A 61951-nucleotide genomic window follows, 5' to 3' on the forward strand; every position below is an offset into this window, starting at 1 on the left:
TTTAAAGAAAAAATGGAGATTGAAAAGAGTAAAAAGTTTAGAAAGATGCATAAAGTAAATAAAACATAAATTTATTAAAAGTGAGATGAATACATGTACTATGACCTTCAAACTAAGAATCATTTTCAAGTGAGCATCATTAATGATATATGAGAATTTAAGTGGTAGTGATTCAATCCAACGAATTAAAATGATTGTTGGAGGTCTTGATTTATAAACTTCTTCTATTAAGAGTTGAATTATAATTTTTCGACACATGTATAACAGGTTTCTAATGACTTAAATATAACAACGTCTCCTGTTTATGGGCAATCCTTTTTTGCTCAGTAGTCTAACTTCTAACTTGAATTAGAATTCAAACTTATTGTTTGAACATTTCATTCTTCCATATGTATAGTACTTTTATCAAAATCATCTTGGTTGAAATAAAATTTTTTGAATGTGTAAGACAATATCAAAACATTTTTCTTCATATGCACACTTCCTCGTCAAAATATCCTCATAAAAAATGAACTCAATTTCCCATAACTTAGAAATTTTCTCAAATAGAGATAACAATTACACTCTTTTCTTTTGAAAGAATTTTTTTTTAATCAAAGTTTCGAATTCAAGCAGATGAAAAAAAATGTGATTGAAAAAAGAGATTTCATTAAAAATGATCAACCAAAATCATCGACAAAAATTAGTTCTCTACAACAATATCATGCTGACCTAAATATTTCAATATTAAAATAATTATTTTTACTTATAGTCTAGTTATAGAGATAATTATATTCAGGTGAACTTTTTTTTTATAAAGTATTTTATTCTCTTTATATAGTATTTATTTTAAAAATAATGTTTTTTTTTTCTTTTTAGACAAATATTTCGTTTCACCTTTAATGTGGAGACAATTGTATTCTTGTCATTTTAACTAAAATCTTTGAATATCATTTTTGTATTTTTTTTAATGAATTATTTTTATTTTAATGATTATAAATGATTACATATAAAATAAATTAACTTTATGAATTTTTCATTTATATTGATTTGATAATTATAGATTATTTATTATTAACCTTTACTAATAAGACAACCTTATGAACAAAGGGATTGTCCACTGGAACTTTAAGATACACAAACAAATATTCTTTATTTCTATCAATTTTTTTGGTATATTCATTTTCTTTCTTTTTTCTTTTACTCTAATACTTGTTCTTTTTGACACTGTGAAACTCTAACATACTTTTTGGCTTCGAGTGCATGTCCAAGGACACTACTATGTAAAACTTGAAAAAACAAACTAATATTGTGTTGCAATCGTAGGTCATCAAGCTCCTTTTCAAAACAATAATCATTGCCACAGCACAACATTCTTTTATTTTACATTCTAACAATCTAAAAACAAATTCTTTATCAATGATTATAGGCTACTATTGTAAAACTATAAAAACAATAAGATTTGAAACTGCTGATTGGCATTTGTAACCTTAAGTCCTTTAAAAAGGATGTTTCATTTATTTATAATGTAAATATTTTTTATTATTATACCCTATATGAAATTTAATATGTTGTCATATCATAAATCAAGAATAATAATTGTTTTAATATGATGTAAATAAATACTAAGATTTAAAGTTGTATTTGATGTAAATAAAATTAAGATTTATATAAAAATATCATATAAATATATTTATTTTTGTTATTTTACATCTTTTATTTATTTTAATAGATAATTTATCTAACACTTATAATTTAATAAAAAATAATTTAAAAGTTTTCAACTACAAACTTTTGGCTTCTAACTTTTAGCTTTAAGTTTGTTTAGACAAACATAGCCTTAGTGAATCTCACATAATTATTTATATATATATATATATATATATATACTGTTACCATTGTTGCAAGGTACCAATCTGTTTGGTCAAGCTTTTTGTCGGTGAGAATTCAAGCTCAAGGCCGCTCATGGTCGAAATTGAGCAGCAATAGCAGTAACGAAGATGAAATTTTAAAGGCGGATAAACGTTTTCTCTTTTTAGTCATATACGATTTTATCATCACATTTGGTTAAGATAAGATTAAGGTCCGTTTGTTCGAATCTTTTAGAGGAAAAATGCTTTTTAAGTAATAAATACGTTCAAAGAAATATATTGAAAAAACTACATAATATACTAGCTAGGATAAGATGCATTTTTCTTTTGTACAATTTCTATGACACTATTAATGTCCTTGCTATGTATATATATATATATATATAAAGAAACTATTAATGTCCTTGCTCCCAAGTCACTAAGAAATTAAGAGAAGGCCCATTTATATTATTACCGGGGCTTCTTTTCTGCAATCCCTTTTTTTCCAACCCCCTCCCCCCATCATTTTCTTTTTTAAAATTTTCTTTCCTTTTTACCGTTCACTCTACTCGCGTATATTCACCCCTTAATCCCTTACTAGTGCATGATGCATGGGAAAAAAATGTGTGGGAGATAAATTTTTTATAATTAAAAAATAAATAAAACTTGAAAAGAATAACAAATTAAATATATTTTTATAAAAAATCATATGATAATACACCACAAATTTGTTTTAGCTTCTCGTGGTTGAGTAACCTCTAACTCTAAGAATATTTGTTATCTAAAATTTTCTTTATTTTCCCAAACCCCCTCTTCTAACCTCAAGGTGGGTATGAGGGTGGAGTTTACATACTCCCCAAACCTAACGCTTCTTTCTAAGTAAGGGAAAACTCAAACCTCACTCAAGGTCAAAGTTGGGGGCAGAATTGAACACTCGTGAGTTCAAATTTTTATTGTCATGTCTAGATGAACATTTTTTTATCTCCCTCTCCTCCTTCTAATAGGTATATATATGTGATGTCCTTTTCTTTCTCTTCATTTTTATTTCAAAAGCTTGATGCTTGATTCATAAAGGTATGATCTTTGTGGTGTTTGGTTGGAGTTAAAAGACTTAAGCAAGCAATTTTATTGGAGGTGTGAGGATATGAAGGCATAATGAAATCTTTATTTTGTTCAATTATAAAATATCTAAATGATGGAAAAATATTTTTATTTCACTCCATCTTATTATATTCAGATCCATTTTATTTTATTCTTTAATAGTACAACCTTAAAAATTTCTCTAACAAAAACAACAATAACATGGAAATGACCTCATATCCCTAGGTACAAATATAGAGTCTCCCACATTCGTGACACAATCTTACAAATTCTAGGATCCTTTTTCAAACCTACTCATACTTTGATCTTAAGAGTATAGACAATCGTGTTTAAAGGACTAACTTAAACCCAATGAGGTTTTGATAATAAAGTCTATATATATATATATGTGTGTTAAAAACACTAATAAAAAAATCCCTTTACAATGTCATTTAATTTTTCAGCAAAAAGTAAAATTCTATGGCCTCCTTGCCGTGCTACAAATGTAATAAATAAGTTTTGTAGCCCTACTAATTGCACAACAAAAAATTCTTTATTTATGTTAAATTTGGTATTTTCCCTCTGATCATACCCTCTTACTTGGTGGAAAAGCAGCATTGATTTGTTTATTTATTTATTTCTGTTTTTCCATCAAAGCATTATTGAGATGTCATTCCCTTACTTTCCAAAGGTCTTGAATGGAATGATATTGATCAAAAAGTAAAACCTAATGAAAGAGCCATGTTCGCATGTAACCTAAAGGTGGAAAAAGGCTTGACCAAGATGGGGCCAATGCTGGTAGTACCTAATACCAAATGGCCTCAAAAGTAATACGTTAATTGTATATCGTGACTGTAACTTAATTCAAGCTCAGCCTTTATGTTGTCACTCTCTCATTGCCACAAACTACAAACAGAGGAAAGAAAAGGGGACCATAAGTGGGGTGGGGGTAAATAGTTACTAACTCATACCCTCGGGAAAGGCATTTAACTTTTCAATGTCCATTCATAGACATCATCATTTTGTGCAAGAAGTCACCTACCTTTAGTGGCTTGTTTACCTTCATCATATAATTACCTTTGACAGTTCCATATAATCGGAGTCAAACTTTTCATTCATTCTATGCGCTACATATTACGGATTGAATGAAGATTTTACATTTATTTTGCTGAATATATAGGAATTGGGTTTAGTTTCGTGCATGATGATTCTAAAGGTTTTCACATGGTCAGTAAAAAATCATCTCAGGTTTTATAAAAACACATAAATTATCATAATATGTAATTAAATGATAATATAAAAAGTGAATTTAACGATTATGTATTGACCGTGAAAATTTTACACAGTCATTTTATTATAAATTATTATTTAATTATTTTAAAAATTAATAAACTTATTATATATATAGTTGTGATTAGATAACTATGTTTGTTTTATACTGTCCGTAGATAACATAGTTTGTCCCCTAATATTGTAACTAACAAAATTGTATAAGAAAATTATGGATAAATACAGTTGTGATACAATGGTAAGTTTTAACAACCTTAAAAAGTTTTCTGTTTTAGAGCAAAAGACATCTTAAAAGTAAAAACCGCAATATATTACGATAGAATGTGAACTGCAATTTAAAGTCTAAGGTATGCAATTTAAGTAATAAATGATTAAAATATGTTTTTTTTCCTTATAAATATTGCTTTATTTGTAATTTGTTTTTATAAAATTTTGAGTATTTTTTTTGCGATATTTTGACTCAAAATTAAATTTAAGAGATTCGATCCTATGTATCAATGTCAAATCCTTATCATGTGTTAAAATTTGACGTGTTGATTCGTTGAATCAATATATCACACATATATCACACATTTACATTTTAAAATTTCACAAGAATGAATTTTAAATATTTTAATATTTATAAAAAATATATATTTTAATCTTAATAAATTTCTAGCCAAAAGCTATCCGTAGTTGATGTGTGACAATTTCTCTTTCTTTCCCCAGACTTGCATAAGCATAACCACCACACAATGCGTGTCCATACACTAAATTTTATGCATCCATTTTGGAATATACTGCATACAGTATGTATACAGAGACAAAAAAAAATCTCTGTCTACGCTAGTCATTTTAATAGGTTGGGCTACCACGTGCCATGATTGATGGAAACAATATGTTAGGCAGCTGAAATTGATATATGGTTAAAAACACATCAATTCCACCCCACCCCTATTTATTATTTTTTAAAAAAACATTGATCTTGACATATTTGATATTTTCCTATGTACAAAATGAATTGAAGGAGAAGGAAGTAATTTCCAATCTATTATTCTTCACTATTTGAGGCTGGTAGGTGTCTGTGGCAGCCCCGTAAAAAAACATTGAGGGTGTAATATTCCTTATGAGCTCAGGTTGTATTCTATCCCAAATTGCTTGTCCTTGTCCTTCTATGTGATAGGAATGGCTGAAGCACCCTTCCAAATAAAGAGAGGGATAGGAAAAATAGTGTTTTGAACATAAAAAATGCAGCCACCTCACTTGGTTGGAAAGTTATCATATCACACATTCACATTTTGTTATGTGGGGTAGATAATTAATTAAATTGAACATGATGTTTGCAATTCAACTTACAGTAGGAAATATAAGGTAAATTAAATGATTAAGGGAAAAGGAAAAAAAAGTTACGAATTTGATTTCCTCTACTAACATTTACAAATAAAAAAAAAAGAAAAAAAACTTTCAGTAAAAAAATAAAATAAAATAAAAAGAGAAAGATAGGACCAGTGCTAATGAGCAAGAGAATGGTCATTCTAATTAGTAATATTGTTGAATTGGACAGAGTGAATTTAATGCCTTTGAGTCCTATGCATTGGATGGAGAGATGGGGCTCTAGCAGCCTAGGACACATGTAGTGCCAAATTGAGATTGCTCATGACATTTTATCTTACTTGTCTTGCATAAAAGAAGAAAACAAATCAACAAGATAGGGAAAGATCAGGGAACTATCTCTCTCTGTTTCTCTCTCTACTTTCATTCTGGGTTTTTGTTTGCTTCTTTGAGCATTTACTAATTCAATTCTCCTTTTGGGGTGAAGCTCTATGATTATGTTGGGGGAGGTAAAAAAAAACTATAAACAGCAACCAACTTTTATTGTTTGTTTAATACTACTATATGATATGATGAGGCTAGCTGAGCTTGGATATTATTTTCAGCTTTTTTAAATAAAGAAATTATCAAAGAAAAAGAAATGAAATGGGCACAAATTAAGCTTCTGAATTTTCAGAGAGAGAGAGAGAGAAAAGAGATAACTCCAATAATACAGTGGATATTTGTACATTGGAGCAATCACGAGGGAAACTCTTGCTTAGATCTAAAAGAATATGTATGCAGTTGTTGCACACTTTCTCAGCCAAACATCATATAAAACAACGAAACAGATGTTCTGCAACACAGCATAAATATTCTGCACACAATGATACAAGCGAAATTGATTGCCTTAACAGAAATATCATATAGGTTGGATTTTGAATTTCCTCTGAATACTAGCAACATTGATTTATTAACTATGGCCACTCTTTACAACTAACCATACATACCTTAAGGGCCATGCTGCTGCACGAACTACTTTGATTTCTCACCAAGATAAAAATATATATATATAAAAAAAACAATAAAATAAAATAATATACCCCAATTGTTGTACTCTCTTGGAAGCCATGGTCTCCAAATTGCTTGCACATTTGAACAAGCCCCATTGAGAGAGGTTCTAAGGTCAAGGTATTAAGATAAGGTCCTGAATTAGTTTCTTTGAAGCCATACCATATATATGATAACATAGTGTGGCATAATATTACATTAAATTGTTGCATGATGATAGGCCAAATTAAACTGGAACAGCTCAGGAGGGATAGACAAGGAAGGAAAGTATGAGTTGGGTGGTAACGGGGAAAGTAGGAGATCAAACTCTACATCAGTGGATAGTGATATAGGGTCTTCCCCAAAAGCAAAAATAAAGAGAAGGGATAGGGTGTGAGGTCTTACAAGGTCAAGAAAAGGTCTTACAAGGTCAAGAAGACTCCAGGGGAAAAACAAAGAAAGTGTGGTAGAAATTAGATGAAGAAAGGGTAGAAGTAAAAAGCTCAGATAGGATAGCACCAGATTAGAATGAAGCTGCTCCAGCAGGAGAATTGTCAGCTCCAATTTCAGAGCCACTAATGGATTCATTTTGGTCACACCTCCCAATTCTCCTCAAAGGGTTGACCATGGTCATGGTCACCTTGCAGTTGTTGCTGCTAGTCACATGCATGAGAAACCCTCCCTTATAGGGACCTGCATCGTGTATCATGCTCTTAAATTAGTGCAGAGAATAATGAAGAAGAATGGCAGAAGCAGAAGCAGGAGCCAGCTTTAGATTAGATGAAAAAGTAGGGGAGGATAGAAAAGGTGAACATGAAAACAATTAAAATAATACAAGAGAATATCTTCGTTACCATAAAGTAAATAGTTCAGTCAGTCACACAGAATAATTATCTTATAGCATAAGCTAGTACAAACACATATATGAATTACACATATTAAAAAAAGGTTCAAAATAACTGCGCAGCGCAAGCTATATATGACTCTATATGATGCAAATTTTATTTTACAAGTTCAACACACACACTTGTACACTAGTATTAGTATATTACCTTTATAAAAAAACCCGTCTTTTGGTCTCATCTTTGAGACCTTTTTTTCTCCCTACTCTATTATTTTAAGAGGGTGAAAGGAGAAAGAGAAAGAGAAGCACAGAAAAAAGTGAGAGACTGAAAGGGAGAGAGAGGGAACTTTTTGTTATGGTAAGATAGGAGGGAATGGAAGAAATGAAGAGGTGTTTATATTGAGGAAAAAAGGAAACATGAGTGCATGAGGTGGCCAGTGGGCTTTTCCAATGGACCTGATTGGGACAGGTCCAAGGCCCATAAAGATCTAAATGGACCTGATAACGTCAGTAGGGCCCAGGTGAGAGAAAAGTATAAACCAAAAAAAAAATGTTAAATGTTGGAAATGTAGTTTTCTATAACCGAACTAGCAAGGAAAAAGGATGAAATAATTTTGTTGTGTTTTGAAAAAAATTTCTTTGCTTTTCAACAATTTTTGTTTCTCTCCAACATTATTAAGCAATTATGATGATAACTTTGTTAAAAATTAACATTGCTAAAGTATAAAAGTGGAGAACATTGAGCCTGTGAATCAGAACAGTATTACTAATACAAATATTAACCCGTAAAGTTTTACTCATAAATAATATTAGAATTATTTAATTATTCGGCGCAGTGCTACAGTTGATGTCCGTACTCATAGAGGACAAAAGGGTCTTCAGCCTTTGTGTACGCCATGTGGCTAGCTGTTGTGTCCCAGTGTTGCTCGTGTGCTTTCCCAAAACTCTCATTTTTCTGAGTGCAAGTTGAAATTCACCATAGCAGATTGCTACTTCTAAAACTTATGAAGCATTTGCAATTCGTTTAAAACACAATTCTTAATATTTCAAATATTGAACTAAAATTTGCTTTTTAAAATTTTTACTTTTTTAATATATCACCATTTAAAAAATAACACATCATAATTTTTTTGATAAAATCCATTTTAAATACTTTTAAATTATTTATAAATATTTTGATTTTTATTATTTTTCCTTTTCATCCCATTCATTTTAAATTTTATTTTGATTGTAAACCTTTTTGGTATAATTATAAACGTTTTATCTTAATAATATTATTTTATATATTTTTCTATATTAAAAAAACATTTGTTGTAATCTTTACCAAATTTTAATATAGTTGTACCTAAGAGCGTGAATCTATGTAATATTGATACTCTAATTGCTTCACACAAATAGAAAATATGTTTTTAAGGTTGTTATTTTAACATTAATCTTATAAAAATAGATGTTAAAAAAATATGATGATATATAATTATAAATAAGTTAAATTTGTTAGCATTAATTTTTAAAAAATTGATATTATGTGTCAATATTAACATCAGTTTGTATAAAACTGATCTTGTTTGATCAATTATTAATATTTTTTTTAAATGATATTATATATCTATATTATCATCGGTTTTCATAAAAAATTGATGTTAATGATCAATCAAACAATATCAGTTTTATAAAAACCTATGTTGTCTTCTTCTCATATTAAAATCTCAATATCTCTACATCAGACTGTTGTCATTCTCACTTTCACTCTCGTGACGCTAGTTGCTCACTTTCACCACTCTCACTCTCATGATCCTCCTCATTCTCACCGCTTACACTCTCACTTTCGCGACCCTTTTTTAGTCGGTGGTGTCGTTGTCGTCGTCGCTGCCTATCATCATTGTTCTCGTGCCCATCGTTGTCATGGGATCTGGACTTCAACTTTAAGCACATCAGTGACTGGCTCTGACGAGGAAGCTAGCCAATCCTCATCGTCCTCCTTCTCCACCTTTCTTTTCAATTTCTCTTACGGAAACCCTAGAATTGAGGAGACTCGAGACCTTATGCATCTTTTCTCAGACGATAATCCTTTGACTCTTCCAGCATCATATTCTCCTTCGACAACATCCCAACCAAATTTTTCAACAATCAATTGTGCATTTTCTTAGTTCTTCACATATTATTCATCTTAGTTCTTTCAAATTCAACATCACCACCATTCTTTATGATGGACGGTTGGATGAGAGGAAAACAATGAAGGAAGAATTGTTAGTGGATGGGAAATTTAATGTTCTAATAACACATTATGATCTTATAATCAGAGATAAAGCATTTCTCAAGAAAATCCATTGGCACTACTTGATTGTGGATGAAGGGCATCGATTGAAGAATCATGAGTATGCTTTAGCAAGTGTTAGTAAATATTGTTTTATAATTTAAAATTTATAAATACATATTACTTATATTAATTCTATTTTATAAAATAAAATATTTATTTTAGAATCTATTACGTAAAATTAGATTTTTTTATCTTTCTAAGATTTTGTTTTAATGGGTTAATGCGATTTGTTACGTTTGTTTTTATACTTGTAAGTTGGTTTTCAACAGTCAGATTTTTGTTGTTGTACAAGGGGTCTATGCCTATATATATCTCTTTCCTCCTCTCTAGAAAACACACAAGCAGAACAACAATTTGATTTCTTTCTCCCTAAATTTTTTTATTTCTTCTCTTATAAAAATTTATTTTTGAGAGCAAGAACATTAGTGTTCAGAAGATTTGGGGATCCTTTCGCTATACACGATCGGAATCAACGGGTTGTCCTGTCTTGGGAGAGAAGCGCAATCAGATTTTCATATCAGTGTAGTGGGGACGTTTTCTTTCTAAGGATAACGTTTGCGCACTTCAACCCAAACTAATTATTTCTTCCCCTAATTTATTTTTCTTTGTGTTTATTGTATGATATAGTGCATTGTTGATTCATGTTCTGTCAATTAAAGTTATTTTGCTACTGTTATTTTGTTATTTGATTCAAGGCTTTGCATTTTCTTCTAATTTATTTATTTTATTTTATTTTAATTTTCTAAACAGTCTCAGAGAGAAAAATTCACTTTCTTCTTGCATAGTCTTTTCTGTAGTAGCATTTTGTTTATCAAAATGTTCGCCATAGATATGATTAAGTCCTTTTCTAGAAAGTCTGAAAAATTTACGGGTGAAAACACAATGCATTATGCTTCATTAAAAATGTTTTTATTATATTATTTCATTTCCTTAAATTTTAAATTAGTGAGAGATTGTTGAAAAATAGTTTCTTATCATTTGAAATTTAAAATTAAAATATATTTACTTTATCAATTATATTTTTTAAAGATTAATTTTTTTTAGAATTAGTTTCCATCAAAAACTAAAAGCATCCCACTACTTCCATTCCTTGTGTTAGGAAACTATCTTTTATTTGGTCAAATTCCTTTGTAAACATTAAGTCTTTAAAGTTAGAAAGTTTGTTGTTTGGTTTTTATTTTTTGTTTTTAACGTTTTTGTTGCTACACGTTGGTGATTGATTGTCTCTATATATGTAACTTCTTGCTAAAAAAATAAATAAACATGTAAAAATACAACACACAAAGCAATAAAATGAACACTTAGGTGAAACTTTATATTCTGTATGTCATATTCTTAATAGAGTACCTTATAAAAAAATTGAAAAAAAAAACCTTATGAACTAAGAAGAAAAAGAAAACCAAATCTGAAATCTTAAAGTGTGGGATGTCTAGTAAAAGTTAACATCCTTATTAATAAGAAAAGAAAAATTGGACTAAAGACAATTGATAGTTTGTTGGATATTTTTTGTATAGTACTACTTATAGATTCTTGACTGTTAATTTAGAAGTGTCTGAAATTTCTAATGAAACTATTATGAAATCTAGAGATGTCACTTTCTTTAAAAATGTTTTTCCTTTGAAAAATAAATGTCCAAATTTGTTTGTAATACTTCTTGCTCTACTTTATCATCTTGTAGTAATGCTAATAAGGATATTATTTTTGAACCTAAGAGAAGTAAAAGATCTAAAAAGGTTAATGATTTTGGTTTTGAATTTTGTTCTTTTCTACTTGAAGATGATCCTAAAACTTATGGTGAGACCATGAGGTCTATTAATGCACCTTTTTGGGAAAAAAACTATTAATGATTAAATGAGGTCTTTTAAAACTAATAAAAATTGGATTTTTGATTCTGATGAAATAAAATCAATAAGTGGTTATGTTTTTACTTTAACTGGTAGTACAGTATCATGAAAATCTGCTAAACAAACTATTATTTCACGTTCTACCATGGAAGCGGAAATTATTGCTATGTGATTTGTCATTATTGAATAAGCCTATACCTCCTATTTCAATGCATTGTAATAGTCAAGTTGCTATATCTAAAGTTACTAGCAAAAATTTTAATGAAAAAAAAGACACTTAAGAGTGAGACATAAGTCTATAAGAAATTTGATTTCTCATGGTGTCATTTCTCTTGACTTTGCCAGGTCAAAAAACAATATCGCGGATCCGCTTATAAAAGGCTTGACACGTCAATAAGTACTTGAGTCGTCAAGGGGAATGCGGCTAGAGCCCATTATTTAGTTACAATAATGGACACTCGTCTCCATGTGATTGGTGATCTCGTGAATGAAGTTCAACGAGTAACAACAAAATTACTTGTTGACTAAAGTACACCAAAATAAAATTTTGTGGAGTTGTTCTGTTTCTCATTCCTATGACGAAGTGTATTATAAATTGTGGCAATATTAAGGTTGAGGTATTTATATATGTGTATTCTTGGTTAAAAAAATATCTCTTAATGAATCCGATGACAATTATTGTAGGGGTGAGGTCACAAATCACTCTTTGAGGATTCACCTAGTGAATGTTCTGGTAGGGCCGTAATTGTGAGATATGAGCTAATCTCTAAGTGACACTCATAAAACAAGATACATGCGTAAGGCCGTGTAATGCGCTACCACTAATTATAACCTAAAAGAACGCTAATATTGTGGGGGTTGTGTACTAAAGTCCAGTTAAAGGAGGTATAGTTAAAGACAATTAAGTCATTACATTTTTCTCATGTGGAAGTTCATAAACACTAGGTATAAGGCTTAAACCCGAAAGGTTCCTTATACTGAAATACAATATCCCATGCTCTTTCTTTATGTTTGTATACAAATTATTTTTTTTAAAAAAAAAATTTAAAATTTTAAATTATGTGGGGAAATATTAGTAAATATTGTTTTATAATTTAAATTTTATAAATATATATTACTTATATTAATTCTATTTTATAAAATAAAATATTTATTTTAGAATTTGTTACATAAAATTAGATTTTCTATCTTTCTAAGATTTTGTTTTAATGGATCAATACAATTTGTTAAGTTTGTTTTAATACCTGTAAGTTGGTTTCCAACGGTTAGATTTTTGTTGTTGCACAAGGGGTCTATGCCTATATATATCTCTTTCCTCCTCTCCAGAGAACTCACAAGCAGAACAACAATTTGATTTTTTTCTCACTAAAATTTTTTCTTCCTTCTCTTATAAAAACTTATTTTTGAGAGCAAGAGCATTGATGTTCAGAAGGTTTGAGGATCCTTTCGCTGCATACGATCGAAACCAATGGATTGTCGTATCTTGGGAGAGGAGCGCAATCAGATTTTCCTACCAATGCAATGGGGGTGTTTTCTCTCTAAGGATAGTGTTTGCGCGCTTCAACCCAGACTAATTATTTCTTCCCCTAATTTATTTTTCTTTGTGCCTATTGTATGATATAGTGCATTGTTGATTCATGTTCTGTTAGTTAAAGTCATATTACTATTGTTATTTTGTTATTTAATTCAAAACTTTGCATTTTCTTCTTATTTATTTCTTTTCTTTTATTTTAATTTTCTAACAGTACCCTGGACTCTGGGTATGATTTTACTTGTTCAATATTGGTGTTACGATGATGGTTAATGTGTTCAACAATATTGATGTTCATGTTACACTAATGTTTAATATGCTCACTTCCATTAGTTCTGGTTATGCTATCCTTTTTATTTCCAGTACAAAAAATTCTGAACAGACCGATGGCTTCACCAGACTGAAGAAAAAATATGTGCTGAGACTAAAGTGGAGTATAGCTTTTAAAAATATAGCATAATCAAAGCAGTCAACAACTTTGTGCATTATGCTAAGGCACCTTTTTGTGTGGTTTAGCTCCTCTCTTTAATTTCATGTTTGTTTGGATTTATATCTATAAATAAATTTCATTTATTTCTTTAATCTTTATTTCTGGAAAAGGTAAAGGTTGAGGACTGGTTGGACTCAAATTTGACCTAAACACCAGCCAAAATCTTAAGTTTTGAGACTATGGCCCATGGGATGGTTATTTAGTTTCTACAAGTCTTTAGATAAATTGCTTAGTCAAAACAAAAAGTGCTCAATCGGTTCTCTTTTCAAAATTTCGTTTAGAGGCATCATTTTTGGTCTGCCACATCACAATCTTATGTTTCTTGTAGACTTCTTTAGTTTCTGCATGTATTTTGTTGACTTTCTTGTTCTGTTTAAAACATTAGAATTGGACAAAACAACATGTATGACTTCTATAATTTAATTTTTTTCACATTTGTGCTACTATCACATTCAATGAATTTCTCTGTTTTTGTACCCTCCCAAGTTACAATTATGGACTTATATTGGATAAAGTATTTGGTTAGGCCGAAGGAACACATGAAATACTCAAATTGAACACACCCTTAGGTCGCATATTCAAATATGTCGAACAATACATCTCGACCTTCAGCATGTATGAACAATGAACATCATTCGGTCATGATTATCGTTACTAAATTCGCTTAAGAGTAATCACTAAGTTAGAATCAATTAAGCATGATTAGGGAGAGTATTACTCAGTTGGTAATCATGATGTGACAAGTCCATAGACCCCAGACCCAGCCAAGTTAGTATAAAAAGGGGTAATCCCCCATGTAAAGGACTGATTTATTCTCACTTACTCACTATATATCATTAATAACTCTGAGTTGAACCCTCACTTGAGCGATAAGTACCTTTTGCAGGTACCCTCCCTTTGCTCTGTCGAATACTCATGTACCCGAATCCTTGGCCAGGAACAACAAGCAAACAATCTTTTAACTCTAGAGACCCTTGGACAGAGTAGAAGAGCCTTTGGCAAAAGAAAGTACCTGATCCGTTTGTGGCAGGAACATGACCCATTCAAACTATTTGCTCTCCAAGATGAGCCAACTATAACTCAATCAATGATGTGCACTGGACATAGTGGCAAAATGTTGCTAATAAGTTTTGGCTCTATATTTGGTTTTAGGACCACTGCTTGTCCTTTTAATGTTCTCTTCTCACCTTCGACATCCCAGAAACTTTAGCCAGCTCAAGATTGCAAAAGCCAAATTTCAGTACCCTACATGTTACATGTTTCGTTGATGATATAAACTCGATCTCGATCTTTCCTTTTCTCTCTTCCACGTCCTAGTCCATGTATAAGTAGAAACTTTCACTTGCAGTTAAAAGCATCATGTCAAGAAATTAAAACTTCCCCTAGAGGCCCATTTTGCCAGCACTTTCTTGATGAAATAGATAAGTCACCGGTGCATTTGGGTACCTTACACCTTTTTTTTATGGGATAAAGTTTAGGTAAGTTGAGTTCCGAAGCACGCTTCAAGGCTCAAAAAATACATATAAAGGTATTTACAAATCATCCACCAACAAGACCCTAACATTAACAATGAGAATCAAACTCATATCCTTTTGGAATGAGTCGGATTCTTATCAGACCAACCTTTGTTGGTAGCTTGCACACTTTTTTATCATGGACGAAGATATAATTCAAAGTGTGTAGTGTGTGTAGACCCTAGTTATATAGTTTGGTATTTTATGGCATTCATTCATTTCATTCATTCACTTTTCACGTTCAAAATGAATGCGTACGTGGAGCCCTTGAACTTTCTAAAAAGACTTTGAATATGTGCCACTTGCAGTAGCAAATAGCTGTGGTGAGTTGGGTGGGTGAATGCTGGTTTGATGTGATCCATGAGGAACATGCAAAATGATGGAGCTCATATTTGGACAAGGAATCACTTGATGAAAACTATGAGACACACGCAATGGTAGGGATGTGAATTGAAATGGAAGGTGGGCAAATATAACCATAAACATGTTACGTAGCTGAGTGAAAAGAAAGGGTTGAGGGGCAGGGGTACCCTTTCGAATTATTCCAAGAAGTGACTCTGGATGATATAAACTGTGCACAACCTAATCAGGAAACCAATAATGCAACAATATGAGGATAAATGGGTAGGCTTGAAAGGTGTATACCAGCTCGTACATGTCCCTGAGCCAATTAGCTTGTGGCCAAAGTGAAGTTGTTCCGGCATTAATTCTGTGTACCCCTAGAGACCCATTTGGGATGAGAAAGGAACAAAAAAAAAAAAAAACCCTGCAAGGATACTCTCACTCAAAGGAAGAAAAAAAAAGTGAGTTAATTTTATTTATGTTTTTTGAATTTTTGGCTTCCATTGTGGTCCACTTGGTCACCATCAATTTCCGGGTAAAAGAGTGGCACCCACTTACAGAACATGTTCATGCTACCAAATTGTCAACTGTATTCCTTGCCATTTTCAGAATAAACAGCAATGCAAAAATTCCTCTATATGCCATCCATGTGCAATTGTGCATTCAGTACCATGTGCTTTGATATGTGTATAATATATGCTTACAAGCTTCTGATGGCCTTTTTATGACTCCAAATGAATAATTAGTTATCTTATTTATTGGGACGCATTAATTTGAAGCCTAGAATATTACTATTAATGAAAGGAGCCGAATAATGAAGCAAATACTCCAAAGCAGGCCCAAAACAACAACAGTACATGTAAATGCAAAAGAAAGCATTGTTTGACTGTTTATATAGACTATCAAAACTTGGATTAATTCATGGGTCCAACTATTTGACAGCCTCCTTTATTCTCTTCACACCACTTGTGTTTTTTAAACTCCTATACTACCCATGTCCCTTTGTACCTCGAATCCCTTCTCTTTCTCTCCTACCCTCTAGTCTCTCCCAAATTCACACCCCTAAACCTTTGATGCTCCTCTTCTTCCTCATCCCTTGCATTAGGTTTTTATCTTCTCTCTAATAGAGCTCCTCAACTTCACCCCTTGTCTTCCTCTTCATATCCTTTTACTTTGGTGTGTTCTCTTCCTCTTTTTCATTTTAGTTTTTTATTCCTTCTTCTCACTAATTTAGCCAAAATTAGTTTTCATTATGTATCAAAGATCATATAACTACTCCAAGAACAACTTTCATTATGTATCAAAGATCTTATCTCTCTTCTCTCTAATAGAGCTCCTGAACTTCATTCTAACCATTCATTTTCTTGAGATCTAATGGTTAAAATTAATTACTTAATATAATCATTAGATATTAAGAAAATGAATAATAAAGATGAAGAATAATTCTATAAAAAAATTAGTCTTGAAATAAGTGAATCTCTCCTCTTCATTGTGCATACAAGATTTTTTGTTTTCATTTTTACTTGTTTATTTAACCTTTTGTTCATTTTTACTAGTGCTATATGATATATCTCGTACATGATTTGGTAGAGTTGTAGGGCATATACAACAGTTATGTGTCTTGTAAAAGTTATTAAATTATTTTAAAAAATTAAAAGTTAAACACACAAAAAATAAATTAACTAAAAAAATATAAATTATTTTATGTTCCTTAAAAAAAGAAATTAGTTTCTGCTTTGAATTTCAATTAAAATACACGATAAAAACTAATTTCTATTGTGTAGTTAATTGACACGAGAGTCAAATTACAATATACATTTGAAACTAACAGAAACTAGTTTATGTTGTGTATTTGTACGAATTACACAACAAAAACTAGTTTCTAGGAAAGGTATTTTATTAAAACAAAAAACAAAAAAAGGTGGGTAGTGCAAAAAAGAAAAAAGAAAGTGTAAATAGCATGGAAAGAAATTTTATAGGCTCTCAGAAACCCAGCCCATCTATATGTAACCAAAAATCTAAAAGAAAAAATAATCAAACTAACCCGTCTTCCACCCAAAAAGAAAAACATAAAGGAAAAGAAGTTTACAATACGATTTTGCTAGTCAGAAGATTTGTTTGCCAATTGTGAAGGCACTTTAGTCGGGCTTATGACCTAGAACCATAAAAACATGTAAATTGCTTCGCATAAGTAGCATCACATTTTTGCAATGACAAATAAATAGTATAGTTTATGCTAGATACGATTCCACCATGACAGCCAAAGCTATTCACAACATTGTTCTGCATTTCCTTCTTCAAAAAACATGAACGTTCATTTTGGATGGTCAAAACGGTAACCGAAACTCATTATTAAACATTCTGTTTCAACTTGAGTTGTTCTAATAAAACAGCTTAAGTTAATAAAAACAAATAATCTCAGTTATTCCGGATTTGTCTAATTGACCCAAGGTAAAAATGAGATTAAATAATCTCATCTTTAATGATCAATAGAATTTAGACAATTATTTGTTTTAAATTCAACAGTCATTAATATAATTACTATCATATTTAATGTTTCATTATTTCTCTCTCATAACTAAAATTTCATATATAATACACATATAGTACATGTCCTACAATTCTTTTCATACATTCCTTTTTTATTTTTATTTTATTCATTTTGCAACATACAAGTATAATATCTTTAAAATTTGTTATAACATTTTGATTTTAATTGTTAATTAAAAATTATAAACAAATACTGTAATTGTGAAATTATAGATAAATTTATGAAAATTGAAAATTTGAAATTATAAAATTTTTAAATACGAAGTACATGTCATATTATTTATTACTTTAATAGATAAAGAATTAAATCATAATTGTTAGAATTATACTAAAATGCATAAATTTATGTCATAAAGTATAAAAATATTAAATCTTAATAATTATTTTTTAAATTAATTATAAAAAGATATACTCTTATTCACTTTAGATAAATGATTTTCATTTATTTTAAAATTAGAAAAATTGATTTTAATTTATTAATCTGAATCCAATATGTAAAATTAACTTTTAAAAAGAATCTAACGCCGGCCTCACAATTTCAAAGGCCAAAGTAATAGTTTACTCATGAATAATTCTTAAAACTATTCTTCTTAATTTAATAAAAACTCATAAAAATACATTATAATTCGAAATGATTATTCAAATTTATATCATAAGATAGATTTTACTGATATATATAATCCGAATTCTTACTGGTTAAAAACTTAGGAACTATGTTCAAATTTAACGACTAAAAATAATTAGACATTGAGTAATTAATTAAAATAAAAGTGAAAGGTCACTGAAAAACTAATTTTTATATATATATTCCAATCACATTGAAATATAAAAGAATAATTTCTCTAAAGTTAGAGTTTTAAATATAAATGATATGAGAGAAAAAGGATGATGTGTGAAATATAATAGTAATTACATTGGTAGAATGTAAAACATGATAATTGAAAAATTTGTATTAATTGGTGATTGAAAATGAGATGAATCTCATTTTTATCTTGAATCAAGTAGACAAATCCTTCATTGCTTAAATACGGTCATAAATAGTGGTCACGGTAGAATCCAGCATGTATCTCCAGACTTCCAATCCAAGGCACCAGAGAGTGCATACTGATACAATTCTGGCAAAAAAAGTAGACCAGTACGTAGTGGTTGAGTTGAATTACAGTTGTAAGAGTTTATTCATTTTCAAAATAGCAATATTTTGTTTGTTTGTTCTATTTCCAGATCGATTTTAATCCAATCATAATAACTTAACCAGTGGAGTGGAACAAGCACACACAGACAGCAATTGCAACTCTGTGGTTCTTGAAGTACAAAATAGCAGAGAATGTTTGGTTTCTATCACTCACAATGGTGTATTGAAATTTGAAAATTCTAAACTAAGGCCTCATCAAGACTGGTTGGACGGAAATTGGGTGATGTCTTCCAAGGTAAAACACTCATAAGCTTCTCCTTTATATAATCAATTTGTTTTTGTTTTTTTTCTTTCTGAAATTGCAATCAATATTGACTATTCCCAAAATTTACGGGATAATAAAACTTCAAACACAAAAGCTTGTCAAACTCTCTTAGATTTGTTTAGATTAACTTTTTATTTTAGATTATAAACCGGTTTCTGCGGAATAGTTTTAACATCAATTGGAACTTGAGATTTCAATTGAACGATCCCAAGTTAAACTTTGTTATAGTTCCAGCAAAAGGAGCTTACAAAAACAAATCATTGGCAACAAGCTTAACTTGTTATCTGTTCATGGTTGTCACTTCACTCGATTTGAAGTTGTCTGTTTAGTTGCAATAAAATTGTATTCTAGTTCAATTTTTATAGTAATATTTTTCGGATTATAGTTGCAGCAGTTATAAATAACATAATATTATGTGCATAAGTGTCCTTTGCTTCCTAATCCCATATGAAGTTTGGAGATTAGGGCACTGGACAATTTTATAGTAATATTTTTAGTAATAAGGCATTGCTAAAAAACTAAAAGACGAAAATATTTATTGTGAAAATGTTAAGAGAATGTAAAAAAATAAAATGGACAATGCAATTTTGAGAAACAAAACCTTTCTCTTTTAAAATATCAGAAATCAAGTGAGCTGGTAAAGAAGTTTGGAGATCTGATGCCTAAAACCAAGAATGTCACTGGGATTAAAGTAGTGCTGATGAATAAGCCTAATGAGAGTTCAAAGAAGCCTAGAAATGTGATAGCAAGGACCACAAACACCCAAAGCAAATTTGTTGCATATTTATGCAAAGATGAAAAGGTAGAATTCAAAACTGATGAAGAAGGCTACCAACTGGAGGAACATTGCCATCTGAGGCCTCATCAAGAATGGATTGATGGAAAATGGGTGGTTGCTTCTTCGGTGTGACTTAAACAACACATTCTTTTATTTATTAATTTAGCAAAGTAGTCTTTTATTCATTTAATGTGATATGCTTGGTATAATTTATTGATCTTCCTTGCCTTTATGTTTGATTATGCCCCTTTAACCTGTTGCTGTGTACTGTGTTTGGAAACCTTCTAATTGTTTCTCATATTTTAAAAGCAAATGCTACCTAGTGGCCATGAAACATTGATTAAGGAATTAAAAATAATTTTTTTTTATTTGGAACTTGTAAAATTGTGCTGTCCATTTTCTTTAAACTCTAGTTATAATTTTTATAATAAATATTATCTTTTTTGTTCTTTAACCAATACACTTAACGTACTAATTAATAAAACCTTATTTTAAAGGAGTCATAACCAGTGTCTAAGCACATTCTTTAAGAAATTTAGAGTAGAAATTTTTTTATTGAAAAATGAAAATTTGTGTTGTCTTTAACTTTTTTATGCTTTATTGTAATTTTTGCATTAAAAATTTTTTTCTTTTAATTTTTTAATCGATATCCTAAGTACCCTGATTAGTAAGATGATATTTTAAATTATTCATACTTCTCATCCACCTGTAAATTAATGAAACTTGTATAATTTATTGTTCCATTCACATATATTAATTTGAGCTTTATCATCTGTTGTTGGCTAAACTTGGTTCATTATGACTTGAGTGAATGCTTTCATTACTCATTTCTTTACCATGAGTTCAAAACTGAATGTTTTGGTTTTATCTGTTCATTATGGTTTCTTCTAGGGCTGAAGACCCGATCCTTAGTGAACTACTTGAGGCTCTTCCTGCCACCTTGATATTTCACTGAAAATGCTTTCTGCTACCGTCACTCACTCACACCTCCTATATCCCAAAAGATTTCTACTGAATGCGTTTCCATCTGTAAATTAATATGTTGGTATTGATGATGATCATCCAGTTGATAACTACAACCTCAACTTTCTAATTTAGTTAGAATCCCACTGACATTACTCTCGTAACATAAGTATGCTGGTATTGTTTTTTACAGATGCATCATCATTTTTACATGTTTGTTTTAGAGAAAAAGTTCAAAGAAAGAAAGGGAAAGAAAAGAGGAAAAATAATAAAAAAAGAGTAAAAAGTGAGATGATGTTTTAGATGCTTTGGTAAAAAAGAAAAAAAAAAGATTGATAAGAACAAATTTCTTTCTTAGGGCTGTCCACAGTTTGGATTTTTGAAAGAAAAAAAAAAGATTCATACGATTAATCGAATGATTTTTATAAACTAGATTGGTACCATTTTTTTTTATGGTTCGATTCATTTCAATTCAGCTATCTGTTTTATACTTATGGTTCGATTTTTTAAAAAAAAAAATTGAATTGAAAAAGATGAAAGAGAGAGTAATAAAAGACATGTCTTTATAGGAAAGAGAAAACAAAAGTTTCATTAATATTATCTATAATTTTGAAAAAAAAATATAAATTTAAGTTCAATTCAGTATTACTAACTAAATTAAATATTTATTAACTATTATAAATCAGTTAATTAAGTCTTATAAAAAAGATGAAAGAGAGAATGTCTATGTTAGCAACATGTAACTTTTGTATTGGATAAAATAATCATTATTTCAACATGAAATAAAGCATAACTATGTAATTATTTCTATTTAAAAAAGAAGACACGTCGTTACAAGAAAGAGAAAAGTAACCGTGTGTTATTTTCATTTAAAAATTATATATAAATATATATAGGGTTGCTCCATTCAAAAATTAGAAGGTCTATCAACACTTTTAACATTGGACAAAATAATCATTTTTTCTTTTATTTAGAAAACATAAAGTAAAGGATAATTTTATAATTCTATTTTATTTATTTTTAAATGCAAATAACACAGGATTATTTTTGCTCTTTCCTATAAAGACATGTCTTTTATTTTTTTTCTGCACATGACAACTCCTTTTTTGTGAATGGAGAACAGCAAATAGGATTCTGAGAACCATTACTAACTAGAAAATTGAAATCGGCGTACATGTTTGGGAATTGGTTGAAAAATGGAGTAAAGGTAGCTAAGCAAAATGGTTGGACACAGAAAGCCAACACAAACTCCCTTTGCTTTCTTTCTCCTCTTGTCGGAGACGTTGCTGTCATCGCTTAATTCTTTGACAGTTCTCCGTCGTCCTCCCCATTATAGAATAAAAAGTTGCAACAACACTGCTCTCGTTTGTTGCGGTGTCTCCTCCCTCTTCTGCCGTCGAGAAGTATCTAAACAAAAGCATCTACAGTAGCACCGGGAATGTGCAGCACTGCACCGACGAGGGCGTGTCCGAGGAAGGTGACGAACGTGGGAAGAGGGGACACTGAACACACAAAAGTGGTTTATTTTTAAATAGAGATAATTACATAATTTTCCTTTAGTTCATGGTGTTTTAAATAAAAGAAAGATGGTTATTTTCTCCACTACAAAAGGTGCTGGTTTACGTTTTAATCTTGGAGTGGATATGTTAGCAATTTTATATATAAAAGTTTATTAGTTTTTATAATAATTATTTTAAAATATTATATTTAAAACAAATTTAATTAGTTAATTATATTTTTTTCAGGCATCGTGATTAAACTAAAAAATGAAAAATAAAACTCTCTGGGTCAGAGCACTCTGCATTTTATCATATCATATTGCCCCGGAGTTTACTCATTTCTGTCTACTTCTCATTCATCGTATATGTTCATGTTCCTTCGATTCCCTTCTCTATTTTCCTTTGTTCCATTGTCCGAATTCACGTTCCTTTTCGTCCGAATCCTTAAGCTCTAAACTGGATCCACCTCACCCACATACCTAGTCTTCCCTTTTTTGTGGCAAACGCTATGCTATATTACTCCAATATAAAATATATTCATTCTTGCGTGTGCGTGTGTGTGGCAATAATGATGACTCAAATTCGATAATTCCCCCCCAAAAAAAAAAATTCAAATGTGAACGGAAAATGAAAACCCATTTTCCCCGTTTCCATTCTTCAACCATCACAAACCCACCATCGCCCCAAAGTTGAATCCTTTCTGTCCCCACAACATCAAGTGCAGCTTCATCGGATGCCCCGAATTTTGTCCCGGTAAGCAAAGATCGAATCTTTGCCTTGTTTTTTGGGTGCCCAGGTTTTTATTTTCCCTATAAAATCTGATTTTCATGATCGGGTTGCGTATTTGAGGTTTTCAGTTATGGATGTGCGAGGAGATGGGATTTTCCCGGATGAGGTGGTTATTCAGATTCTTGCAAGGTTGCCTGTGAAGTCCCTTTTCAGGTTCAAAACCGTGTGCAAACTGTGGTATAGGTTGTCTTTGGATAAGTATTTTATTCAACTCTACAGGTGTCTAGGAAGAACCCCATGATTCTGGTGGAGATTTCGGATTCGTCCGAGTCCAAAACTAGCTTAATCTGTGTTGATAATTTGAGGGGGGTATCTGAATTTTCACTGAATTTCTTGAATGATAGAGTTAAGGTTCGAGCATCCTGTAATGGCTTGCTGTGTTGCTCTAGTATTCCAGATAAGGGTGTCTTCTATGTCTGCAATCCGGTCACTCGTGAGTACAGGTTGCTTCCAAAGAGTAGGGAAAGGCATGTGACTCGATTTTATCCGGATGGTGAGGCTACCTTGGTTGGCTTGGCCTGTGATTCAGCGCATCAGAAGTTCAATGTTGTTCTAGCAGGCTACCATCGCATGTTTGGACATAGGCCGGATGGAAGTTTCATATGTTTGGTGTTTGATTCGGAGTTGAACAAGTGGAGGAAGTTTGTTTCGTTCCAAGATGACCATTTTACTCACATGAATAAGAACCAGGTTGTTTTTGTCAATATTGCTCTGCACTGGTTGACTGCTAGCTCTACATATATACTTGTGCTTGATTTAAGTTGTGACGTTTGGAGGAAGATGCAATTACCGTATAACTTGATTTATGGAACGGGTAATAGGATTTATCTCTTAGACTTAGATGGCTGCCTGTCTGTTATTAAAATTTCAGAAGCATGGATGAATATATGGGTGCTAAAAGATTACTGGAAAGATGAATGGTGTATGGTGGATAAGGTGAGTCTGAGGTGTATCAGAGGAATGGTTCCAGGCATTTTTCCAATCAGTCAGACTGGTGAATGTGTTTTTTTGGCAACTCATAAGCAGATTTTGGTGTATCATCGCAAGACTCAAATTTGGAAAGAAATGTACTCTGTGAAGTATAGGTCAACACTCCCATTATGGTTTTCTGCTCATGCATATCGCAGCACAATGTTCTCATGTAACTGAGTCATGGTGACTGCATCAAATGACTTATGTGCATATATTTCTAGTTGCAAGTGTTTTATATTTAGTTAAGCCATTGTTATTTGCTCAAGATATCATTTGTTTCTGATAGTCATGTTAAAACTGTGATATTGGCTTTGCCATTATATTGCTTCACCATTGTCTCTTGTAACTGGGGTGTGGCTTCAATAAATGGCCTTTGTACATACATTTCTAGTTGCAACTTGCAAGTGTTTGATACTCATTTGCTCATTGTTATTTGCTGAAGATATTGCATTTTTCTGATACAGTATCTTTATTGTAAAACTATTTCATTGACTTTGCCATGTAGGGGCCTATCTCAAATATTTAACATCATCCAATTGATTTAATCTGTTCTCTCGCACATAAAGTACAAAAAAGGTGAGATTCCTATATCAAGTAAATACTGCAGATTGCTGAGCAAAAAAAAAAAGTAAATACTGCAGATGTGGTAACTGTTAGGTATATTACATGTATTTGATGTGGATACCTGTGTGGAGAAGCAACATAGCAGGAGGAAGGCACCAGATAATTCTGCTGATTAGGATTACTATATCTTTCTATTTAAATCTTGCTTTATTTCAGTTTATTTTGTTTCTTTATGTTTCCTTATCTTGATAAGATCTGCATATTAGAATCCCTGATTTCAGATCTTTAGCATTACTATTTTTTATTGGAATAATTGTTAGTTGTTATCCTATTAATTAGGGAATTGTTAGATACGATCCTATTAGGGTTCTCTTTTTTTTATTCTATTTTATCAATTAAATGGTTTGTTATGATCCTTCTAGTGAGGGATCTCTTTGTAGGCTTTCCAATTGGCAGACCTGATTGGAATATTATCAAGATATTATTTTCAGAAAAACTTGTGTTAGTCCTGGAGGAAGCGGGAAACTCTTGAGTTCTTCTTGCTGTCACCATAGGTCTAAGAAGGAATCTTCTGTGCCTTGGTCCGTGACTCAATCCTATGTGAATACTCATAAACAGTTTTATAGAAATATAACTTGTACCATACTCGCAGTATCGGCCAGTTACTTATTTATTCTATTTTGTGTTGTCTAATTATCTTTTCAAGCTTGAAACAGTACAATCTCAATATTCTGCCTTCAGGAGGCTATATCTTATTGCTGGGTTCTGACTTAAGTTAAGTTTATTCAATTTTTCACATGCAACTTCCCTCTTTGATATGCAACTTACTCTATTTTCTATAATTTTTCTTTTCTCCTGGTATGAAACTGCTTGAGTACTGCTCCTCTCATGCACAGATACTTCTAGCCAGGGATGAGTTGAATTTGTTGTTGCTACTGGGTAGATATCCACACCCTCTTATTTTACCTAGGCTAATTTAGCATTCTTGCTATATAAAAGGTTGTGTGCTTGTGAATAAAACACTTGCAACTATGATTAGTAATTCAGCACTAGCATCCCGTGCAATTTTATGCTCATAGGTAACCACTTGCATCTTGTTGCATGAAATAACATAACATGCTTCATATCTAGTATCTAATTTCTAGAGTCCAGACTATATGTATTCTGTGACAAGCACTAGTCGACTAGGACTTGCAGATTGCACAGTTTTTGATTTGATAATCTCATATAAAAGCCTATCTTAATACTGACCCAGTGATGAACAGCACTAGTTGACTAGGACTTGCAGATTGCACTAAGTTCTGTTTGGAAATTTAGGTGCCGTTTACTTGTGTTTTTATTTCCTATGTTCATTTTCTGTGTTTACTTTTTAATTACAAAATCGTCATCTTGTTTTCAATCTGTTGCCTGTTTTCAAGATTTGTACAGCAAACAGAAAACAAAAAATGTTTTGTCTACAAATGTTTGAAAACAAGAAATAAACTAAAGACAAGGGGACAGTTTTATAATTAAATAGTGAAAACATAAAACAAAGAAACATGGATGACAGTGTGCAACATGGATCTTATGTTGTGGTTTCATACAACATAACTTCATTTCTTTGAGACTATTGACATTAAGAGGACGGATTCTACTGCACGGAAGTAAAACGTTTTTTGCACGGTACGAAAGTAATTTGTATCCATCAAATTATTTTTCTTCAGAGATCTACCATTGTCATTTTTTCTTTTATTTTTTTACTTTTTCTTCCTTCCTTTCCCATCATACCCTTTCCCCTTTTTCTCTTCCCCGGTTTCTCCGTCTTCCCTTTACCAAAACGGAGATCTGGTTATTCATTATCAACACGGTGGAGTGTGGACCATCACTGTCATTTTCCCCAACGATCTGTTTTCCCTCCCCTACAACACTAGCAACCGCAACATGCAAAACCTAATATTGTAGCCCATAGTGAAAAGTAGCATTTTTGGTATATATTCGTTCAAAGTAAGACACGTTTTTTTCTGTTCTTGTTTCATTTTAATAAGAATCTGAATCAGTTCTTGTTTAGGATGACGATGCTATGAAATTCTAACTCAAATTTCCTTCAAACTGTGTAGGCCATGTTTTGCTGAATATGCAAAAATTATATTATTATGCTCTTTTGTGGGTTTTAATCCCCTCCGTTGACTAAGTGATTTGGCTTAAATAGTCAATGTACTGAAGTTATGATTAAATTTTTGAGTAATATTTAAGTTTTATTTTTGACAGAAATAATTATTGGTAAGATTTTACTTCTTAGCCGAATTCTAAATTAGTAAGAGTCTCTTTCCTCCGATTAACGAGAAGATTAAGGCAAAAAAAGTTCCCTCCATTAGTTTTAAACCTCTTATCGAAAGAAGGCTTAATTATATTTTGGAATGCCATTTTGGTTTTAGGAGGAGTTGTTTTAACTATTTTAGTTCCTCTATTTTGTTGCACTTTTTACATTTTCGGATACTAAATTTTGTATTTTCATCTTTCAAGAATGCATTTGTCAATGAATTACACATTTAGAAACAAAAGTTGTTATTTACCCAACTAAAAAAGAAAAGAAAAGAAAAGAAGGGTAATGAGTAAGTCCATAACTTTAAAATTTATCCTAGACAATCACAATTACTAAAAGATTTTTTTTAAAGGAAAAAGAGAAAATTAAACCAAAACTTACTGAAATTAATTTACATCTTCAATCTGGTGTAAGATGCTAACATCTTTGGACCATGGTTGGTATTGCAACAGGAAAATTATAAAGTAAAAATTTATAAAATTATAAAAATATTGAAGCATCTTTGCATCAACAGTAAATTATAAATAAAAAAATAGAAAAAGTGTACAGTTAGTTCAATTGTACACTGAGCAATCATAATTAATTTTCACTTAAACCTTTTGCTTCCTCATTTCTTTTCTCTAAAACTCTGATATATATGGTATCTAAAGCTTAGTTTCGATCCAAAGCTTCAAGAGAACACTTATGTTGCATCCTTCTTTTTTCATCATTCGCATCAATCATTTCCCTCGATCTCAGAAAAGCTAGATGATTCCAATGATTTGTTCTAGCGACAATAAGTAGAACCAGTGATAAAATCTCACAAACTTCATCGATTTGTGGTGAATCCTACAATTCTGATGCAGTTTCTCACTGAAAATGATCGTGATGTAGGAATTGAAAATATTGCATATGAAATTTGGGAACAACAAGATCAGGTTTTGTTAACCTGACTTCAGTTGACATTATTGAAGATGATTCTATCGCGAGTTCTTGGATGCACTTATTCCAATCAATTATGGGAGAAAATTCATGAGTACTTCCATTTGCAAACACGAGCTCAAGCTCGACAATTACGCATGGAATTGCGTCGCAGAGCGCTTGACAACAACATGGTAGAAACTCAGTTTGTCACTAAACTTAAAAGCAACCAAACTTATTAGGGAGGTGAGTTCAGGTTTATGACCTCCTTTTTGAACACTCAAGGAATTCTTCACAGGGTTATTTGTCCTTATACTCACCATCAAAATGGTGTAGTAGAACACAAACACAAACACATTATAGAGTTAGGATTTACTCTTCTTAAAAAAGTCTCCCTTCCACTCAAAATTTGGGAATTTTCTTTTACAAGAATTGTTTTTCTCATTAATAGGTTGCTAGTTAAGTTTAACCGGTTCAACAATCGACTTCCAAACTTAATGCTACAATCTCTTTCAAACAACTTGGACATTTGGATTATTTTCTAGGTAGTGAGGTTAAACATCTCCCTGATAATTCTATTATTCTTCTCAAAGTAAATAAAATAAAGACCTTTTGCAAAAGACAAAAATGACTGAAGGTTAGTCTATCTCCTCTCTTATGGTAGCAAGTTGCAAGCTGACCAAGTTAGGGTCAGATTACTTTTTTGATCCTACTTTGTACAAATCAATTGTAGGAACCTTGCAATATTCCACTATCACCCATCCTGAACTAAGCTATGCAGTTAATAAAGTGTGTCAATTCATGTCACGCCCTCTTAAAGCTCATTGGACATCTGCCAAAAGGATATTTAGATACCTAAAAGGTACTCTTAATCATGGACTACACTTAAGATCAACAACTTCTACTGTTTCTATTCTTATTAGAGGCCTATGTGATACTGATTGGGCTTCAAATCCTAGAAGATCACAGATCCACCTCAGGTGAAACCATTTATTTTAGTCTAAACTTAGTCTCTTGGTGGTTCAAAAAGCAATAAATAGTAGCAAGGTCAAGTACAAGAGTTTAGCCCAAGCTACAACAAAAGTGTCTTGGATTTAAACTCTTTTGATAGAGTTAAATGTTTACTTTCCCACACCAATTATTTCCTGTGATAATGAAAGTGTTGTTTTCTTATCTCACAATCCAATGCTTCATTCTCGAACTAAGCATATGGAAATTGATGTGTTCTTTGTTTGTGAGAGAATTCTAGCAAAGCAACTTCTAGTTCGTCACATTCTAGTTGTTGATCAATGGGCAAATACTTTGACAAAACCTTTGGCGTCTTCTAGGTTTATGTTTTTACGAGACAAACTCAATGTGGTTGAATTCCATTTTGGCAATTCTCCACCTTGAGTTTGAGGGGGAAGGGGGGTATTAGAGATAAATGTACAATCAGTTAAGTGTGCAATTAGTTCAACTGCAATTAGTTAGTTAAAGTTAGCTTAACTGTTTATTTTCTATTAATTTGATAGAGTTTGTTAGAGTTAGTTGAGATGCTAATTGTCTATATATAGACAAATGTACTATCTCGTTCAATGAGCAATCATAATCAATTTTCACTCAAATCTTTTGCTTCCTCTCTCTTCTCTCAAACCTTCCTTTAATAGCTATAAATATAAAAATATATGTTGAACATATGAACGTGAATTGAAGAAGATGATAAAAAATGGTGGAAACCTTACAAAAAGTAGAAGCCGATGGGGTGAAAAAACATTAATAAACAAAAAATAAATCTTCAAAAATAGATTTTAAAGAAAATCATATTTTAATTACAAAAAGACTACTAAAACCCAACATGTCACTTTCATGAAGGAGAAAAAATGCGCTACATACCAAAATTCTTATTATTGAGGGAAGTGTTTTGATCAAATTGGCAACATCATACTAAAACAAAAAAGTAGCCACTGAAGATACAAAAATAAATAACCATTATTGAAATATAAAATAACCAAGCAAACCTATTATGACTCTCGAGATAAGAAAACTAGAAGCAACAATAGTTGAATGAGAGCTTTGAGGAGCACTAATTATGATTATTGATAGTGTGCATTAAAAAGAGAATGTACAATTTTCTATATTTGAAGTGGTGAACATTTATAATTGGGCAGCTTTCATTGGTGAGAGAGTGGGTAAAAGTGAGAGAGAAGGAATAAAATTGACGAGATGAAGGTGGAAACCAAAGAAATTTTCCAAAAAATTGTATTCTCTATCTGTATACAACTGTTGTTATTTTTGTTTTAAACATGCAAATGTATTTGAGGATAAAACGAACAAATAAAAGTGGAGATCTATGAATGCTTATAATAACTTGTATCACATTTAATTAGGGATGATCGATCAAAACTTAAAATCTAGTGTTAGTGTATGTTTGGTTTAGGGTTAGAGAATTAATTATGAGTTTATAATTAATTTTTGATATATTTTCACATGTTTAATTCTACGTTGAAGAAAAATTTAAAATTAATTTTAAATCCAAAATTAACTCTAAATTGAATTGAATATAAAATTTTACACTGAATTTTACTCATAATTATTTTATATTAAAATTTTCTTTTAATGTAATTTTATAATAAATTAATATTTCAAAATTAATTCCGTTCCAAACACACATTAGTAATTAGCGTGAGAAGGTGGGGACACGTGAATTAAGCTGTGTTTGGTTCGTTACATTAGTATTTCCGTTTGCAATATAGTGGTTGTGTTGAAAATGCGAGAAGTGGATGGCACATTAGCCAGTCTTCCGTCAAGAAACAGACTCTGCACAAACGCAAATTGTTATTGCAGACACCTTCGTATCTCTCGATTCTCAAATTCTGATTCTCACTTTCCAACACACAGACACAGAACTCACAGGATCCTTTATCTTTAGGGTTTTTGACGCTCCTTCTTCTCGATGCTCTCTTATCGTCGCGCACCGTAGCTCAAGGTACACGATCTCGTGCTTTTTTCCATTTCTGGTGATCACTAGATTATTATTTTACTTCTTTATCTATATCCCTAATTATCCCCTATTTTTAATTTTGTTCACGTGGTGCACACAAATTATTTATTAATTCCCATTGGAATCTGTAATTTTAGGGTTTATTGCTTTGTTTTCGGCCTTAATGTCTGCTTGATTACGGCACGGTAATTTTGGGCTTAATCCTTCGTTTTCCTCTACTAATCAGGTGTTAGTGCTAATGGAGTTTGAGATGGCATAAGTTGGAACCCACCTTTTGAGTAATTCCTTAAGGTGTTAACGGCTACATGGCTCGGAAGGGTACTCAGCAGAAGAATGGAGTGGACCGTCATGGATTGAATAACAAAAAAGGGGTTTCTGGTGGCGTGCTTCCGGGAATGAAAGGCCATGGTAAAGGAGGGCCGGTGAAGGTTTTCCCGAGGGAGGGACTTGCAGAAACTGATAGTATCGGTGTTTCGCAGACTGCATGTGATGGTAGATCTTCAGGTGATGACTATAACAATGAGCAGAGGTCTGAAAAGATTTCTGGGAAAGAGAAGCAAGGGATGGCTGGGAAGCATGACCTGGAGGAGTCCTCATCCTTTGAGAGTAATTCGGGAGATGGCAGTCTGAATTCTGAAGCTGAAGCTTCAATACAAGAAGAAAATGGGACTTTACCTAGAAGTAATCAAGGTCAACAGAGTATAAAGAGTAGATTGAGCTGTATACTGGATAGTTTGCTCCTGAAAAGTGTGGTGGAAAAAGTAGAGCTTGCCGATAATGTGATAATCAGGAGATTAAGGTTGTCAGTGTTTTCCATCTTTACAGCAGCTTCAGAGTGGTTAAATAGGCATACTCCATTGTTTGTATCTCTTAGAACCATCATGTTTGAAACCTGCAATACTGTCAGAACGAAGGTCGTGCAGGCATATCCTGTAGTTCTGAAGTGGCTCATGCATCTTGGAAACATAATGCTCCTATTATTGGTGTTTTGGTTGGACTGTGCCCTTCGAGGTGTTGATTCTTTTGTGCGTATGGGTACAACATCCTTCTTCTCTGTTATATGGTGTAGCATATTCTCGGTGATTAGTATGATAGGGATGCTCAAGTTTCTTGCTGTCCTGGTAAGCTCAGGTCACACTTGTCATTGCTTTTTGTTATCTTGGAGTTAATCTGATGAAAAAATATTAATAATTGAAGTTTTTATAGTTACTATAATTAATTCAATTTTATCTTTTTAGTTTTTTCTAACGCACACTCCTTGTGTAGATGCTCAATCCGCATTTTAGTATTCTGTGTTGATTAATCTTGTACATTTGCATTTAATCACCCTAGGATAGGAAAGTTCAATGGAAAAATGTTCACTGAGCTGTTAGATTTAAAATCTATCTCTGCTGATTTATGTTTTATTGCTTTATGATTGCATTTCTTTTGATTTTTGTTTTACTATCTTAAGATTTTTCATATTGGAAGCATTTTAGTATTCTGTGTTGATTAATCTTGTACATTTGCATTTAATCACCCTAGGATAGGAAAGTTGATGCAGACCAGATTTATAGATGAACAGAAATAGGAATAAATGGAGAAAAAGGAAAGGAATCAAGTGTATGTTATTGATGAAATAAGAGAAATAGCAGTAGGGGAAAACCTACTACCCACAGAGCCTAGATCGTCTCAGAGAATGATGGTATTCTCTGCCTAACAGAATGATACGCACAATCATAATCCCCCCTCACTCACCCCCACGTCTCTCTATAACTGAATACCTCACCATCCATCCTCACTCTCTTTCTCTCACTGCCACATCATCATTGTCCCTCTGTTCTCCTATTCTTCCTCACATACACTCTCCACACTTTGGGCTTATTTACTTGGGCCGCATCCTGCACTAGGGGCCTATCAATACCTCCTTCTTGAACACTAGACTTGTCCTCAAGTCTAAACTCAGGAAACTGGCTCTGCATAATCGAAACATCCTCCCATGTGGCTTCCTCTACTGGTTTGTGCTTCCACTGAATAAGAAATTGTTGTACTGAATCCCCTCTGGCACTAACCACTCTTGAAGCCAACACTTGAATAGGCTCCCATTTGGTAGATGGCTCATTCTCCAGCTCCTTGGGCAACTCTTTGTCCACTTGATAATTCCCCACAACCTTCTTAAGAAGAGAAATATGAAATACTGGGTGAATTTGGGAAGATGGAGGAAGTTGCAGCTTATAAGAAACAGCTCCAACATGGCCTATCACTTGAAAAGGGCCATAATAACGTGGGGCTAACTTAGGATTAATGCGGGTCTCGACTGATTGCTGCACATGTGGGCATAATTTGAGAAAAAACCCAATCACCAACCACCAATTCTCGGTCCTTTCTATGAGAGTCTACCAAATTCTTCATGCGGGCTTGAGCTCGATTTGAATGGTACTTCAGCCGTCTCAAACACTCATCCCTTTCCATCAAATCTCACTGAACAGCTTCCACTTTAGTCTCGCCTGGCAAATAGCGAACCAAAGTAGGGGGGGTCCGCCCATAAACAATCTCAAAAGGTGTGGATCCCGTGGAGACATGGAAGGTCGTATTATACCAATACTCTGCCCACGGAAGCCATAAAACCCATGTCTTAGGTTGGTCTGCAATGAAACATCACAGAAAGGTTTCCAGGCAACGATTAATCACCTCGGTTTGACCATCTGTTTGTCGATGATAGGCTGTGCTCATTTTCAACTGTGTTTCCTGCAACTTAAACAGCTCCTGCCAGAAATTACTTACAAAGATGGGGTCTCTATCACTGATAATAGATAATGGTACTCCGTGCAACCGAACCACCTCCTTGGTAAAAATTTCAGCCAATGTTCTAGCTGAATAGGGATTCTTCAGGGGAATGAAATGACTGTACTTAGAGAGGCGATCCACCACTACAAAAACTGCTTCAAATCCCTTTGATTTTGGAAGTCCAGTTATGAAATCCATTGAAAGGTTCTTCCATATTTGTGTTGGTATGGGAAGCGGTTGCAAGAGACCTCCCGAGGTGCTGGCCACATATTTTTGACGCTGACATACATTGCATTCCTGGACATATTGTTGGATCCTTTTCTTCATTCCCATCTAGTAAAGATTTGCAGCTATCCTCCGATAGGTCCTATAGAAACCTGAATGGCCTCCTTGTGGAGTGGCATGAAACAAATGCAATAAAGTAGGAATCCAAGGGGAGTTCGCTGCAAGTACTAGCCGATCATCATATAGCAACACCCCTTTTTTATATGTAAATCCAGGCCTTGTAGGATGCCCTGCCTGCAGGTCAGCAATTATCTTCTTCAAGTGTTCATCCTCATGCACCTCTTGAATGACTTCCTTACTCCCTTCCCACTCAGGGTAATGCACTAAAGACCCCAGGATTGCTGGATCATGCATGCGAGACAAGGCATCAGCTCCTTTGTTCTCCAAACCCGGCTTATATATGATATCAAAACGATAGCCCAAAAGCTTAGCAGCCCAATTTTGTTGGTCCATTGTTGTCACCCTTTGCAAGAGCAGCTGTTTGAGACTTTTTTTTATCAGTGCAAACAGTGAATTTGCGGCCCCATTAAGTAAGGTCTCCAGTGCTGAATTGATAATGCCACAGGCATAAGTTCTTTTTCATAAGCGGACTTAGTCAAATTTTGATCCCCAAGGGCCTTACTGTAATAAGCAATGGGACACTTATTCTGTAGTAAAATGGCCCCTAAACCGTTTCCAGACGCATCGCGCTCGATCACAAACTCTTGATCAAAGTTAGGCAACGTGAGGACTGGCGCACTAGTTACCTTCTTCTTTAATACCTCGAAAGCTGATTGCTCCTTAGCCCCCCATTTGAATCCCTCTTTTTTTGTCAGATCAGTGAGAGGCTTGGCCAATTTACCATATCAAAAGTTCAATGGAAAAATGTTCATTGAGCTGTTAGATTTAAAATCTATCACTGCTGATTTATGTTTTATTGCTTTATGATTGCATTTCTTTTGATTTTTATTTTACTATCTTAAGATTTTTCATATTGGAAGCATTTTAGTATTCTGTGTTGATTAATCTTGTACATTTGCAATTTAATCACCCTAGGATAGGAAAGTTCAATGGAAAAATGTTCATTGAGCTGTTGGATTTAAAATCTATCACTGTTGATTTATGTTTTATTGCTTTATGATTGCATTTCTTTTGTTTTTTATTTTACTATCTTAAGATTTTTCATATTGGAAGCAGTTTCCAACTTCTCAGCACACTTGTTCTGATTGCTGCAATTGTAGGTTAAGATATGGTAGTGATAATTCAGCAAGAGGAAAGAAATTTGCATGGCAATGTTTCATTTCGTCCAAATTAATAAACATTTGTGTTGTCTGGGATTGTACATAACTTATAAAACCTAGTGTACAAATTGTTTCAGTTTATACTGTTATACATAAGTTGAATCAGCTTGAGTAGCATCGTCTTGTAACTATTTGACTTTTGAACCCCATATGTAGCAAATATGATAATTTGGATGAGTTTAGCGAACATGATACTCTAGTTATAGGTATATCCCCTCACTCTTGTATTTGGGTTGTTTTTTGCATTTGTTCATTCTATTCCCTTCCTAAAGGGTCTTGTAATTCTTTTCTCTTGCTATGCTAACTAGCTTTTGTAATTGATCAGGGCCTGGCTGCCTTGATTGGATTTTTTCTTGGGCTTATGCTTGCAATTTTGGTAGTTGCAATCATTGGAGTTGTTACCTTGTGGTTTTATGGTAGCTTTTGGACAACAGCATTTTTCATCATTCTTGGAGGTGATTTGTTTGCCCTTCTGTTTACCTTTGAACATATTCTGTCAGTTTTTAGGTGTCCTTTTTCTATGGTAGTTGGGTATACATGTTACACGAATGTATGTATGTACATAAAATATATATTTATGTTGCTTGATGTATTTTCATGCCAAACTTACTGAATCTTTGATTTTATTTTAAATTCAGGATTGGCATTTATGTTAAGACATGAACGGGTGGCACTGCTTATTACCACAGTGTATTCTGTCTATTGTGCATGGCTGTATGTTGGGTGGCTTGGTTTGCTATTGGCTTTTAATATAACTTTTATCTCTAGTGATGTTCTGATATACTTCCTGAAGAAAAACATAGAACAACAGAGTAGATCCAATCCTTTTGAGCATAGAGCTGGAATGCATGAACCAGGATTTAGTGATGAACCGACACATGCTTCTTCCTCTGAAAATGGACAGGGACCATCTGCAGATCGCAATGCTGGCATCCCTTCAACTAGTGGGGTTGATTCTGATGTAACTTCTGAAGATGAAGTTGTCCGTTTGTTGAACTGCTCTGATCATTATGCAGCACTGGGATTCATGCGGTATCAAAATATTGATGTTTCAATACTAAAGCGGGAATACAGGAAAAAGGTTGTCATTCTCAAATGTCAATACTTGCACAGCCATGCTTTATTTTTGTGTCTTTCTAAGATTTTGTATTGTTGGGAGTTATTAGTGGGTGGATATTGAGTTACTTGTAGGATGAAACTTAAATACAATCTTTTTTGTTGCTTGATAATTCTCCTCATTACTAACAACCTCTGTTTTTATTGATTATCAGGCAATGTTGGTACATCCTGATAAAAATATGGGTAATGAAAAGGCTGCAGAAGCCTTTAAGAAACTTCAAAATGCATATGAGGTGAGTTTCAAAATTTTTGTTCACCCTGAAAATCAAGAGATGATCCTTCCCTAATACTTTATGATTGTAATGATTTCCTAGATTCTAATGGATTCGTTAAAGCGAAAAGCTTATGATGATGAGCTAAGGAGAGAGGAGATTTTGAGTGTATTTCGTAGATTTAATGATGCTTCTCGTAAGGTATGATTTATACATTTTTATTCCAACTGTTTTAGTATCGTGGTAAGTGGAAAGGGACTACACTTTTTGGGTCAGGAATCATAATAATATTGACACATTGTGGTCAGGAATAATATTCATCAGTATTGGGGATAATAACCATGAAAAGGTAGAACACTCAGTAAGGATGAGCATTCATTGTTCATGAATCATAATAGATTAGTGAAGTGTTTCTACTCTGGTCATGAATATATATATATATATATATATATATCCCAAAACAATGGAATTGTAATGACCAATGTTTTTAATGGTGATTTTAGAAGATTTGTACATAATTACTCTGATGTGTAGTGTAGTCATGCATGTATTTTTCTTTATCTGGAAGGGGCAGTTTGCTGTCTCTTGCCTGTGCTCTGTAGACTCTGCAGACCATTTAGAGAACCTTGCAATCTATTTTTGTATATAATCTATTATTTCCTTTTCTAACTGGCTGTGAATGCAACTGATTTGCCAGAATGGTAGGCATGGATTCTTTCCTTCAGGATTTGCACGGTCTGATGCAGATGGTGAGGACCCATTTGGTGATTCAAGGCGAATTGCCTGCAAAAGGTGTGGTGGCTTTCATGTCTGGATACACACCAAGAAACAAAAGTCTCGGGCAAGATGGTGCCAGGTTTTTTCTTAATCTTTGTTGTTCTCAATGAAGCCTAGGTAGCATGCTTAACTGACAGTTGGCTAAGTATATTAATAATTGCAAAATATTTGCCAGTATTCTGTCTCTCCCAGCATGAAGAGAGTATTTTTCATACATATCATGGCACTAGTGTTTTATGGTGGGTTTTTTTGTTTTAAAGGATTGCCAAGATTTTCATCAAGCTAAGGATGGTGATGGATGGGTTGAACAATCTTCCCAACCATTTCTTTTTGGCTTATTGCAGAAGGTGTGAATCAATTTACCATTTTGAAAGTCTTATTGGATAACACCTTATAACCTGTAATTCAAATTTTATGAGCCAATTCCTGGTTCTATGAAGTACACAGTCAGAATACAACTTTGCTTAATAATTTGAATTGTTTTTACTTTAGGTTGATGCTCCTTCAGCATATGTGTGTGCTGGTAGCAGGATATATGATGCCACCGAATGGTATATCTGTCAGGTAGTTTAGCTTTTTGTACCTTCATATTTAGACCTTATTTCATTTAAGAACTCAGTTGTTAGGTGTTTGTTTGACATGCTTGAAAGAATTTGTTTCAGCTCACATAAGATACCAGGTAGGATTGTCTGTTTGAAGAAAAAAATGTTTTTTTAAATATTGCAGCATAGTTTGGTTATGATTTTTTACAAACTAAAGTTTTGTAGTACATTAAGAGGATTTATCTGATTTGCATGCAGTGTCTTTGATTATTAATTAGACCACTGACTTTGCAATATGGTGTTTGAATGAGGAATAGAGAAATAACTGTTCTATCTAGCGATGCCATGTGAAATAGTGATACGGGCATTTCTCTAGAGTCTAGATAATCTCTATTTTAGTTTGTCTGGTTGTTTGCATGGTTCACCGAATAGCTTGCTCAATGAGACTTGTAGGGAGATTAAAGATCAGCAAGGCATTAATGATGAACATATTTATTGCAGGGCATGAGATGTCCAGCGAATACTCATAAGCCAAGTTTTCATGTGAACACAAATTTAATGTCCAAGCATAATTCTGGCAAAGGAACTAGTTCAGGTCAAAGAGGTGGGCGTATGCCAACACCTAACATCGAAGAAACCATGACTGAGGAAGAATTCTTTGAGTGGTTACAGAATGCAGTACAGACTGGTGCATTTGACAATTTTAGTGGTACTGCAACAGAGAGCCCATCTCCCAAATCTGGAAATGGAATGAAAAGTCCTGGCAGTAGTAGTGGTGGTGCGGGTGCCACTGCCACTGCCAGTGGTAGTAGTAGCAAGCGAAAGAAAAAGGGAAAAAAGCAATGGTGATAACCATATCATGTTATATCTCATTATGGCAGTATTGCCTTGAGCACTTCGAATGCTTGAAAAGCATTAAGTTTCAAAGCCGATATCTGTTAATGAAGCCCCAAAAATTGAGTTGGAGCCACATTGTACAGTGTTAGTTTTCCCAAAGTGTAGATTTTGTTGTCCAATAAATTTTTTGGAACCCCTTTAGCCTTTTTAATACAGCCTTGTACCAATGATCCTTCTGCACATGATTTTCCTGTTCAAGTTCAAGATGCAATTTTGAGCAGCAAGGATCAAGCTGAGTCTTTTAAGCACTTAGACGAAAATGTCATGCGTGAATCCTAACCTATCAGGGCAAAGGAACTCATTAATGATAGACCTAAGACAACAAATTGTATCAAGCAGAAATTTTTCAACAACCATGGCATATAGTATACCATCCCAGTATTGCCACCTTATATTTGCCGTGTTTTCGTTAAATTCCTAGTTGTGGCTTTCTGGTGATTAATTTAAATATTTAGTTAATTCAAACAATAAATATATAGAAGTAATAAATTATTGTGGTTTGCATGGTACTGAATTTTGCTAAATATATAAATGTTAGGCATCAACTTTGCATTCTCGCACAAATTTTGTATCACCAGAACTCCTAACAATTGTTTCTGTAAGGATATTGCATAATCCTTATACATTTGTGGTGCGCTCAAATAAGAACAGACAAGGATACTTTATGGTCTCAAAAAATGGATCATTATTTTGCTTTGTCTTTTTAAAGGAAAACATTTAAATTAAAATTGTCTAATTTATAAGAAAAAGCAAAAGATAAAGAATTAATTTTAGTGCTTTTACCATACCTATAAAAAGTAACTTTTTTAAAGAATTATCGAAAAACACCATTTATAGATTCTTGGTTAGATGAATATAGATTGGTCCTAATTGGTTAGCTTTCATATTTCGTGAATGATCTTATAAAATTTTCTCATCTATTTCGTGAATGATTTTGTGATGTTTTATTTAAAAAATTAATTGAGACAATTTAACCTAAATTAAGTCTTAATAATTGAATTCTGAAATTAAAAATAATTGATTTGTAATTTAATTTTATTAATATTACTTTTTTGTTGTTTTTTCAAATTATTTTTTTATTATTTCAATTCAAGATTAATTACGTAAATCTATAATTTATCGTGGTCCTATCTGATTCGAAAAAAATGATCTTTAGTAAAAAAAATACATGTGCTCTGAACGAAAAAAAACTTTTATTATATAAGTTAGTTTCTAAGAATATCAATTTGTTAACAAGATCAATAAAGAGATTTTTTTATTGGTGAAAATAAAAAATAGTGACAAAAATATTTACAATAACTCATAAATTTAGTTTAATCAACGGAGATAAATCCTTTGACCACATAATGGAAGAAATTAATTTGTACAAGAAAATATTTCTAAAAGTGTTGTATCATCTTACGAGAACTAATTGGTATATTTATTTTAAGATTAATTTTATTAAAAAAACCATCAGCTACATATTCAAACCTTTCACTTCTAAAAAAAAATGAATACAACTTGTGGATTTGTTAATATTATTTTTCAAAATAATAACGAAAAAGCGAGGGAAATGATAATCAAATTTTGTTTAATTATTTTCTTAAATGAAATTTGAAAATTATATTCAATTTTGATTAATCAAATTAAGTTGAATGTTATTTTAAAAACAAAATATTTCAATATTTTTTATAAAAAAATATTATTTAAAACCTTAAATTAAATATCCTAAAATACAAATTAGGTATCTGTTTTGAGTTTCGTAATTTTTAATAAAAAAACACACACTTCAATCAAAATTTATATTTGTTTAAAACTAATTTTGACACACAGTTTAACTAAACAGAAAGATTAAAATAATTTAATTTCTCTCAATTTTAAAATAAATATACCCTACCCTCCATTGATACATTCCGTTTCACAGTGATTTAATCCATAAAATAAAATAATTATACGGACATGGATTGTGTTTGTTAATTTGTCCAAACAAAACGAACCCATGTGGGTTAACTATATAATAAGCAGTAATCAAAAGTGTGTATAATTCATCGATTCCCCTCTCTCGATGGAGGCAAAGTCACTGCTCCAGGGTTCATCTCTTAAACCTTCTTATCCGCTCCCTAAGCTTTCAAAAACCACGATGATGACAGCTAATTGCGTTAGATTCAGTTTCAACTACAACAACCCATGTCTCTTATTCGCAAATGGGTACCCTTCTTCTTCTTCACTTCCACTTTCTCTTCAGAATAAGCCCAGAAAATCAGCATCAGTGATTGTGAGTGCCCGAAAGAAAGATAAGAAAGAAGATACCCATAGCTCTGTTCCCAAACCCGATGAGGTCACGGGTTTCTTCCCCGAAGCCGTGCTCCTTAAAAAGGTCACTTTTTTATACATACCCGCGTTTTGTTTTTGTCGTTTCCCTCTCAGTTTAATGTGATTTTCTCGGTTGGAGCAATTTTTCATGGGTTTGGTTTTGAGGGCAAGATACCCTTTTGAAGGTTCGTTCATCTTAAGCTTAGGTTTTAGTTAGAAGGGAGTGTTTCTCACAATTTAGAGCATGTTATAGTTTATGACACTAGTTATTGCATCCTTTAGTTGACTGTGTTCATTCTTTATGGGATGAAGTTTCTCTTTGATATTGAATTGTTTTTTTTTTTTTAATTGCGATTTTCAGAGAACAGTTGAGGAAGAAGGTAAGCTTCTCCCGGAGTTTGAAGACGCTGAGGAAAGTGAGTGGTCCTTAGTTGCTTGCATCTGTCTTGATAGACTAAACAGTTCTGGATTACTGTGCTGAGATTATTGATTGTTCCTTTTAATAATTTTTAATTTTCATTTACAGGACAACTCTTTGAAGCGCTGATGCTTGAGCTAGATAGTGATATGGATGTTGAAATATGTACGTAGATTCTTTATCCTTTCTGTTAGAGAAGATATTTTACTATCGCACAAATGTAATTTTGTAGAAGTTGGTATTTTGTTACATATCTTGTAATTATTTTCATTCTCTTTGTAATTCTTTGATTTGTTTGAGTTGTGCCAAGCCTTGTATGTATATGGTTGTTCAGGATTCAGATAGCAATAATGTGATGAACCATTCCCTTCGAAGTTCAAAGATTTGGTCTTTAGATAGTAGTGCTGATAAGCTTTAATCAACAATCACAATCCGTACCAACTTTTTTTCTTTGTCCTGCAACCCTCTTCTTTCCAATGATCCCAAAGACCCCTGCCACCAAATTATCACTTCCACACATCTCCCAAAGACCCCTCTTCTAGTTGGCCAATACCTTGTCAAATACATTGATGGTTACCAAACCATGATCAACTATTGGGTCTGGATCAACTATTGCAACTCATTCTTTTGAGCTTGTGTGAGGCCAATGTACAGATGTTTCATCTGCCAACATCCAATTTTTTGCGGTGAAGTTATTTATGCGTGCTTACATTTTTTAAATTTTGTTACAATCAATTTCCATACATTCTGATAATTTAAGTCACATGTGTGTGTAGAGGGTGAGTCTTGATGCAACAGTAAGGTTGTTGTCTTGTGACCTTAAGGTCACATGATCAAATCTTCGATAGAGTCTCTCCACTTGTTGGGGTAAGGCTATGCACATCTTACAGACCCCACTAAGTGGGATTTGTGCAGCGAGTCACTGTTATGTGCATGTGTGTTCGTGTTTTCCTTAAACAATTTAAGATGTCAGATGGCTTCTTATTGTAGCTACCTATCTTCTGCCAGTACATAGTAAAATAGAACATCTTGGTGCTAATCTTTATCTATATCTCAACTGCTCTATCTCACAATACTCTGCTTTGTTACCTATGCAGTGCGCCACTACGAGGTTATGTACTTAATTCATGAGAAGCATGAAGAAGAGGTTGCAGCTGTCAATGAGAAAATTCAAGGTAATCTTTCATGGTTTATTTTATATCAGTTTTTAACTGCTCATATTCCCTTGATGCCATGTAGAATGAGTTCTATAGCTTACCATTTCTATCAGCAAGTCACGACCTACTGTAGCCATCCCTAAAATGGCAAGATGATGAACAGGCAGAGGCAGTCTATGACAAATGGAAAATACTATTTATAATTGGCTAGGTGTTTTCTTACATCCCTTATCTGTCTAATTAACTCTTAACGGTATTTTTTATTCACCTGCCTTTGCCAAAAGTTAACAAGTCATAGCTGGTAAGTATATTCTCTAATGCCCTATCTGGAATTTCCACGAGGGATTTCAATTCTTTTGTTCTTATTCATTCAGTAGGAAAAGGAGGCTGTGCAAAACTTTTGCACTAGATATACTTTATCCTCTGTGGCAATTTTAGGTATTTCTGTCTCTATGCTTCATAGAACTGACGGTGGTAAAATGTAAAAGTTGTGGAATTACAAAGAACAAACAGTAACTATTTGCTAATTGGATATATGTTATGGGAAACAAACAAAAAACTGTTGTTTAAATTCTTTAATAGTTACATGGACAGTAGATAATGACAATTCCTTGATATTCTAGTGGTATCTTAAAAAGTTGCTGTGATCTACAGATGAACAAAAAAGATGTTCTGATTATTCTGGTTGTATTTAATTTTTTTCTTCCAAATATTTGCAGACTTTTTGAGGGAGAAGAAAGGGCAGGTTTGGAGACTGAATGATTGGGGTATGAGAAGGCTAGCTTACAAAATAAAAAAAGCTAACAATGCCCACTACATGCTGATAAACTTCGAGTTGGATGCCAAATATATCAACGATTTCAAGACTCTGTTGGACCAAGATGAAAGAGTTATTCGGCATCTTGTGATAAAGAGGGATGAGGCAATCACTGAAGATTGCCCTCCTCCTCCGGAGTTTCATACACTGCGTGCAAATGCAGATGATAATGATGATGAAGAATTTGATGAAAATTATGATGATGACTGGGATGGTGAAGATGAGGAGGATGGCAATGACGGCGATGATGGCGAAAATGGTATTATTTTTGTAGATGACGACGATGACGATATAGATTCTAGAAATGAGACACCAGCAAATGTTAGACAACCAGATATAAGAAAATTGAGGGCTGAGAATGTAGGTAGGTAAGTGGGTGTTATCTTTTATCCTTGATTCCTTTGTTTCCATAGGAATGCAGAGCAGTTCTAAACTTTATTATGGCTCTAAATATAGGAAGATCCAAGTAACTCTAATTTCTTGTTTGCTTATATAGTCGTATTATTAAATTATAAAATGGTTGTGTGATGAATACCAAGGGGTAGCTGATACCAGCAAACACAGGAAATGAAAAACAATAGATTCACAATGTGAACAATGTGAAATTCGTAGGAGGAATGTGCAGGAGCACTGGTTTAAAAGCTGATCGGTTCAAAAACAGTTTTTGTAAACACACAATAGTCAAATTTTTTCTCTTAAAAATAACTTCTCTCTCGGGAAATAATTTGAGAATTGTTGTTAAATTTGATCATGGTAAGGTATGAAGGTTACATTCTCACTTGAAAAACTGCCATTGAAGATCACCAGCCCAGAGAACTGCATGCTTGGTAGGTTAGGTGTTGATTCTAATCCATTTCGTTCTAAATCATCCAAACGGATAAAAAGAAACTAAAGTTGATCAAACGGTTTACTGGCTTTTGGATCTTATTTTCAAAATAAAATTGAACTGAACTTCATAGTATTTTTTTTAATCCTTTTTAGTGCATGTTTGGTTTGCCATTTGGATGATTCCCAACATCCATTCATACGTTCCAAAGCAGCAAATAGAGAAGTAAATCTAGTGGTAATTTTTTTTAAAAAAACATGGGTTATATTGAACTGAACTTCATAGTACTTTTTTTTATCCTTTTTAGTGCATGTTTGGGTTGTTATTTGCACGACAACAAACATCCATTCATACGTTCCGAAACAGCAGATAGAGAAGCAAATCTATTGGTAAATTAAAAAAAAAAACATGGGTTATATTAAACCCAGCGTTTTTGCAAATACATCGTTATTCTACCCTTCAAGTAAAACCAACTAATCATTCCTTATAATTAATGAAAGTAACTATAAAAACCAATGTCAATGCATTATTATCCAGGTTGCTTAAAGCTTTTTAGTTACTTCGGTGTTAAAAGATCGAAATATAACCATTACTTTTTTTGTTTACTGAACTTGAATCTAGTCCCTTATGGCCATTGTCACAAGACAATTATCATATAGGGACCAAACCATTACCTAGCTTAAGCAAATGCAGATCTTTATAATCAATAATTTTCATATATTTATTTGGTATGACAAAACAAACTAGTCCCTAGAATAATTATTATAGTGCAAAAGAAGAATAATTAATTTTTTGAAGAAAATGCATGTGCAAAACAATTAAAGAAAAAAAGGGGAAAGAAAAGAAAAAGATACGAGTAAACTTGTGCTACTTGGAAAGTATTGATGTGTTAATGTAGTATCTTAAATGGCATTACTGAACTGGAAACAAGTGAATAAAATGAAGAAACCAAATAATCTAATTTTATCCAAATAACTTTTAATTGGATTGGATTTGATGCGATATTTAATTTAAATTGATCCAAATAAAACAGTAGTTTATTTTTATATTTTGATCAGATGACTTTTTGCTTAAAATGAACTCAAACCAAAACTAAGAAAAACCTTAGTTGTTGAGGAGAAACATGGACATCTTCATCGTCATGTGACAACTGAGTGCACTTGCATTTAACATATGGATATGAGATATCTAAGCCCCCGCATAACATAATAAGTTTGATTCAACCCCTTCCACAAATTATGATTTAAGACCAACCTCACTAGGATAATGTTTATCATATATCTAATATGATTTGAAGAATAACAATTTTTCTTCTATATGCAAAGAAAAGTTTCTTGATTTATAGATATAGAGTAACATATAAGTTATCATGTTTGCATATTTATCATTTGAGTCTCTAATATTTATTTCAATAATTACATATTTAATTTGACCTATGGATGAATATGCAAGCATGCATTTCAGGTTTGTTTGGATAATAATAATGAGATTCTACAATATCACACTACAAATAAGTAGGATTTTCAAAAGAAGATGTCATTTGTTTGATGATAAATAAAAAAAGATATCGAAAATTCAAGTGACCGAAGATCAAACAGCTACTTTCGAAATAACACAAAGAAATTCATATACATTTTGATCAAGCATGCATCATATATAACATAAAGGGTTGTTTAATAATCAATATAAATAAATTGTTTCTAGGGTTAAATATGTTTTTGGTCATTGATATATACCTGAATTCTTCTTTACAAAGACAGTTCGGCAATGGCCATAGTCCAAAGTTTGAAGCTGGTGTATCTGCTGCAATTGCAATTAGAACTTGTATATCTTATTTTCTGCCTACATCTCGTAGAATTGTTCAGTTCTCAAATGGGAGGGTATGTTCATGTAATGTGATGATTAATCATGTATTTCCCTTCACATCATGATGTTGGTCTATAGGAATGAGTCTTTGAGACGTAGAGAAATGAGTAGAGAGAGAAACAGTGAGAGAGAGTGGGTTAGTGTTAGGAACAGAGGGAGGGGTAGAGAGAGAGGTGGACAGTGGGAGAGAAAGGATCCCCGACGTAACTACGTCGGACACAAGGATGAACAACATACTACCCTTACTCGGGCAAATTGGAGGGAGAGATCCGACATCTCATCCTTCTATTTTACAAGATTCCCAAAAGATGCAACTGAAGAGGATCTTTGGGTCCAGTTCAAGAAGTGGGGGAATGTGAGAGAGGTGTTCATTTCCAAATAGAGAAATATAGGTGGTAGGAGGTATGGTTTTGTGCGGTTTAGAGGGGTGAATAATGAGCGCAATCTGGAAAGGCAGTTGGATAACATTATGGTTAGAGGATTGAAGTTGTATGTGAACATTCCGAAATACAAGCGAGAGATGATGAGAAATGCAGAATACAAAAAACAAATCAAAATGCAGGGGAACGATGACAAACATGAACTGGAAGCAGCTCAACAAAGGCAACCACAACATAGGATACCTTCGATATCATACCCGACGGTGGTGGCTACCAACACCTGGAACACAAGGAAAAGGCGGCCTTATGAGAACGCGATCTACAGATACAATAGATCACAATCAACAGTCCAGATTGATATCCTGATGGGGGAGAAGAAGTGGTTCAGTGATGCTTGGGTGGGCCGCTTGAAGAATCTGGCGATGTTTGATAGACTTGAAGATGAAACCTAGTGGGACATAGGAGCATATGTTATGCCGAAATACCTAGGGGATGACATGGTGCTGCTACTCGGCCTTACCGATATCGGAGCAGAACATATGAAAAAGGAAGAGGATATGAACGGGTCCTCCTTGTTTCACTCGTTGGAGAAATGGAACACGCGGATGCGAACCGGACACAGGCTGGTCTAGGTTCAGTGTTGGGACATTTCGTTAATAGCTTGGGATTTGGAGCAAATCCAGAAGATTGTGACAACGATTGGAGAGTTGGTGGAGGTGGACAATGATGTTGAAGAGCTTCGGAGGTTGGACAGGGCAAGGGTACTCATCAGAACCCCGTGGACGCCCATAATCCAACACACAGTGAACGTGCACATCAGCGGGGAGCTATTCAAAGTCCACATAGTGGAAGAAAATGGAAACAACGCTGTAAAATTCAATTGCAGATTCAGGAGTGGCCTTGGGTCTTCGGAGGAAATCGACTCTGACAACAGTGACATCGAAACTCCAGCGTCGAAGGTGGACGGCGCGTTGGGAAATGAAGTTGCGCCGAGGAGGCCTACCGATAACTCGAACGATGGGCTCTCGACCCAGGGGTACACACCATTAACCATCGATCCAAACGACATTGAGAAACCACTGGGTATTGACTGTAAACAATGGGCACACTGCCACACTCATAAAGCACGCAGGTCAGAGCACATGCATGGAAATGAGGTAGAACCCGCCACGCGGTCCACGGTGGTGCCAGAGAACAACTCTCGTGATGACAGACCATGTAGAGCACAAAACAAGCTAGGCGATAGGCTCGAAGACTCGACAACAACGACACAAAGCTTTCATCAAAAAGGAAATGATGCAGATGAACGTTGTCATGACATGGCAGAGTCAAACATGGTAAAAGATAACCAAGCACGTGACCCAGCCGTGGATGGAGGGGGTTCACAAATTTGGTGGGCCTTACTAATAGTGCCAGTGCTGAAACCCAAAAACAGATTTGGCCCAACCGATTAAGTAATAAAAAGAAAAAAACAGGTGCTTGGTTGGTGTATTCGAGAAGCAAAGGGTGCAAAAAGGAGGCGGCCCAGGTTGGTGCAAATGACATGAGGCCTGGCGTAACTACATTACAAAGTTCAAACAACCAACAACAACATTATGTGGACCTAGAGAAAGAAAAAACAGACAACAATCACAACAAAACTTTCGAAGAAGTAGCACCAGTGCAAAATGAAAGGCAAATTGAAAATGGGGAAGCAACATCAACCAATAAAGGAGTCAACACAGACCAAAAGCAAAAGGCAACATATCAATGGAACATGGCAAAAGAATTAGGGGTGACAACTGGGACAGAGCATGACAGAGTCATTGACAGAATAAGGGTCATGGAGAAAAGAGACAGGACAAAGGCAGAGAGACTGGAAAACAAGAATATTATCCCATGAATATCATGTCTTACAATGTGAGAGGGTTAGGGAGAGGGTGAAATGGGCAGCAATTATGAGAATGGTTAAGAAACAACAAATAGATCTGCTATGTATTCAGGAGACTAAGAAGGAACAAATTGAGAAGACAATGTGCCAAGCACTATGGAGGGACCCAGATGTCAGCTGGGAAATGCAACCTGCATCAAATACAACAGGGGGACTCCTATGTTTATGGAGTGAGAAAGCATTCAAAATGGAAAGGAAGGTTAGTGGTAGGGGGTTTATATTGTTGGAAGGGGTGTGGATACAGGAGGCTCAGAAAGTTCACATACTCAACATTTATTCACCATGTGACATCACCAACAAGAGACTTTTATGGGATTCTATTAGATAGCTGAAAAACTTAAGTCATGGTGGACTCTGGTGCATATTGGGAGATTTCAACAATATTAGAAACCCATCAGAAAGACTAGGTGTGTGTCAGAGGGGGGTGATTGATAAGAATGTCAGCGAGTTCAATGACTAGATTGCGGATTTGGAAGTAGAAGAGGTACCATGTATGGGGAGAAAATTTACATGGATCAGACCAAATGAGTTGGCTAAGAGTAAATTGGATATAATTTTTGTATCTGCTGATTGGCTCACTAAATGGCCTGGAAGCACACAATTCACACTGGATAAGAACTTCTCGAACCACTGCCCCATTCTACTCAGATCTAAACATATTTATTGGGGACCCAAACCTTTCAGGATCCTTGATTGTTGGATAAAAGACAAGTCATTCAGGGAAACTGTTCAGGAATGTTGGACAAGCACTCACCAAAGGGGTTGGGGGGGGATATGTACTCAAGGAGAGGCTGAAGATATGGAACAAGGAGCAATTTGGTGACACACTCAAGAAGTTTCAAAACATTGAGGCTGATTTAAACAAGCTGGAAGAAGTTACAAGTGATAGACACCTATCCCCCCTAAGAACTGATGACTCGGAAAAAATTATAGGAAGATTTGTGGTTAGCTGCCCAATCACATGAGTCACTACTAAGACAGAAGGCGGGATCAAGATGGATTAGAGAAGGGGACTGCAATTCACGTTATTTCCATTTGCTGATGAATTCGAACCGCAGAAATAATGCAATCAAAGGAATGATGATCGATGGTTCTTGGGTAGAGGAACCGACAAGAGTGAAAGAGGCAGTCTGAGTGTTTTTCTTGCAAAGATTTCAAGAACCTGAGCATTGCAGACCAGACCTGGATGGAGTCAGATTTCACAATATTGGACAACAACAAAACGACATGCTGGTGGGGCGATTCCAAGAGGATGAAATAAATGGGGTTGTATGGGATTGTGGAAGTGAGAAAAGTTCTGGCCCAGATGGACTAAATTTCAAGTTCATCAAGGAGTTCTGGCAGCTTTTAAAACCTGATGTTATTCAGTTCTTGGATGAATTTTATGTCAACGGAATTTTCCTAAAGGGCTGCAATGCATCTTTTATTGCCTTAATCCCTAAGGTGGTTGATCCATAGAATCTTAATCAGTACAAACCTATTTCACTTATAGGCTGTATGTGCAAGATCGTGGCCAAGTTGCTAGCGAAAAGATTGAAAAAGGTAATGCCAGACATTATAGATGAAAGGAAATCTGCGTTTATAGGTGGCAAACACTTGTTGCACAACATAGTCATAGCCAATGAAGCGGTGAAGGAAGCAAAAAGATGTCAAAAGCCATGCATGGTGTTCAAAGTAGATTATGAAAGACATATGATTCTGTCTCTTGGAATTTTTTGTTATACATGTTACGGAGACTGGGCTTTTGTTCTAAGTGGATACAATGGATTGCGGGATGCCTTAAATATACATATGTTTTAGTTTTGGTGAATGGAAGCCCCTCCGCTGAATTCATCCCACAAAGAGGACTCAAGTAGGGAGATCCACTAGCACCCCTATTGTTTAATATTGTTGCTAAAGCTCTAACCGGTTTGATGAGAGAAGCTATTGACAAGAATCTATTATGTGGATTCTCAGTGGGGAAAAACAATGTGGAAGTTAACATCTTACAATATGTTGATGACACTATTTTCTTCAGTGAGGCAACTATGGAAAATGTTAAGGCAACCAAAGCCATTATGAGGAGCTTTGAACTTGTATCAGGCCTTAAAATTAATTTTGCAAAGAGTTGTTTTAGGGCAATTGGGAAATCGGACCACTGGAAGAAGAAAGCTGCAAAATGCATGAACTGTAGCTTGTTGTCCTTACCATTCATTTATTTGGGTATACCAATTGGGGTAAACCCTAGGCGTTGTGAGTTGTGGGATCCTATTATTAGCAAGTGTGAGAGAAAGCTAGCAAAGTGGAAACAAAGACACATTTCTTTCGGGGGGAGAGTGACCCTTATACAATCAGTCCTAACATCCATTCCCATCCTTTTCTTTTCATTTTTCAGGATACCCAATTCAGTGCTGGATAAGCTTGTTAGTATTCAACGCAAATTTCTATGGGGAGGTGGACTCGAGCAAAAGAAGATTGCATAGATTAAATGGGATACAATATGTCTTCCAAAAGACAAGGGAGGCCTAGGCATAAAGGACATCAAGACATTTAACATAGCATTGTTTGGTAAATGGAGATGGGATCAATTTCAGCATCATGGGGAATTATGGGCCAAGGTACTGGATTCTAAATATGGTGGCTGGAGATGCTTGGCTGAAGGAATAAGAGGCAACAATGATTCTATTTGGTGGCGGGACCTAATGGCGATACTTAATCAATCGCAACAGGGCACTACCTTTCAAAATGGAATAGCTTGGAGGGTAGGATGTGGAGATAAGGCCAGATTCTGGGAGGATTGCTGGATTGACGATGAAGTATCTTTAATGGTAAAATATCCTAGGCTGTATCGTATTTCCTGTCAGCAAAAGCACCTCATTCAGCAACTGGGCAATTATACAGATGCAAGCTGGGAATGGAGTCTCACATGGAGGAGACCCTTGTTTGATAATGAAGTCGACACAGCTGACGGATTCTTGGCAGATATAACACGGATTCAAATCCAGTCACATAGAGGAGATAGTTAGGTGTGAAAATCTAACCCAAATGGCCAATACTCAACACAAAACGCATATAATATGTTGTTGAGGGAATCAACGGATGAGAACCTAGATGGAGTTTTTGACGCACTATGGAAATTAAAGATCCCAACCAAATAATCTTTTTTTGCATAGAGATTAATTAGAGACCGATTGCCAATGAAAGTAAACATGCGAAGGAGACATGTACAGGTCATTGACCTGCTTTGCCCATTCTGCAGGAATAAGGACGAGGATGCATGCCATTTGTTTTTCAGTTGTAATAAAATTGTACCTATATGGTGGGAATATTTGTCTTGGGTAAATATCTCGGGCACTTTCTTGCAAGATCCGAGACATCATTTTCTGCAACATGGTCATGGGTTGGATGCAGGGATCAGGTTTAATAGGTGGAAATGTTGGTGGGTAACATTAACATGGACTATTTGGAAACAAAGGAACAAGATAGTTTTCTCAAATGAGACTTTCAATGGAAGTAAGCTGATGGATGACACAGTATTCTTACTCTAGACTTGGCTAAAATTTATGGAGAAAGATTTTGTAATACATTTCAATCAATGGTCCAACAACTTAGGAGAAGGCTTTTGTGAACAGCAGAGGGTAACATATAGGGTATATAGGATCTATGTAGTATATTCTGATTGTATCTATGTAGATCTGGTCCCTTTCCATACCAATTTCAAGTCTGCTTTAAGGGACCATTTGTCTACCTAACCCCATCATGTATCTTTAGTACCTCTGGTACTTATATCTATACTTATTTTTGCTGAGCAAAAAAAAAAGATATATACATGTTTTTAGCATCTAGTCTCTAATAAATTTTTCCTTTGAATTGGATTCCTAATATTTGAAAAACTTTTGTCCAAGGTATTTGTCGTTAGTCGAAATTTGGACGCACACATGCCATGTTGGAATAAATGTGCATGTAAACCGACGATGTGTTTGCTGACGTGATATTATATTTTAATTAAACTATAATTATATTAAAACCAAACAAAAAGAATAGTAGGGTTCCAAGATTTTTTTTCCATGATGACGAGGCTGAGAGTCTCCGGCAGAGAGAAAAAACATAAGTCACTGATTGTGTAGGACTTGTTGGTGACGACGATGAGGTAAGCGAAACGATCGAACACTGATGACCAAAACGCCGAAGAGGAGTAATCGTATCAGAAGGTTTTGGAGAGAACCAGGCTTGCCTACGGAGGGTTCCATGGTAAAATCGTGCACTTTCCTTCTCCTTTTTTTTTCTTCACAAAAAATAAATAAATAAACAGCAAATTTAAAAAAAAAACAATTGAAGTTGGATTTTGGATTTTCTTTTTATATTGGGACCAGAATCTTGTTGAAGAGTGATTGGCGCCGACTAGGGGTTTTGGTTGGGTGGTGGAGATTGGGAAATAGAGAGGGGAGTGAGGGGCAAAACAGGAAAACATAATTTGCGAATGAGTAATTGAGTATGTAGTGTTTTTGTTAAACTCATAGGACGATTACTCCAGCTCATAGTACAAAGGGTACCTTTGGGTGGACCATTTTTTCAGCAAAGGGGTGGACCTTGAGAAGGTGTATGCGTTGTTGATTGAAAAATTAGGTTACAAGAAGGTGAAGCCACAAAATAATACAACATCATTTTTTACTTCTTTTTTTTTAAGAAAAAAAATCCTATGTGTAATCTCGTTTAGACAAAAATTATACGTGACACCACATGTGATATGTCTGCATGGTCGGTTAACCGTTACATAAACATATAACGGATCCTGACTAGCGACATAGATCTCAAGCAAAATTTTTAGGAATTAGATGCTAAAAACATGTATATATCAAAGATAAAAAACATATTTAAGTTTTGTTTGCGCAAATAACTTGCTTATACTCTTACTTAATAGCCTTTATTACACAATAGTTAGTTATAAAATATTTGACTATAGAACTTATGCAAATAAGCAAAAAAATTGTTAAACTTCACCAAGAAAAAGAATTTAAAAGAGTCACAAACTGTTTAATAATCCACCAAAAATCATTATATAAGCTATTTAAAATACTCACTGAATCTATATCATGCACAAACTAATACCTTAACACATAATATAATATTGATTTTTAAATATATATTACCAAAGATTCGATTATTGGTAATTAATCATCACTTACAAATTGTAGCCATATGATCAAGCAACATACTCTCTTATTATAATAATAATTTATTGTGATAGGGTAGGCATAACAATTTCAAGACACATATAACTACAACACATACTCTAGCTTTAAGTAGTGTACTTCAAGTAAGATTTAGCTATGCGACCACATGCTCCGTTAGGGTAGAAACCACCAGGAACATGTTCATCACCTCCTCCATATATTATCCTCAATATTTCCTCTGGAGTTCTAGGATATGATAGTGAATCTTTGTCACCAGCGAGAATGTTGTCTGTGACACTACCCTCAGCACCTTGCACTCTAGGCACCACAAGACCCTCGTCTTTCACACCTGCATTTCCTAGCTTGTTCCTAAGCATTGAAATGCGATCTGTAAACTCTGCCACAGTCACTTTGTATGGTTGCACCAATGATGCTTGGCGTTCATACAACAATGTTCGAATAACCGCATCTTGCCCGGACTCTACTCCTAGAAGTCCTGCAACAAGCTGTTCATATATATATATATATATATATTCACATTGTCATTAAGTGACATGGAGTAGGGAAAATGGAATTAAGAGAAGTAATTTTTGTTTTATTGAATAACTAACAAAATATTAATTTCATATGATATAAAAGTTTGAAAGACATGTATACTAAATATAAATGTGAAATTTGGATTCAACTTTTCTCATGTAAGCTAAAACAAATAATTTTAGAAATTGATGAGAAAATTAAATATTAATCTTGGATCTTGGATCATATTCATCATTTGTTATGTATGTATATACAAGTAATATGAATTTTTAATTTTCTTATATTACTTAGAATTCTTATTTCTTATTTCTTGACATCCATAAATTTCAAACATTTATATGACATTTTTTTTTATCTCTCTTCCTATAAAATTATATCACCTATTATACTTACATTTTTCTCTCTTTCTCACTTAAGATGTCATCTAGTCGATTTTGTGTGTGAGAGAGATCTTGTGAAACATGATTACCAATTGGTGATAGATTTTCTTTCTTTTTATTAACCCAAGACTAAGAGTAATGTAATTTTAACAAACAGTTCTCATGACATCTTTTATAGCGAGAAGAGATATGTACAAATTAATAAGGGAGATGTGTGAAACAAAACTGAGAGATATATATAATTGACTAACAAAAAGATAGAGACAAAAAGGAATTAAAAAAAACATTTTTTTTTTTAGTGGGGATAACCTTACTCATGAGTAAAGCACGCGCATTGATTGATTAGTTTTGATTTCGTTAAAATTTGTATCCGGCACATAATAATAATACTGTACGTCAAAATTAGACAGTGATTTAAGTCTAGACTTATTGCAAGAGAGTGACACGAGCCTTAATTTATTATAGAGGAATGGTTACTTATTGCATGAGAGTGACATGAGCCTAAATTTATTACAGAGGAATGGTTACTTATTGCATGAGAGTGACATGAGCCTAAATTTATTACAGAGGAATGGTTAGTTAGCTGTGTTGAGTTTGAAGTTTTACCCTCTTGGAAGTAGCATTTTGCAGCAGTGGATTGGCACCAACATAACCAGTGAGACCAACATAGGGAATCACATAAGATGCTAACAGATAGTTGATCGAATTAGCATAGGGGTCAAAGGGAGGAACAAGAGGTCTCCCAAATGCACTATTCATTACTTTTGCAAAAGATGCTGTGCTTAGATCAAGTAACGGCCTTGGGAACCCTCTCACTGTGCTCTTTATGGCCCTGCAAAAACAATTCACAACAACACGTGAAAAACCTTCTATCTGATTTTTCATTTTGTTAGAGACAATGTTTATCTTATATAAACTGGTTTTATTAGGTATTTTACAAGGCTGAGTTAGGTGCTAACCAAAATTCTCTCTGACTTATGATCTACGATTTTTCATTTTCATTTCAGACATCCCATACTGACCAATGATATAGTCAAAATAAAATAAAATATAAGTGAGAGATAACCTTTATCTTATAAACTGATTTTGTAGGGTTGAAGTAGATATTTACGTTCAAACATAAAAATATTCTAAGGTTTTTGCCTAAAAATAATTGTAATTGCAGAGAGTAGCTAGAGACAGAACAAAACCTCAAGTGTCCAACTTCCTGCAAACCAAACTGCAAGATGATATCCCTGATGAGGTTCTCAAGTCTGGCCAATCTGGCACCAATGGGAGGGGGTCCTCCCTCACTTAAATTTGGAGCAACCACATCCAATCCATGACCCAAGGAACCAAATAAGAAAAACTCAGCCTCCAAGTATTCTAAATTTAAGGGAAATTCTAACAGATCAACATCTGATTCTGAAGCTGATGCACTTGCAATGAACACAGAAGAAGAAGAATATTCTTGAAAAAGGAGGGGGAGGACTAGAGAGGCTAGCAAAACAACAATAGGGACTCTGCCTCTAGAAATTTGAGGTGCCATGTTTTGTTTTAGGTTCTTTTTTCCAAAGTGATGATGCATATTCTAATGATTCATACACACACATATATATATATATATATCAATCCTTTTGGTTCATGCAGCTATACAAGGAAATGCAACGTGTCAAGAGGATGCAACTTGGTCCAATTTTTGGATTTGCTACGTGGGGAAAATCTTAGCTGCATGGATTTATTGATAATAAAGGTTTGCGTGATTAAATGTGTATTGTTTTTAATTTTTTCTTTCGTTCTTAGAAAAGCCTAACCGACGTTTTCTCCATTTGAATAGTGTTTTATGGTTGCAACTATTTAGTTCGTACTGTGTAAAATTTTATGAGTAACTACAATTAGGTGCAAATACTTATTGTTGGATCATCTTTTGAAAATTGTGTAGCACTATAGTAGTATATAACAATTATTATTGACTAAAATTGTTAAAAACCACCTAATTATGTAGGTATAATTTCTTATTTACATCATTACATGGTACCAGTGCTCCAACTATATATGGATGCAATATAAAATGTAATAGTTTTGGTGTTAAATGTAATGATGCATATGATCTTGAGTGTTGTTAAAATACTACAACAATGCAGGTTCTGTTTCAGAAAAAACACAGTTGTTGAGTAGCAAAATAAAATTATGATTTGTGCATTGTGCGGAGAGAGACCCACTCCCACTTGCCCCGGAAAAATTAACCCCCTCACTGAATTGCCGGAAATGAGTTGTCATATTGGAGAAGAGGAAAAGGGTGTGTTGTGTTTTTGTTTATGTTTTGATAAAGAAAAGGAGTTACATTTTGTTTACGTTTGGATCTTTTTTATTTTAAAAATCCCAAACTTTAAAACAATAAAATATAAAATATTAAAAAAAATTCAAAAAGTGATTCAGGTCATATCGGAGTCAAATCATATCAGAATCATATCCAGTCATCTTGAGTCGTATCTCAATGGTGTCCTATAATTTTTTTTAAAAATGGATACTTCTTGGATACGTATCCAGACGTATTGGTGTCCGACATGGATACGACAATGATACTTTTGCATTTTTGGAATATCAGGGCTTCATAGGTGTGATGCCAAGGTACAAGGAGTTATGTCATCTGCTAACATTCAAGATTTTGGCAGTGAAGTCATTTGTGTCTACATTTTTTCTTCTAATTATGTTACAATAAATTTTCGTATGTTCTGATACTTATGTAGAGGGAGAGGCTTGACGCAACAGGTAACGTTGCTGTCTTTTGACCTGAATATCACGTGTTCTTTTTTATTATTATGTTTATTTTTCTAAAGTGTTGCAAACATTTGCAGACATTTTGACTTTTGAGGGAGAAGAAAGATTGCCGATGATAACGATGATGATTGGGATGGTGAAGATGTGGGGGATGCCTATGATGATGGTGGTGGTGGGACGAAATTATCGTTATAGATGATGATGAAGATGATATAGAATGGTAGATTCTAGGAATGAGACATCAGCAAAATGTTAAACATAAAGACATAAGAAAATTGAGGGCCGAGAACGTAGGTAGGTATGTGTTATGTTCTATCCTTGATTCTTTTGTTCCTTTGTTTCCATGGGAATGCAGAGCATTTCTAATCGTTATGCCAAATATAGGAGTATATGAAGATCTTAAGTAACTAGATGTCTATGAGGAAAACAATTAGTTCTTCTAGGAAAATATACGAGCAAATTAAAAAAAAAAAATAGAATAATGGAAAGGAAAAAAGATTTTAACAAGTGTGGATAAAATATGAATAAATAATCTACTTATTTCCAGTTTAAAAATAATTTATAATCATTTAATCATTAATTATCATGTATGATAAATTTATTAATTTTTATAATTACTATCTAAAAATAATATCAATGATGATTTTTCATAAGTTGGTAATATTTTTTTTTTCTTACTAGTTTTGCATTGTAGCAAAGTTTTGGTGCATCTTGGTCTAATTTTGTGCATCGTAGACACGTATTATTTACTACATTTGAAATGATTTTGTGCGTTGTGGCATGGTTTTATGCATTTTGGGGGACTTCACTGCATTCTAGAGTTTTAATGTTTCTACACCTAGATAGAGGATTCATGCAACATGCTCCTCCAAATGCAATTAGAACATGTTTAAAAGCCACCATCTATTAGAGGGAGACATCGACTCCACCTACACTTATTAGGCAAGTTCCATTTCCTAATCCACTGGGTGTTGCAGCATCAACCACAAAATAGTCAACTGTCATAACATTCTTCCCAACCCCAAGCTCCTAAGAGTTCAAACATCCTTAAAGTACACTTCATTTTCCAAATTTAATTTCGTAACTGCTTATGACATGGTGTCATTTTTTGGAATGATGTAAATTGACAAATAGTTGTTGTAAATGTGTTAATGCTCAGTGGTACATATAAAACATGTAAAATATCAAATCAAATTAATGAGCCAATCCTTTAGTTAGACTTGTTTAAATAAGTGTCGTAAATGCATACAAAACATGTAAAACCTCAAATCAAATTAATGAGTCAAGCTTTTAGTTAGACTCAATCTTAAATATTTTTTTTTTCACAACCTTTCCTAAATTTTTAATGTTCAACTTGGTTCGGCTTGTTTACGCTTCTAATTAGGAATTCATTTTAACATTTTAGTGGTAGAATTAGTGAAATTTTGACAGAATCAGTGATAAAATAGAAGTCAAGTAAAAACAATCAAGATGAATTTAGGATCGATATCCCACCATGGACACATGCATCTAATTAACGTCTTCAAGTCAAGTGCCTACATTACCTTTTGAGAAAGTAGAAAACCATCCCTATACTCTAGTTTCTATATTGCTAAAGCTCATGAGGAGTGTTAATCACCACTATTATTATTATTATTATTATTATTATTATTATTATTATTATTATTATTATTATAGTAGTAGTAGTATTTAAGGTTTGAATTTATCTAAATAAACAAATTTTGAGTTATTACGCCTTTCTTTCTATATTATATTTTTTTAGGGCGACAAACTTATATCATTTCATTCATAATAAGGACATAAATACAATTTGGAGAAAAATGAAAACTATGTGGGCTAGTATAGAATTTAGACACTCTAACTAGTGAATGGGCGACTTGATTAGTTTACCTAGGAACAAATTTCATCCAGGAGTTTTGAATAGAATGAAGTTTTTCCTTATAAGATGTCAATATTAAACCAAATGGATGCATCCACATTGAACAAGATCAGTGTGCCAAGAATGAGTGACTGGGTTTATAAGATCACAAACCTTAAAATCCTCAAAACCTTGCTAGAGTGATGCACTTTGAATTATATAATAACAACAGACTAATATGCAGAGCAATATAATATGTAGAGTAATTTTGAGAAATTTTTTAGATCATAATTAATTAATTTATTTGACTGCTGAATGAAAAGTAAAATTCAATATGATTTTATGAACCTTTAAAGTAATTTATTAAATAGTATTTTATCAGATTCTTCATTAATTGAAATATAGCAACAGACTACTATGCAGAGCAAAATTTTCTTTTTTTGATTAGGAGCAGAGCAATATAATAGCAGTAGAATTAGTCTATCCATAAACATGTTAGTATCATGGTAATAATAAACAACATTTTTTTTTTCAAATGTAGCACAACTAGTATCATCATTATATTAAAAGAGAAACTTATTTCAAAAAATATTTAAGGAAATGGAAAAGTGAAATGCAATATATGCAAACAATAGATCATCTCTTCAAATTGTCAGAATATTTGTAAGGGAATGATATATTTATTTTCATGGCTCAAGTGATGCAATTTGTTTTTTGAGTAATTGAAATTCAATGTTGAATTATATATTCCTTGAACTTTATGTTTCCTGGAAACTTCTTATAAATTAAACTACAATATAAAGAATGCAAACACCTTTTAAGAAGTAGAGCATACTTTCTTTACTTTTATCTTCCTCCAACCCGCAAATGAATTCCAAATGTGTTTCACAATTCACAAATGTGTAATGAAGAAGCCAAAGTGTTGAAATCTATTCTGTTGCTGACTGCAGATAATTTGCAGCAGAATTTTTAGTGTTAAAATTAAATTTCGTTGGTAAAACTGGATTTCCCGGGAAGAAGTATTTTAATAGAAAAAGTTTAATGACTGACAGCATGACACCGTCAGTGGTTATATTTTTCCAACCATTCAATGAGGATTTCTTTTGTACAAATTAGTTAGCTATCCCTGCATATTTGTCTTTATGTATTTTTGAAACAACTTATTATTTGCTTAAAATCAATAATAAAACATATTCCCTGAAATTAAATATATTTTGATCGTAATCAAATAATAAGAAAATTTATTTATATTTTAAATTTTTTAAAAATTAATATAAAATTAAATTTAAACAACTATATATATATATATATATATATATATATATATATATATTAAGTAATTACTTGTTATCAGGCAAAATGTCATTACAATTTTTTTTACTAACAACGTCTAATTACAATTTTTTTACTAAGAACGTCTAATTTAATTAATTGGACATGATATGTAATTTGTTTTAATATATTTAATATATGACTTTGATTCTGATAGATAAAAACATATTTTTTTTATATCACGACAGATAATTTTATAAATTTATTGTAAAATATATAAATAATTATTATTCTATTTTAATATCACATCCAGTTAACTGTGCATTTGCATATATTATATTAATCTCTATGCATAATTTAAAATGATTCTTATATATAATGATTTTTTTTTTGTTTTAAAATAAAATACAGAGTAATAAAAAAGTCTTATATTTTTTTCTAAATCACAAGTATTCTTCACTACAAATAATTATATTCAAGTCGGGTAGAAAAAAAAATATTATATCCTTTGTATGTAATCTATCTATTTTAAAATAAAATATAGACTAATGAAATAATCTGTTTTTTTTTTTACTTTTAGTTTTGAAACATAAAAAAATTAAATACAATTAAAAAGAGTGGATATATTTATACCCTTTAAAACAGTTTTTTATATAATATTTTAGTAGTTGAATTTATTTGATTTTTTTTCATCACAAATTGTTTGAAACACATTTTATATATTATATCCTATCAACTAATAAATTTTTAAACTTGATTTGTTTTTCACTTGTAAGATTGTAACACATAACTGACTCACCTTAAGTTAAAGTTAGGCTATAATAAGAAAGAATAGGATATAATAGTAGGATAATTATTCATTTTTGCATATGTTTGAAACACGCTTGCATATAAAATTAAATTTACTTAGAATCAAACATAATTATCATTATATAAAAAAATAAATATGATTTCTTAAGTAAATAAATTTTTAATTTCATTGTTGAGAAATAAAAGTAATGATTAATAATAAATATATAAATTTAGATAATAAAATTATACTTTTGTTATAAATCATTTACAAATGAGTATATATTATCATAGATTTTGATATAGTTAAAATTGGCTGAACATGGAAAACTTATCATACCCGTCCACTTTGCCAAATAACCAAACGTATTCATCATGTTTTGTAAGCAAAAAGACCCCAAAATGATAAAACAATCAACTCGTCTATCACAAATATCCCATAAGGAAACATTCAATAGGTCTT

The 61951-nt window shown here is 33.1% G+C and overlaps 3 protein-coding genes, 1 long non-coding RNA gene and 1 pseudogene across 5 annotated transcripts; 3 read left to right on the forward strand and 2 right to left on the reverse strand.

Moving 5' to 3' along the window:
- Nucleotides 1-6195: 6195 nt before the first annotated feature.
- On the reverse strand, nt 6196-7753 carry LOC100788533 (uncharacterized). The gene is made up of 2 exons (XR_418344.4): nt 7592-7753; nt 6196-7232 (listed from the first exon to the last, which is right to left on the reverse strand). It is a non-coding gene; the product is annotated as an uncharacterized lncRNA (long non-coding RNA).
- A 14524-nt stretch (nt 7754-22277) lies between these two features.
- On the forward strand, nt 22278-25647 carry LOC100789063 (F-box protein At5g49610-like; annotated as a pseudogene). The gene is made up of 2 exons (XR_005888817.1): nt 22278-23421; nt 23518-25647. The product of XR_005888817.1 is annotated as an F-box protein At5g49610-like (transcript).
- Nucleotides 25648-30897: 5250 nt separating this feature from the next.
- Nucleotides 30898-39204, forward strand: LOC100789594 (dnaJ homolog subfamily C member 14). Its single transcript, XM_003546256.5, has 10 exons — nt 30898-31160; nt 31402-32296; nt 35832-35961; nt 36145-36587; nt 36778-36858; nt 36940-37038; nt 37535-37693; nt 37875-37961; nt 38107-38178; nt 38658-39204. Exons 2-10 carry the CDS (start codon nt 31481-31483, stop codon nt 39003-39005), a joined length of 2235 nt encoding a protein of 744 aa, XP_003546304.1. The 5' UTR covers nt 30898-31160; nt 31402-31480; the 3' UTR covers nt 39006-39204.
- A 1794-nt stretch (nt 39205-40998) lies between these two features.
- On the forward strand, nt 40999-44213 carry LOC100790128 (uncharacterized). The gene is made up of 5 exons (XM_003546257.5): nt 40999-41409; nt 41707-41761; nt 41872-41928; nt 42861-42938; nt 43640-44213. The coding sequence occupies exons 1-5, from the start codon at nt 41098-41100 to the stop codon at nt 44107-44109; spliced, it is 972 nt and encodes a 323-aa protein (XP_003546305.1). The 5' UTR covers nt 40999-41097; the 3' UTR covers nt 44110-44213.
- Nucleotides 44214-53828: 9615 nt separating this feature from the next.
- LOC100790652 (desiccation-related protein PCC13-62) lies at nt 53829-56388 on the reverse strand. The gene is made up of 3 exons (XM_003546258.5): nt 56000-56388; nt 55416-55641; nt 53829-54398 (listed from the first exon to the last, which is right to left on the reverse strand). The coding sequence occupies exons 1-3, from the start codon at nt 56374-56376 to the stop codon at nt 54018-54020; spliced, it is 984 nt and encodes a 327-aa protein (XP_003546306.2). The 5' UTR covers nt 56377-56388; the 3' UTR covers nt 53829-54017.
- Between the last annotated feature and the right edge of the window lie 5563 nt (nt 56389-61951).

Source organism: Glycine max, chromosome 15 (assembly GCF_000004515.6).
Source record: "Glycine max cultivar Williams 82 chromosome 15, Glycine_max_v4.0, whole genome shotgun sequence".
In the NCBI taxonomy this organism is placed as follows: domain Eukaryota; kingdom Viridiplantae; phylum Streptophyta; class Magnoliopsida; order Fabales; family Fabaceae; genus Glycine; species Glycine max.

Excerpts from the sequence above, each read along its gene's own strand:
- LOC100790128 (XM_003546257.5), top strand. The coding sequence starts at position 41,098 with ATGGAGGCAAAGTCACTGCTCCAGGGTTCATCTCTTAAACCTTCTTAT. Across the intron at positions 41,762-41,871 it reads GTTTGAAGACGCTGAGGAAA|GACAACTCTTTGAAGCGCTG; the intron begins GTGAGTGGTCCT and ends TTTCATTTACAG. Across the intron at positions 41,929-42,860 it reads TGATATGGATGTTGAAATAT|TGCGCCACTACGAGGTTATG; the intron begins GTACGTAGATTC and ends TTACCTATGCAG.
- LOC100790652 (XM_003546258.5), bottom strand. The coding sequence starts at position 56,376 with ATGCATCATCACTTTGGAAAAAAGAACCTAAAACAAAACATGGCACCT. Across the intron at positions 55,642-55,999 it reads CAGGAAGTTGGACACTTGAG|GGCCATAAAGAGCACAGTGA; the intron begins GTTTTGTTCTGT and ends TTGTTTTTGCAG. Across the intron at positions 54,399-55,415 it reads AAAATGCTACTTCCAAGAGG|CTTGTTGCAGGACTTCTAGG; the intron begins GTAAAACTTCAA and ends ATATATGAACAG.
- LOC100789594 (XM_003546256.5), top strand. The coding sequence starts at position 31,481 with ATGGCTCGGAAGGGTACTCAGCAGAAGAATGGAGTGGACCGTCATGGA. Across the intron at positions 36,588-36,777 it reads AGCGGGAATACAGGAAAAAG|GCAATGTTGGTACATCCTGA; the intron begins GTTGTCATTCTC and ends ATTGATTATCAG. Across the intron at positions 37,694-37,874 it reads CTCGGGCAAGATGGTGCCAG|GATTGCCAAGATTTTCATCA; the intron begins GTTTTTTCTTAA and ends TTTGTTTTAAAG.